This window comes from Homo sapiens, chromosome 5 (genome assembly GCF_000001405.40).
Source record: "Homo sapiens chromosome 5, GRCh38.p14 Primary Assembly".
In the NCBI taxonomy this organism is placed as follows: Eukaryota; Metazoa; Chordata; class Mammalia; order Primates; family Hominidae; genus Homo; species Homo sapiens.
Genome location: NC_000005.10, coordinates 54,992,500 through 55,064,588, shown reverse-complemented (window position 1 = coordinate 55,064,588; position 72,089 = coordinate 54,992,500). Strand labels below are relative to the sequence as shown.

At 39.8% G+C, this 72,089-nt stretch overlaps 1 protein-coding gene and 2 long non-coding RNA genes across 3 annotated transcripts, besides 1 other annotated feature; 2 read left to right on the top strand and 1 right to left on the bottom strand.

The window, feature by feature from the left end:
• Positions 1 to 22,341: 22,341 nt before the first annotated feature.
• On the top strand, positions 22,342 to 25,038 carry LOC105378971 (uncharacterized). Its single transcript, XR_948333.3, has 3 exons — positions 22,342 to 22,747; positions 23,901 to 24,082; positions 24,772 to 25,038. It is a non-coding gene; the product is annotated as an uncharacterized LOC105378971 (long non-coding RNA).
• Positions 25,039 to 30,018: 4,980 nt separating this feature from the next.
• GZMK (granzyme K) lies at positions 30,019 to 40,333 on the bottom strand. The gene is made up of 5 exons (NM_002104.3): positions 40,203 to 40,333; positions 39,782 to 39,929; positions 34,005 to 34,155; positions 32,956 to 33,225; positions 30,019 to 30,824 (listed from the first exon to the last, which is right to left on the bottom strand). The coding sequence occupies exons 1-5, from the start codon at positions 40,264 to 40,266 to the stop codon at positions 30,663 to 30,665; spliced, it is 795 nt and encodes a 264-aa protein (NP_002095.1). The 5' UTR covers positions 40,267 to 40,333; the 3' UTR covers positions 30,019 to 30,662.
• An 86-nt stretch (positions 40,334 to 40,419) lies between these two features.
• LOC102467081 (uncharacterized) lies at positions 40,420 to 43,290 on the top strand. The gene is made up of 3 exons (NR_104662.1): positions 40,420 to 40,660; positions 41,877 to 41,961; positions 43,067 to 43,290. It is a non-coding gene; the product is annotated as an uncharacterized LOC102467081 (long non-coding RNA).
• Positions 66,695 to 66,888: a silencer, noted in NCBI's record as "fragment chr5:54293529-54293722 (GRCh37/hg19 assembly coordinates)". NCBI's record gives its function as "represses an EF-1alpha promoter that drives an FKBP-Casp9 reporter gene in an ReSE screen in K562 erythroleukemia cells {active_cell/tissue: K562}" and the evidence as "EXISTENCE:reporter gene assay evidence [ECO:0000049][PMID:32094911]".

The following is a 72,089-nucleotide window of genomic DNA, read 5'->3' as shown; positions in this document are numbered from 1 at the left end:
CAAGTTGCAATTACCTTTCTCCCACCCACCCCACTTCAGGGAAATCCTGTTCCTACACATCCTTCACCAGATGCAGGGTGTAGGGCTGCCCCTGTCCTGCACCAAAAGAATCAGACTCAGATATGACTCTGATGTTAGAATTATCAGAAAGAAAATTTAAGTAGTAATGATTAATATATTAAAGTGTCCAGTGCAAAAGGGGGATAGCATGGATGAACATATAAGGGTATTGACAGAGAGATGGAGACCATAAAAAGGGACCAAATGGAAATGCTGGAGATGAAAAACACAGTGAAAGACTAATAACTTTGTTATTCTCAGTAGCAGACGTGACTGTGCTGAGGAAGTAGGGTACTTGAAGACAAGTCAGTAGAAATTGCCCCAACTGAAGCACAAAGGAAAAAAAGTGAAAACCAAGACAAAACAAAAATAAACTCAGAGCAGACTATCCAAGAGCTGTGGGACAATATCAAACTAACAGTGATGTAATTGGAATCCCAGTCAGAAAACAGGCAAGGAGACTGAAGAATATTTGAAGAGATGACGAATAGAGTGAACATTTTATCCACAGTGAAGGAATGAAAGGCTTTGCACTCTTTGTTAACCTGGGCCTACATTTGCAGTCTGATTCTTTGTTTCATTAATCTGATCTACTTGGACAAACTTACCTTTCTAATTCAAGTTTTAGAACATGATATATTCATTTATTCCATTTAAAATACATATGAAGTATCTAGTTACTTTCTGAATTGATTGTATGGTCTAAATGAGGACCAGACTAGCTAGTCTCTAGTGCTGCGGTCAGGGAAAAGAGTAGGACTTTAGAAAGAAGATAGCCATGGCTCTAAATTCTGGCCCTGCTGTTTAATGTCTATGTCATATCTGAGCACAGCAGTACCTAGTTTATGAGGCTGTTGAGAGGATTACGGTAAAGTAATTGTTCTGACTGTGAAATACTTGGTTTGGAGTGGTCCCAGGCCTTCCCACGTTTCCTTCCTGTTTTCCAGGTGATGATGAACTGGTTGTCAGGGTAGAGAGGTACTAAGGTAAAGTGTTGCATGGCACATAGTTGGCACTCAGCAAATGTCAGTGCACCTCCTATACCCTAACTAAACCTGGACTCACCCCCAAATCATAATTGTTGCCAGATGCATCCCCGAGGGCAAAGCTGATTTCCTCTTTGTTATGATTGACGTGGGGGATGGATGGAGCCAGAAGAGAGAAGGTCTCCAAGTGAGTCAGAGCCTGGATGGGCTATGCTGCCTGTCTCATTTCCCAGGAATTACAGACTTTGTCATCCTTCCTTCTAGCTTCTCTCAGCACCTAGAGACCCAGGGTTTTAGCCCAAAGCAACATATGAGGCAGTACCTGCCCCGTCAGAGGGGATAGTGCTCTCTTCTAATTTCTCTGCCCCCAAACAGCCACATGCCTGTTTGATTTTCTGTGAACACACATACAAAAGATTATAGTATAAGACATTTATAAATTGACCTTTCAAAAGTAGTTGAATTGGCAAAATTTGATAGTTAACTGGTGATAGGGGCTGACAGATATGGAAAGGTTTCTACATTATTCTCTGTACTTTTGGAGTCCTTGGTGGCTTACCTGTGCTGTCTATATTAATTGTACCTTTGACAGGAGAGTGACCTTATAATATATTAATATATTCTTGCCATTCATTTTAGAGAGATGATTAAACTTGACCAGTTCACCAAATATCCTGTATCAACATTCTGACAGGATTTGACTAATTACAGTGAATTACAATGTAAAAAGATATCCAGCCTAGAGTATTTTAAATGTTTATTCTGCATTTATTTGGACTTTTTGGAGTTATTTTATTGATAGTATATGGGACAGGTGAGTTTTTTTTTGGTCTGAGTGAACTTGAGAAGCATATAGGCATATTTGACTTTTTATAGTGTTTACAGAGAGCAATACAGCCACAGTGTTTGTGGTTATGTACTGAACCACTTGAAAGCACAGCTGTTGGGCAGAGTGGTAGCTCGCTAGCTGTTTGAGTTAGATACACCACATCTTACTATAATAAATAGTAAATATTTAGAGGCTAAAAACCATATCTTACATTATGGGAGAATAGAATAGAACTAATTATTGGGACTTCTGGGGGCTCTTGGCAATTTGGATTAGTTTTTGCTTTGTCCACCAGATCACTTCATTAAAAACGATGTAAGTACTTCTCAAGGAAGGTATTTAAGGGTAAGTGGATAATAAGAACTATTTATTTTCTTAATTGGCATCTAAAGAGGGATGCAGGGGAGTCCCAGGGTGCCCTGGGCGGCAGGATGGGATGCGGGGTGTGGTGGGATGTGGGTTGCGGTGTTGGGGAATGGAGCGGGTGAGAGCGTGTGCATATGCATGTGTGCAGGATGCTGACCGAATGTGAAAGTGAAGGCTCGATTCAGATGTCTTCAGCTAAAATAAAACATTTCAACTAAGCTGATAAAATCATGAATGAGGTATTCATGAGGAGATGTTAGTGTAGAAAAATCTCCAGAGTGGCACTTTTTAAAGAGTAAAGATGGAACAGTATTTATCATGTAGCTTGCCCAGCAGGTTTATGTTGGAGCTGGGATTAGGACCCAGGTAATTGGCACTTCTTGCCTGATGCCCCAAGACACTTCCCGATCAAGTTCATGGCATTGTACCAGGTATTAGGGGATGGTGGTACAATTCCAGTCTCTTGCCCTCTGGGAGATTATAGTCATGTAATATGCAGCTAGACCAGTGTTTTCTTTCTTTCTTTTTTTTTTTTGAGAGGAAACTTGCCCACCTCATTGAATCTTCTGTGGAAAACTAAAATATAAAATAGATGAAAGTCAGAGCTGCTCTGACTATGTGTGTATACATGTGGGGGTCCCAAGTCTTACCACCCCAGCCTCCTCCTCATAGCTCCTTCTCCTTCTTGGGTGATAGGGCTCTAGGGAACAGCTGGGAAGTTTGTGATCTATCCTCAGGCTCCTATGTTGGAAGGGACTGTGAGGCACAGGGATGGGAATGTGCAGAGAGAGGGCTCTGTGGGGCTTATTGCCTGCCTGGTGTTTCCACCGGGCAGGGGTTTGATGAAGATGACATGTCCTCCCAGTGCAGCATCTATTTCCTTCAGTGACGGGGGAGCAGGGGTATTAGAATAACTAATGGTGGCACAGCTTTTTTCCAGGCTTGTTGGACTTTTCTTGTAGAATTTCATTTATTTATTCATTGGTTTAATTATTTATTCATTAATTTGTGAGATATTTACTGAGTTCTTGTTCTGAGACAGATGCTGAACTAACATACTCTGGGGGAGGGGACCAATAGGCTAGCCTGAAAACTGCCTTCCTTGAGGGCTTCCTGAACAGATTTTGACAACCATTCTGAAGAGGGCAGGTGAACCAGCTCTCAACATAGACACCACTGGCCAACCCGTGTTGCCAACTCTTTCTGGACATTGAAGGCTCCTGGCTTTTCTTCACCAACATTAGAAACACACAACTGCAAGTGAACTGTATCTTGGCGGAAGAGCTCAGGTCAAACTGTTGTATTTTTGGATCGAATGCTGGCTTTATTCTAGCACGAGGAAGACTTTGGGTGTGAATGAATTTAGAGTAAGGATGGCAAGAACATCAGAGAGCCCCAAAATGTCTATTGCTATTTTCACAGGCTCTAGATGCTATTTCAAAAAGCTAAGTATGTACAGCATGGCAGATATTGAGGAAATTAATGTACATCTTTTTTGCTTAAAAAACTTCATGTTGTGGCCTGTAATAGTTCATTTGCTTATTTTTATTTTTAAATTTTTTGCAGGATTCTTTTTATTAAAGTAAGACTTATACAAATGGAATTTACCATTTTAACCATTTTTAAGTGTACAGTTTGATGGCATTAAGTCCATTTACATTGTTGGGCAACCGTTGCTACCAGCCATCTCCAGAGCTTTTTTCATCTTCCAAAATTGAAACTGTATACTCATTAAACAATAACTCTCCATTCCCCACTCTCTCAGCCCCTGGAAACTACCCTTCTTTCTGTCTCTGTAAATTTGACTACTCTAGGTACCTCATATAAGTAGAATTATACAGACAGTATTTGTTCTTTTGAGACTGGCTTATTTCACTTAGCATAATATCCTCAAGGCTCACCTATGTAATAGAATATGCCATATTTCCTTTTTATGGCTGAATAATATTCCATTATATGTACAGACCACACTTTATCCATTCATGCATTGATAGACATTTGGGTTGCTTCCATCTTTTGTTTACTGTGCATAAAGCTACTCTTAGCAGGGGAATATGAATATTTATCTGTTTAAGTCCCTGCTTTTAATTCTCTTGAGTATATACCCAGGAGGGGAATTGCTGGATCATATGCTAATTCAATTTAAATTTTTTTGCTGAACTACCATACTGTTTTCCACAGTGGCTGCACAATTTACATTCCCACTCAACAGTGGGCAAGGGTTCTGATCTGTCTACATCTTCCCCAATACTTGTCACTTTCTTTCTTTTAATTATAGTCATCTTAATGAGTGTAGAGTGAATGAACAACTTTTGAACAAAAACAATGCATTCATCTTTCTACAATGTTAATTATAAAACAATTTAATACAACTCTTAGGTACCTATTCTAAGTTTCACATGAGTGTTATACTAACTGACTTCTTTCTAAAACTTGGACAATTAAAGTCTGTTCTCAAAGCAAATAGAAAAATGGTAGTATAGTAATATGATGAAATATTATACAGTTATTTCACCTGATTCTCTTGTGCCATGACCACACAACCTCAGGACTTCCCATTCATATGCTTGCTATCCAGTCACTTCCAACTGTAAGCACCTGCAAATCTTTGCCAATGAGCTTTCTCTGAGTGTCAAAGCCCTCTGAGCCCCTTCGCAGAGCAGCCTTAAAATGCTGAGGATTAAAACCCCCTGGAAGCATCTCTCAGCCATTTGCCGATGGGAGTTAGTGAATAAATACCCCAGCTGCTTCACCCCTTGGTTGGGTTAACTCTAGGGTGTGTTCCACACTGTCTCCCGGGGTCCCCAGTGGGGATTGAGCCCTGGTGACTCACAGTGGTAACTTGCCCAATAACATATCCTTCACTGGTTTCCTCATTTTTCCCAGTTTTCTGCAAGTATTTCTTGGGATTACCTCCTAAAAGAACTATTTGTACTCACATCCATGTCTCAGCACCTGCTTTTTGGAGGGACCCAACCCAAGACAGTTGTTATGATGATGACCATGTGGACTTTTTTGTTACATGGTAAAGAGTTTATAAAAGAATGCTAAATTTAAAAAAGACTACATCTAGATTAAAATTACGTTTATGTGAAAATAAGCTTCAGAACTGACTATACATTTATGTAAACTGGTTTTATTTTCAATGGAGGCATTTTATGTGTGTTTTCCTGGTGAAGTTATTTACGTATTATAACAGAAATGAGTTTCCTTGAGCATTTCAAGGCTTTGATCATCGTTGTATATACATTTGAAAATGTCATGTCTCTGTTATCCTTAGAGTACAACCCATGTCCTTCCCAGATGGTTCAAGTTACATGGCATGTTTCTGGTTCATACAGTGCCTTACTGTGGAAAGATGGCTTCCTGCTCGCTCCTGGGTATATTATTATTTCCAGCTATGCTTAATTTTAAAAGGTAAATAGGGTTTAAAGTCCTACTCTCTTAGCTTTACAAATGTAGACAAATATTTATTTCCTTTTCCTTTTGTGCCAATAGATCTCATTTGCAATACTTCAGGAAATCTCACCCAATCAAATCTATGCCATTGTAACAGGAAATATTTTTAGTTTTCTTGTGATGGATCATTCTTTTGTATTTCCTATTCCCAAATGTTACTTTCACTAGTGTCTGAAAGGAAGATAGTTTAATGATCCTATTCAAGTTACTTCTGGTTATTTGAGAACAGGACTCACCATATGTTGTATACTCTGTATCTCTTAAGTGAGGATTTATGTGGAATATGAAAAGTATGTGGGCAAGGAGTTGTTTTTGAGTTTTTAGTGTTGTTGGCAGTCTAAACATTTCACAGAAGATTCAGTACAAACATTTATGTCAGATGAAATGTATAGCCAGGAGCTTAGGGAAAGAGGTCTTACTGAGGGAGAAATGTTAGACCCTAAAGAGGTAACTTCTGTTGGGAGAACACAATTTCCCTCAAAGCTTTGGGGGCAGGCACTGGGCAGCCTCAGTTGGTGGCCAACAATCCTATAAACCAACATGAAAGTTTCCTCAGAGAAACTAAACCCATCATAGGTGACACCATTATTATTCTAAGGGAAACTGACCTCGCTGTCATTGTTCACTTGGTTGTTACAAAATAGATGGCAGCAAATTGATCTTCCCTAATAATTCAAGGCTGTTTAGAAGTGAGGTGTACAACTTAAATCTCCTTGTAAGCCTTCCAACAGGATAAACATTCCTAACAGGCTCTTCCTTAGAACTCTGGGCAGGTGAGCTGAATTTTCTGAAAGGGTAAATTCATTTTGTTTAATAATCCCTTCTTTAGATAGGTCTTACCGCATCCGAGGACACTTAGCTTGCTTCTGAAGGTTGGGGGAACCAATAGTCAATAAATAAGGACCTGATATCTACTGTACATATACCAAATACCATGGTGGGCTCTGGGGAACCCTGATGAACAAAATCTTCAAGAGCAGGGATTATCTGTGTCTTTGATCCTAAATGCTCAGGTGCATCCTGTTGATTTTCACCTATCCATTTGCTTCTTTGATCTTGGGGAGCAGTATTAAATGTAATATGAGTTTGTGGACAGTGAAGTGGTGCTAAATCACCAATTTATCTTCTTCATCTTCAGTCTTCCCCCGTCCACCCTCTGTCTCCCACTAAATTTATTTTTGAGAAGATACAACTATAAAAATGATACCTATTATATTTTATTACAGGGGAACGTGTAGAAGACTGAGTTAGACCTTTAATATATTCTATAGAGGGGTGACTATACAAGAGAAGTTGCAATTCAACAAATTATTAACATTGAAGAAACCAATCGATGGCAAATTTTGATAAAAATTTGCAAACCTACGCTGACAAGGTGGAAGTGAAAAAGCCCTCTAAGATTGCTTTAAAACTTCTTTACTTTTTTGTGTTACCTCCTTGGATGACTTGCCCCTTTGTAAAAATCGCATTCCTTTGCTAGTTCACCTTTCAGTCAATAATTCTTCATAAAGTAAAACACTGGCTCAGAGGTATGCTGGAGCTGGCTTGTCCTAGCTCACAAGAGCCAACTGTTAAATTTTTAGGGATTTTGAAAGCCAGTTGTTTACTTAGCCAATATTGAAAATTAAGTTAGATAAACTTACAATTAAATAAATCATATAAAACAACAGTTGACCCTTGAACAACATGCGTTTGAACTTTGCAGGTCCAGTTATACACATATTTTTCTCAGTAAATATACTGGACAATTTTTTGGAGATTTGCAACAATTTGAAAAAATCCAAAGATGAACTGCATAGCCTAGAAATGTTGAAAAGTTAAAAAAAAGTCAGGAATTCATAAAATATATGTAGATACTAGTCTATTTTATCACTCACTACTATAAAATATACACAAATATATTATAAAAAGTTAAAATTTATCAAAACTTATGCATACAAATATAGACTGTTTATGTTGCCATTTGCAGTCGACAGAAATTTCACCAAACATAAAGATGCAGTATTAAATAATAACTACATAAATTAACTGTATTATACACTGTACTGCTGTAATAATTTTGTAGTCACCACCTGCTGCAATTGCAGTGATTTCAGTTGTTGCAAGTATCCATTTAAAATGCATGTGCTGGCTGGATGTGGTGGCTCACGCCTGTAATCTCAGCACTTTGGGAGGCCGAGGCGGGCAGATCACTTGATGTCATGAGTTCAAGACCAGCCATGGCCAACACGGTGAAACCCCGTCTCTACTGAAAATACACAAATTACCTTGGCATGGTAGTGGGCGCCTGTAATCCCAGCTACTTGGGAGGCTGAGGCAGGAGAATTGCTTGAACCAAGGAGGCAGAGGTTGCAGCGAGCTGAGATTGCATCACTGCACTCCAGCCTGGGCAAAAGAGTGAGACTCCATCTCAAAATAAATAAATAAATAAATAAATATTAAAATGCATATGCCACTCATCATCTTCTTGTGAGCAGTTCATCTCTCCAGTAAATTACAAATTGCAGTAAGAGGTGATCTTTTGTTGTTCTCTTGTATTTTTCAATGTGTTTAATGCAATACTGTAAACCTTCAATAACACCATGAGACCCATAGAAAGTGTCACCAACGATGGTGGAAGTGCCCCCAAGTAGTAAAGAAAAGTCATGACGTTACAAGAAAAAGTTAAATTGCTTAATATGTACCATAGATGAGATCTGTAGCTGCATTTGCTCACCATTTCAGATACATGATTCATCTTATAAGCAGACAATATAAACTTACAGTATTGAGAAATACAGTGCAGGACTGCGTTTCTTTTCCCTTATGATTTTCTTTCTTTTTCTTTTCTTTTTTTTTTCTTTTTGAGACAGAGTCTTGCTCTGTCACCCAGGCTGGAGTGCAGTGGCATGATCTCAGCTCACTGCAACCTCTGCCTCCCGGGTTCAAGCAATTCTCCTGTCTCAGCCTCCTGAGTAGCAGAAATTACAGGTGCCTTCCACCACACCCAGCTAATTTTTTGTTTTTTTTTGTAGAGATGGGGTTTCACCATGTTGGCCAGGCTGATTTCGAACTCCTGACCTCAAGTGATCCTCCTGCCTCGACCTCCCAAAGTGCTAGGATTACAAGCGTGAGCCACCGCGCCCAGCCTCCCTTATGATTTTCTTAATAACATTTTCTTCTCTCAAGTTTACTTTATTGTAACAATACAGTGCATAATATATATATTATACAAAATATGTGTTAATTGGCTGTTTGTGTTATCTGTGATGCTTCCTGTCAACAGTGGGCTATTAGTAGTTAAGGTTTTAGGGAGTTGAAATTTATACACAGATTTTTGACTCTGCAGAGGGTTGGTGCCCCTAACTCCCATGTAATTCAGGGGCCAACTATACTTCTTAATTATTTTATCACATTTTCCTAATACCTATACTGTTGAGGTCACTTATGTCTGTTGTGTCTGCACTATATAGTGGTGTGTTACTCAGCATCTCTTCCCAGCATCACATTTAGTGACGTCACATCAGTAGCCTGAAACTGGCTATGGTGGGAATATTTACACAATGGAAATCAGCAAACAATACAAATCAAGGCTTTTTCTTCCAAGAGCTGGTTGCTAACCATTTTACCAGCTCACCACTGACTGCTATGCTTTCAAGGGCATTGCACTTCCATCTCACCTTCACTGAGTTTTGGGGGTCATCGTGAAGGTCAAGGCAGTGAACCTCAGCATACTGGGATCCCAGGACACCAAGACACACAGAGGTTTTGCTTCTGGGTCACTGGCATAGTCTGTTTGGTGCTGACTGGCTGGCTCAGAGAGGTTTCCTCTCCACATTGAAGCTGTGGTCAGGAATGACAAAGGCTGTGTTCATAACCAGTAGGTCAGACTGAGAGACTTGGCCATCATGATTCTTGTGGGTCTACCTGCTTCGTGTGATCTCTCTGTGAGGCAGGAGAATAGGGTCTGGAGGCAGGGAACCTAAGGCCGATCCACACTGACTTCCTAGAACAACATAAACAGGAAAACCCCAGCTTTCCATGCCCAAGTGACAAAAGGACCAGAGGCTACTCCCTTTAGAACCCTCATGCCCCTTTTCTGGGTGGCAGATGAAAAATTGAAAGTACCTCTGATTGGTCCCCTCTTGCAACCAATCAGGCTGGTCGGGGCCAAGTCTTCATCTGCATAGGAGTATAACTTTGTAATTTCACTTCAGCCTCTGATTGAGGGCCACTACTTAATTTACATAGTAATTTACAAGTAACCAATGGGAAATCTCTAGAGAGTATTTAAATCGCAGAAAATTCTGTAACCAGTGCTCATGAGCCACTTGCTGAAGCCCACTCCTGCTCTGTGGAGTGTACTTTCATTTCAGTAAATCTGTTTCTTTCATTGCTTTATTTGTGAGTTTTTTTCCAGTTCTTTGTTTAAAATGCCAAGAATCTGGACACCCTCCACTGGTAACATCTGTACAGTGTGCTTTTCCTTTTCTGTTTTTCCTCTAACATCATGAACTCTGCCTGCATTCAATGGATGCTGCCTAATAGACTATCATTGTTTTCGAAGCAACATACGTGGCTTCATTATGTAATCATAGGACTTAGCTCTGTCTGGATTGGTTGGCCATTCACTCCCTGGCTAGAAACATTTCTGTCTCTTCTAATCTTCTTGGTCTCCAATTGCAGGCTTCTAGTGTCTTCTTCCTAGGTAGCATCATTAGAGTGTCCACTTTCTAAAGTTTCCTCTCATACTGTTTGTAGAGTTTAATTAAATCTGCCTGGTCCTCCATGCATTTTTTTTCAGAACTTCCTCTCTCCCTTAGTAAACACAGTATAGATTCTGAGGTCAGTCCAACTTGGTGCAAATGCCAGCTCTGTTATTTACTGGCTGCTATTACTGTTATCACTTGTGGGCTAATATTACTTGTCTATGTAATGGGTGTGAAGCAAATAGCCCTTAAGTCTCACTTATCTGAGTATATAAAGGGGATTACATTCTCACTTATTTGAGTATATAAAGGGGATTACATTAGCAGGTAAACTCAAAATCTGCTGCTGTGCAAATATTCCCACTCAGTGAGAGCAGGACCCCACTCCCTCTTTGCAAGTTTCTCTCCTATCCAGCTGTTCTGGGGGATGGTCGGGCAGATGTTGCCTCATCAGTTCCCACTGCATCTGAGCCTTTGCAGTCACTTAGATGTGGACTGCCTCTCCTGCTCAGCCACAGGCCACTGTGTCTATAGCTCTGGATGCCTCTCCTTCCCCCCACTGCCAACTCCTCAGCTAATGCTGCCTCTTTCATTTCTCTAGTGCGAGTGTATACATATCCTTTCTCCTAAATTCCCTAAAGAATTGTTCACCTATGTTGTATTTTTTAATAACTCAGGGGTAAACAAAGGGAATTATATTATGAAGAGTGACTATCAACTGGCTACTGGACGTGGCTGCCTTTGGGGCCCACAAGCCCAGGAGCCTCTATGTTGGTCCCTTGTCAGACCCAGCCTGCTGTTCTGGAGAACAGCCAATGTCTCCCTCCCCACAAACTTATTTCTATTCCTCAGTATCAGGTTCTCTGCGACCTGTGCCGCCCATTCAACTTCAACAGAGAGGAAGAAGTTCTCTATTGCTACATTATCATTCATTTACTTTAAAATAGATCACTAACAATATTAACATTAATAATAATGACAACCACAGTTTATACTTCTATAGAGTTTACTATATAAAGCATTCCATATATTAACTCATTTAAGCCTTATAACAATCCTGTAAGATTGGTACTATTATCATACCAATTTTACAGAGGATGAAACTGAAATACAGAAAAGGTAGGTAACTGATTTAAGGCCAAACATTGACTAAAGGGTGCATCTAGATTCAAAAGTAGGCTCTAGAAGCCATGTGATGCACGAGAGTGTATGTGCATGTGTATTTTTTTGTGTGTGTGTGAGTGCATGCATGCATATATGTACATGTATGTATGTGTGTGCAATATTGTATATTTATGTGTGTGAATATGTATGTGTGTGTGTGTACATGTGCATATGTATGAGTGTATGCGTGTTTGCATTAACATTCATCCACATCCTGGTTGGGGACGATTCACACTCAAGGGAGAGTTAGATTTTGAAGGGCTCTAATGAGGAGTTGTCACCACTCAGACGTGCTTCAAAGTTCATTATGTAAATCTGTATCAACGTACTGGTTAGGTAGCAGAAAGGATAATGGGAATGCATTTTCATTGATGAAATGAGTCATGTCAAAATACAGTCATGCATTGCTTAATCATGAAGATACATTCTGAGAAATGCGTTATTAGGCAATTGTGTGGTTGTGTGAATGTCACAGGTGTATTTACACAAACTAAGATGGTATAGTCTACTATACACCTCAGCTACATTGTATATCCTATTGATCTTAGGTGACAAACCTGTAGAGCATGTTACTGTAGGCAGTTGTAACACAATAAGTATTTGCACATCTAAACATAGAAAAGTGCAGTAAAATTATGGTACTACTGTGTAATCTTATCACACCATTGTGGTATATACATTCTGGCATTAACTACAACATGGTCTATGTGGCACATGATTGTAATGGGACTGTTTAGAAAGATTATGTAGACACCTTAACCCTTGAATGAATGGCATATAAGAATCAGGAGAGTCTAATACCTTCAGGAAAGAACTGCAGGGCTAAAACTGGGTGGTCTTATGTGGTACCACTTAATGGCAGGAGTTTGTCCTAATACTGCTGTCAGAAATTTTGTTGTATCTGCCTGTGAGGTAATATTTCATGCAATGGGCTTGTCCAAATTTCTAAAGGACAGCTAGAGATTTTCTGAGCCCCCAAGTCACATTGAATATTTTTGTTCCTGCTTACTGAAAAAGATGTGGCAGAATTCTGTCTGGTAGGAAGTTCTAGGAAAGAAGACATGCAGCTCCCATTCACCTCAAAACTAGAGGCTCCAAAACTAGATTTTTAGCAATTAAAACCTGATGTATGTGAAAAGCACACATTGGCTTAGGTCAGTTTGCAACATTTTCCCATTCTCAGTCTAGGGCGCATTCTCCAACTTCTTATTTGTTTTTATGGGCTCTTTCATTCCCAGGATGGTTGACAGTGGGAATGTACACCCCTTTCAGGGAAAACCCCATCCCCCACCCATTGTGGGTGGTCTTACCTTTAGGCCCCCAAAGAGCACTCCTATCAGTTTATGAGTCCTTCATCAGTTCATTTTGCCAAAGCTAGATAATTTATTCTTAAATAATTCCACAAATAAGACAAAAGTACTAAGCTTTCTCTAGATTGGTTCAGTTCCAGTTCCAGCTATAGTGAGGATTCATATCTTGACTTGCAGTTTCCTGTGAGCAATTCACATAAGGCCATATATCTTTCTCTAAAACAGAAAATGAATTTCAGGCACTATATCTTTGCTTAGGAAAATATATTTTTCTAAAGCGAAGGTTGTTGACTGGCTACACCTAGAGTATATTCTGATCACTGTTGTGTTTAGTTTGGTCTTCATGATGTGTACCAATACATTGTTTTAAATAATTTAAATTCTTTTTCATCATTTTAAAATACAGAAATTACATATAAAAATCTGGATGCCTGCCTTCTCCTAAAAGGTAAGAATATCTAATAACATTAGACTTAAAATCTCCTTCATCAACAATCAGGAAGAAGTAAGTAGTAGCTACCACCCTATACTGAGCAATTACCCTCCAGTTTGCCACAGTCCCCACCGCTCTCTGTTGTCTCTTCATAATGAGATCTCTACTTACCATTTATTATTGTGCTTATACTGTTGTTTTCCTTATAGTTGAAATAAATGGATTATGAAATGTGTCCTGTACTCATGTCTCACTCATGTCTCAATTATGAGTGGGAACCAAATGCAATCTTGAGAAATTCACCTGATATGATTTGGCTGTGTCCCCACCAGAATCTCATCTTGAATTGTAGCTCTCATAATCCCCATGTGTCATAGGAGGGACCCAGTGGGAAGTAATTGAATCATAGGGATGGCTGTTTCCTGTGCTGTTCTTATGATAGTGAATAAGTCTCACAAAATCTGTTGGTTTTATAAAGGGCAGTTTCCCTGCACATGCTCGCTTGCCTGCCACCATGCAAGACACGTCTTTGCTCCTCCTTTGCCTTCCGCCATGATTGCGAGGCCTCCCCAGCCAGGTGGAACTGTGAGTCTATTAAACCTCTTTTTCTTTATAAATTACCCAGTCTTGGGTATTTCTCCATAGCAGTATGAGAATGCACTAAAACACCACCTGTACCCAAAATATCCAGGATTCAATCCAAAATAACTCATTATACTAAAAAGTGGGAAGAGCTCAAACTGAATGAAAAATTACAAAAATGTCAACACTGAGATGACGGATATTAGAATTATCTGACAAAAATTTTAAAGCAGCCATCATAAAATTATTCGAGCAATTACAAAACGCTTGAAACAAATTAATAAATAGAAAGCCTCAGCAAATAAATAGAAGATATAAAGAAGAACCAAATGAAAATCTTTGAACTGGAAAATACAATAAACAAATAAATATCTCAATAGACAGGATTACTAGAAGAAGGGAGGGAACAGAGGAAGAATCTGTGAACCGGAAATTTTATGACCTGAACAACAGAGAGAAATAGATGAGAAAATATGAACAGAGCCTCAGGAACCTGTGAAACTATAGCAAAAGATCTAATATTTGTATCATCAGAATTTCAAAAGCAGTGAAGGAAGAGGTTGGGCCTGAAGAAGTACTCAAAGAAATAATAGCTGAAAACTCCTCAAATTTGGTCAAATTCAAGAAGTTGAGAAATTCCCACCCAGAGAAACCCATACTAAGATACATCATAGTCAAACTTCTAAAACTCAAGACAAAGGAATAGCTTGAAAGCCAGATGAGAGAAATAACACCTTACTTTTAGGGGAGAAATAATTCAAATCACAGCTGATTTTCACCAGAAATCATGGAGGCCAGCTGGAAGTGTGCAATATTTTTCAAGTGCTGAAGGAAAAAACTGTCAGCCCAGAATCCTATATCCAGTAAGTCTTTAAGGATAAAGAGGAAATCAAGACATTTTCAGATGAAAGAGAACTAAGAGAGTTTGTTTTCAGCAGACCAACCCTAAAAGAATGGCTAAATGCAGTTCTCTAAACAGAAAGAAAATGATGAAAGAAGGAATCTTGGAACATCAGGCAGGAAGAAAGAACATAGCAAGGCCAAATATGCCTAAGTACAATAGATTTTCCTTCTCTTGAGTCTTCTAAATGACTTGGACGCTCAACAGATGTTACGTGACTATCATCATAAGTTAGAGGTATAGCCTATAGCTCTGGGAAAACATTCTCTAGGTCCTGTTGTTATTTCCCCTTCCCCCTCCCTCAAAGCATGGGCAATAAAGCAGATCAAATAGGAGCTGAGTTTGTGGTCCTGCTTAGGGTCAAAGGGTCTTCAAACTGTCCACAATAGGGGGACAGCCAGTCCAAGAGAATTCCCAAAAGCAATGTTGGTTGACTTTGGAGGGCCAAATCCTCCCTGCGATTATAGCTGTTGCTTCTGTGGCCTGTCAGAGGAACACGCTCTTCTGGCCAAGGCCCGTCAATTTCAGGCCTACATCTTTCATATGTGGGCCTCCCATCTGTGATAAGATTTAGTATGGAGCTTTAGTTTAAGGCATTTCTGCCAGCCTTATTATCTTTATTTTCTTACTTTCTCACTCTTTTTTTCTATCATTTTCATTTTCAGGGCAGCAGAAATGTAAATAAACATAACGGCAGACTGTTTCTGGAACTTTAAATTGCTGACAGACCCAAATGGACCACTAATTGGTTAAGAGAAGTGCAGCAGTCCCTTCTTTTTTTGGGTGTGATTGTGACAATGCCTGGGGGAGCCTGGAATTGACAAACTGTTGAGTGAAATGTGCTTTGGCTGGATAAAGAGGGTAATTTTTTTATTTTAAAAATCCTATTGTGGTAAAAACACTTAAGATGAGATGTACCATCTTAACAAATTAAGCGTATAATACATTATTGTTGACTACAGGTACATGTTGTGTAGCAGATCTTTGGAGCTTATTCATTTTGCTTGACTGAAATTTTATGCTTGTTGATTAGTAAATCCCCATTTACTCCCTCCTCTGGCCCCTGGCAACCACCATTCTACTCTTTAATTCTATGCATTTGACTATTTTAGCTACCCAGATAAAGAGAGTAATTCTTAACAACCAGGTATGGGAGGAGATTCATTTCTGGCACAACCCAAGGGGAAGTGTGCAGTGCATGTCATTGATTCAGTATAGCCTGCATAAGTTTTGCTTAGGGAAAACTGTGGCTGTGGCCTTTTGTGATAGGGACCTTATATGATATGTCTCATAATCACTTTACATTCTCATCTCTCATCACGTTTTCTCCCATCCCATGCTCCAGCCACATAGAATTATTTACTGTTCCCTTCTCTTCAATGCCTCTGTGGCTTTGTTCATGCTGTTCATTTTGCTTAAAATGACATTCTGCCTTATGCTTGGAAAACTCCTTCTTATTTTTAAACCTGGCTTAAATATCTCTTCCTCTGGGGAGACTTTTCTACATTTACTCCACCCTCACCTCCACCCCATCCCTGCGAATTGCTCTCTCCTCTGTCTCCTACAGCTCTTTGTATGGATCTCTATTATAGTCTGTATCACTTTGTACTGTCTCCTATACTTGACTGTGAAAGTGGGATCTTGTGCATCCTTGTACCTTTGGGGACTAGCTCAGAGTTGGGGATATGGGAAGAACTCAATAAATTCTCATTAAATTAACAAACAATTGAATGAGGATATACCCAATGTCATAATGACAAAACATTGCCTAACACATCACTGTTAGAAAAGAGGGATTAAAAAATGCAATGTCAGGCTTTAACTTCTGGGAAGATGGAGTGATGCTTTCCCTATTCCTTTTGGAGAAAATATACTTTTCCTCATTTCTTCTGGAGTAAGATATACTTTTCTCTTTTCCTTCCCTGGATATTATATAAAAAACAAACATAAAAAGACTCCAAAAGTTGGAGAGAAGAAGGCAGACTAGATAGGACCTTGAGGCCTAAGGAGCTCAGCGGTGAGTTCTGCAGGTTTTCTTTTTTATGCATGGATCCAGACTTATTGCTTCAGAAGCTGGCAACCTGGAAAAAGGAACGTTCATGGACAAAGAAAATAAACCTCAATGAAAGCCTGATCTTTGTACTCAAAGGGCCAGGAAAAGAGAAGCCTCGCAAGGCAGAAAACTTTTAGACAATAACCACTCTACTCCAGCCAAATACCATAAAGCTGTGTACCCTCCTCCTCACCATGCCAGCACAAACCACGTGGTGGATCCCAGACTTCTATCCAGACTGTAATAAGTCTTTCCCAATCTCTCTTCCGGGGGCTAGGACCTTCATTCCCACTGAGTAGTAGTGAGCTGCCTGTCCCCAGTTGGTGCTGTTGGAGGGCATGGGGGAGCAGTCATGAGGCACTCCTAAACTCCCACTCTGGGAGGTACCCATAGGCACCTAGTGGGAGCCAGAACTGTCCCATCTTCCCAGCAGTAATGAAGGACTTTCTCCCTGTGGGTGTTGATGGAGGCTGAGTGGGAAACCTGGACTTTGGCTTCCATCTGGCAGTAATGAGGTAGGTGGTGTCCCCTTTTCCCTTGCTGGAGTGGTGTCAGGGGATTCCAGCTAAAACAGGTTTAAAGTCAGATTTGCTGCACAGTAACTTTTTCATTTGCACTGGAAAGAGGTGTTGCCTGTGAAAACCCTGGATTCATCAATTTATTCAGCAAATGTTTATTGAGTATCTACCATGTGCCAGGTTCAGTGTGGGACATTTGGACATCAGACACAGATAGACATGGTCTCTGCCCATGAAGCTTACATCCTAGCAGGGGAGATAGACTTCACAGAAATGAATGAATTATAGCACAATGAAACAATCACAGTGCCACTAAGTAGTACAGACTTCCATAAGAGAACCACATCATCACTAACCCTTCAGTGGTGCCTACCACATTCTTACGGAGAAACAAACACTTAAGACCTAGACTCTATTCTCTTTTATACTGGTTACAACCACTTCCAACCTCTTGGTAAAAAAATTGGCCAAGAAAGGAAGCCCAAGACTCTGTGCTTCACTGAGAGTATCTTTTAAAAATGCATTTTCATAATGCATTAGCTCAGAGAAGTTTTTGGACTCACAGTACATTAGGCTACCTTCCTTATAGATAAATGAGTCTTTGAGTATAGAAAATATTCACTAAGTTATAAGATTTGCGTTAACCTCACCAACATTTTCAAATTTTCATTCATGTAATTAACTGGTCTACTTGTAGATTGCACACATAAATGGTTGAGTTCTTTACTCAGCAAACATGTATTGAGCATCTACTCTTTGTCAGAATCTGTACCAAGACGTAGAGACACAAAGATATGGAAGGCACAAAGCGATGAAAATTGAAGCGAGGAGAATTTTTCCAATTCTTTATGTGTGAAACTTAAAAAAAAAAAAAGAAAAATGAGACATCATATTTATTGCAGCGTTATCTGGGATTGAAAAACACTGGAATGAATCCAATCGTCCATCCAACCAGAGGACTGGTTGAATAAATTATTGATACATCTATACATTGCATACCATGTAGCTGTAAAAAGGGATGAGGAACAGTCATCTCTCCATATACATGGGGGATTGGTTCCAGGACCCTGCCTCTTCCTACCTCTGTAGTCACCCCTGTGGAATCCACCTATACTAAAAGTCAGGGTGTACATCCCATGAATACTGTATTTTTGATCCACATTTACTTAAACAAATCTTCATATAAGTGGACCTGCTCAGTTCAAACCTGTGTTGTTCAAAGGCCAACTGTGCTGCTATACAGTTATATCTTCAGAATACAATATTAACAAAAAGAAAAAAAAGGAAAAAGAACAAAAAGTAAGATGGTAAAGTATGTTAAATATGCTATCATATAAGAAAGCTAAATTAAAAACAAATGTTAATAACATTTTTAAAGAGGATAAAATTAACTTTTAATAAAGTAAAAACATAATTGTCTAGTGGAAAGGGAAGGAAAAAGACTAATCAAAGCTGTAGTTCTCTGAATAGCTCTTGTTTTGTGGATTTGATTTGAAACTTAAGTGACACAGGAATTTGTCTATAAATCCTTAATGGGACATACCCTAAAGGAAAAAAAATTCTTGCAAGACAAACCAAACTTCCCCTAATAATAAAATGTGCTTAAACTGTTTTCAGTAATCATATTTCGGTGATAGTATTGATATCATCATTGTGAGACCATTACGTATTATTTTCTGAAAAAAGAAATGAGTAATTATGCTTTTTGTCCTTAAGAGCTTGGATTTCAACATGAGAGAACGGAGATGTAAATGTGAGAATGAAATTAGACAAATATTCTGTGGACCCAATTTCCAACAAGAAGAATCAGTATGAACTTACATGTTTTCTTAAAAAACAAACAACCTGCTCCCCAAAACAAAAACAAACAAAAAACCAAAATTTCTTTCCTAGCTATACCCCCAAAAGAGGCCTAGAAACAATGACTGACCCAATAACTAGGACCATTCTAATGAATTAATTAAGGGATCTAGGCAGTGATCAATGCTGCTAACATCACACCAAAGGACACTGATATTATGTACTCGTAACAGAAATACAAACTTTACCTTGCCCCCAAACTGAACCTTAATCTGCTCAAGCCTCTAGAACTCACTACCAATTATCAGAAAATTGAATGGAGAGAGTGACATTTTAAATGACACCATGGAGATGTAATACTCAGAATCCACTCTGGCAAACCCTTCAGGAAAAATGGGCAGTTTCTTCAACGACAAAATTACAAGGAAACAAAATGATGTCAGAAAAATCCTATACATTCAAAGAGATTTAAGGGACACATTAATACGTTTCAATATATGGGTCACGTTTGGATACTGAATTGAATACATTACTTGTTTAAAAAACGAGACAATTGGAGAAACTTGGACATTGAATATTGTTTGATATCAAATAACTAATGTTAATTTTAGAAAAGATGCAAAATAAGATTAAACAATCACAGTAATGATATCAAGGTTATGCTTTCAAAAAGAGTTCTTGTCTTTTAGAGCTACATAGTAAATATTTACAGGTGACATGACATAACGGTGGGGATTTGCTTCAAAATAATCTAGAGTTGAGGGGACTGGGTGGGGTAGAGATGAAACAAGGTTGGCCATGAATTGAAAGTTGTTGAAGCTAGGTAATTGGTTCATGGGACTCATGAGAGTAAGCTCTTTAGCATATGTTAAAAATTTTTCATAATAAAAGCTTAATTACAAAAAGAGGCAGCCTGTTTAATATAAGGTTTACACTCTGATTTCACTTAGGCTTGGTCTGAGTTTGTTTAGGACCTGTCAAGTGGTTCCTGTTTCCTTAGATACCGAAAAATATTATTATAAAAAGAAAAATTACTTTGCTGAGATACTTTTTCCATGTACTCCCCTCATATAAGAAAAATTGGGGGATGCCAAACCTGTGAAACTGAGACTGGGACAAGGAGCCTCCTGTGGTTGCTGACTAGCTCTTTAGAGCTCTGCTTCTTGCATTTGGTCTCTGGTACTTATATCCAACAGCCATCTGTGGCTGTGGCTTGGAAATGATATGGCATCAGAAAAGGAGGGAACTCCAAAGGCAGGGCTTTGTCAATTGCTCAAAAAAGGGGAATGGAAGATGTTGCCTCCATCCAGCAGCATAATTAATGAGAAACATTTTTGAATCCAAGATCATGGATTTTTAGGGCTCCTAGGAACTTTATATTTTGTCTAGTCCAAATCACTTATGTGGCAGGGGAAGAAATGGAAGCTCAGAGAAATGAAGTGACTTGGTCAAGGTTGCAAAGCTAATAGCATTTTTGGGACGAGAACCCATATTTTACTGATTTCCAGAGTTCAGTGCTCTTTTCTGCACATTACATCTGGGGTGGTGCACCTTGATTTGTTTCTCTGTTTTTAGTATGAACTCTCTAGAATCTATTCCATGAATTCTCTGGAGCAATGTGCTACTGCGATGTAGAATTTTCTGTTCTTTCAGTACAAGGGGGAGACAGGGGCTATTGAGGCATGTGTTGGGGTGTGGGGGAGTGGGGTGATTTTAAAATAGTTGGTATAATTGGCTGAAAGAATCTCCTTAGGGTAAATTGTGGCTCTTGCTTCATATGAGGAAAGCTGCATGAGTTTGTGCTTGCCAGACCCCATGAAGGAAGTTATGGGACAAGCAGGCTCTAGAGTCAGATTACCTGAGTTTGAACCCATGCTCTTCTGCTATTTACTCACGGTGTGACCTTGGACAAGTTAGCAATCTCTCTGTACCTCATCTATGAAGCGAAGATAGTAACAGCACCCACATCATGGTCTCATTGTGTAGATTTAATGGGTTAAGATAGGTAAAATTCTTAAACCAATATCTGGCACCATGCAGGAAATGTGTGTGATCTCAGAGGGGAAACTGGATGCAAACAGCCGTCAATGGGCATGACCAATAGAACATACACATGAGACTGGTAGGTATCTTGGAATTTCAAATAGGGCCTACTTGCTGAACTTACTTGTAGGGTAGGATTTCAGGGTGTTAAAAATCTCCTTTCCAGAACCAGTTCGGTGCCTGAAAGTCTCAGCCCTGGATTCACTGTGTTACAATCCAGTGTGTTATCTGGAAGTAGCAAATGTAATCATGTAAGTCATTCACGTCTCATAGCCAACTCATTTATCATCTGAGGGAGCTAGTCATGCAGTCAAGCCTTTCTGGTAGGAAACATGGTCAAGGAGTAGTGAGTGCCTCCAACGCAGCTGTAACAGATACCATTGGTGCCTCTGGCACTTGCCTACACAACAAAAACTCCTTGCTACAAAAAACCAAAAACAAACCTGCAGCTCTGTCTGAGAATGTTTTGTGTTTTTTTCCTAGCTGTGGGAGTATATTCAGCCTGTATTAGTCCATTTTCATGCTGCTGATGAAGACATACCCGAGACTGGGTAATTTATAAAGGAAAAGAGGTTTAATGGACTCACAGTTCCACATGGCTGGGGAGGCCTCACAATAATGGTGGAAGGTGAACGGCACATCTTACCTGGTGGCAGACAAGAGAGAAAAGAGAACCATGCAAAAGCGGTTTCCCGTTATAAAACCATCAGATCTCGTGAGACTTACTCACTACGACAAGAACAGTATGATTCAATCATCTCCCACTGGGTCTGTACCACAACATGTGGGAATTATGAAAGCTAAAATTCTAGATGAGATTTGGGTGGGGACACAGCCAAACCATATGACAGCCCATGAGCAGGACAAGCTGGAAGGGCTGTAAAGTTAATGACCCTGGAGTGGCTCTCAAGCAATGATGGTGGGAGGTTGGTTGGTAAGGATCGCAGCTTCCTAGTCCCTCATTTGGAATAGCTCTGAGGAGTGTTCCACACTGTCTCCTGGAGTTCCCAGTGGGATTGTGTTCCAGTTGCCCATAGTGATAAATGCATGAAAATGTACGCTTTATTGGCTTTTTATTCTCTCCCTTCTCACTTCCCTACTTTCCTATCAGTTTCCTGGTGTTGCCTTCCAATGAGACTCTTTGCACCAAATCTGTACCTCAGGATGTGCTTTTGGGGGAGCCCAAACCAAGATAGCCTCATCCAAGTGTTTGGCTGGGGTCTCCCAGCCTCTTGTTTCTTCTGCCTCTCTGAATTTCCACATCTCCAACCACAATTCCAATCCTCAAATTTAGAGATTATTTTTCTAATATTATTTTTCTATTTTAGGGATTATTCGGCTACTACTTCAGTGTGAAACAGACACCTTGTTGTCCTCAAATATTTCTATTGCATTCTACTTGGGGTAGCAAGGAAGTGGGTATTGAGAAGTAATGATTATCAGTGCCAGGAAGGGGAAAAACTGTCAAAACACCATTTCTCTGCAGAGTTCAAGACTTCAATCCCCTTGACAACCAATTCCTAAACAACATCAGGGAGTTCCATTTGGGCTAGAGGTAAGTTATCTGACATCTCTTGTATCAATACCACCATCTATAAGATTTGCGGTTTATACCTGTCTTCAGATTTACTGACCCTGATGGTATTATTATAACCACTGCAAATTCACCAAACTTCTTTGAAAGTATAATTTTATACAGAATTGGAAAATGTTAACATTTCTAAATCCTTTAAGTATGCAATGAACTGAAGAGGACAAACATTTTAGGAAAATTAATAAGGTAATTAACAGCTTAAAGTTCAATATTGCTAAAAGCTGACTAAACTACTGTAGTATTTAGACAACGATGACAAGGCCAAAACAAGTAACTTTGAAAGTAATCTCTTTCAGACCAATCATACTAATCATTTTCTTAACCTTTTTTTTCCTCCTTGGAAAGCAATGGCAATACTTACTAAGTCTTATATAAAAGATGGCTCATTGAAACTTTCAAATAAATAATAATAATATTCAATGTTTATATAGTGCTTTTTTCCTACCATGGAGCTCAAAGCATTATCAAATAATTATGAGATTATTTCTATTTTATGCCCAACACAATCCTTGCCTTTATGAAGTAGTTATGATGTTTTAATTATTATATATGTCTTTAAATGGTTCCAGAAGCAGAGTTATTAATTGATCATTCACTCATTCAATCATAAATCAATCATTAATTGATACAATAAATTCTTTCATTCATCCATCCATTCATCCCTTCCCCTGTCTATCCGTTACAAATATTTATTAAGTAGTCACTGCATATGAGGTCCTCTGCTAAGTTCTGCCTGTACAGTGTTGATCAAAACAGATATGGGCCCCAGCTCTCATGGAGCTAATAGCATAGTGAATTTTACAGCACAAATTCTAGTAACATTTCTGTGATTATACTATTTCTATCTAAAAATTTTTTGAAGGCTAGTCAAGTGAAGCAATGGGAGTGGAGGAGGAACAAAGAAATCCATAACATTGTGATCAATTAGTTTAAACACCATTGCACTCAGACCAGCCTAAAATGTTTTGTGAAATATGTTTTTCCTAATTAAAACTCAAATAGTTAATTTGAGGTATAATATTTTTAATGACGTAGATTCGAAAGTGAGAGCACTTGGATAGAGAACACAGGTCTTGTGTAAATATGGCTGAATCTGACAAACCCTAATCTGTAGTTTGTGCAGGTTACTGCGGTTTGATCACTCTATAAGGTGGGAAACTCTCCAGCACCAGTCCTCCAGTATGGTAAGGCAGGACAGCAGCCCATGGAAGCCAGTACATCAGCCCACTTCTGTTTTAATATTGCTGAGTTGCCTTTATTTGAAAAAAATAAAAATGAAGAGAACAGAGGTGGCAGGTAGGCAAAGTTTGGGATAGGTATGTTTTAGAGTTTCCATGCTTTGTGGAATTCACAAATTCTTCTCATTCCCCAAATCTCCAAAGCTTCTAAAAGGTCAGATGAATATTTTTTTTTTTTTTTTGAGAGAGAGTCTTGCTCTGTGGCCCAGGCTAGAGTGCAGTGATGCGAGTTTGGCTCACTGCAACCTCTGCCTCCCGGATTCAAGCAATTCTCATGCCTCAGCCTCCCGAGTAGCTGGGACTACAGGCATGTGCCACCACACCTGGCTAATTTTTGCATTTTTAGTAAAGATAGGGTTTCTCCATGTTGGTCAGGCTGGTCTCAAACTCCTGACCTCAGGTGATCCTCCTGTCTCAGCCTGCCAAAGTGCTGGGATTACAGGCGTGAGCCACAGAGCATGGCAATAATCATTCTTGCTTCATGGAAAAAGCTGAATCATCTGTTGCTGAGGGAAATGGAACAGTTCCTCCTGAGACATCTCTGCTGGTCACGTGTTTTGCCTTGGATGTCTCTATGGAAGACCACAGAGGTGTGGGAGAGAGCTGAGTTCTTAAAAGGAATAAATGTGCTCACCTTTATTGACATGGTTTTATGATGGGAATTGCTGTAGCTTGTGTTTTCTTTTATCCGGTTGGAGTGGTTTGTACAAATCTGGTGATCTAGATCTTTCCCTCTCTTTACCTTAGGATATTTTTGAATCAGGTCTCATCTGCATAGGTCTAGCCAGGTAGGGCCAATTATTTGTCCTCCAGGAATTCTGAATGACTGACTTACGCCTGAGGTAAGTCGGTTTTCTGTCTCATGTGCATATCTGTATTATAATAATTTTTGTGCACGTCTGCATTGTAACCAATTTTGAAGCATAGTATATTTGTTTATTTTCATATGTATGTTTATTTGCATGTAAACATGGACATGTCTAGACTATGAGTTCTTGCACGGCAGGAATTGTATCTTTTCCTCTTGCTCCAGTGACCAGGTCAGTGTTTGGCAAATGGAAGTGCTTGATGTGTTTGTTGAGTGAGTGAGTGAGTGAATGAATAAATGAATAAATATCTCTCTCTCTAGATGCTAAATGGTGGGGATTCTGGAATCTATCGAATTGGTTGTTAACATGGCCATCCCATGTGCTGTTGACTGACCCCATATGGGACTGCTTTGATTTCCTACAACACTGCTAATATTCAGGATATTACTGTATCAACTGTCTTCCAATAGAGTTGCTTTTGTAGTTTGATTTGGAAACAGTGCTGTATTACTTCAAATGATTGTGAAATAATAAAACAAACAATAACCTGAAATGCCAGAAAACATTATTTTCATGGCAACTTTTCAAAAAACAGTTCTACAAGATCCATTTACAAAATATACATGGATGGGGCTGGGCGCGGTGGCTCACGCCTGTAATCCCAGCACTTTGGGAAGCCCAGGTAGGTGGATCACGAGGTCAGGAGATCGAGACCATCCTGGCTAACACGGTGAAACCCCGTCTGTACTAAAAATACAAAAAATTAGCCAGGCATGGTGATGGGCACCTGCAGTCCCAGCTACTCCGGAGGCTGAGACAGGAGAATGGCGTGAACCTGGGAGACGGAGCTTGCAGTGAGCCGAGATCGCGCCACTGCACTCCAGCCTGGGCGACAGAGCTAGACTCTGTACCCCCCCCCTCAAAAACACACACACACACACAAAAAACACCAACGGAGTAAAACGTATTACAGACTACTGAGTGCTATGTATCATTTTTATAATAGAAACAAAAATGTTTGCCATATAGCAGTATGTGGTTAAGATAAAAATAGCTTGTCAGGTAGGCCAGGGAAGTTTCTCCATAGTAAGCTATAGATGAACAGTGAGGGGGAAATCGTTTATTGATTATAACATTTAAATGTTAGTTTTTCTTAATCGATTCTTGTATGAATAAGGGAAGGTGGAAAGCTAAAGCCATTTAGGATTTGAGAGGGTCTGGGTATGAGGGGATAAAGGCATATGCTTGTCATTGTTTGGAGCATATATCAGGCATAGAAGTTTTAGGTTCCCAATTTTATTATTACGATTAGGTGGGATGTATACAACAGAAAGCTTCAAATAATAGTGGATTAAATATTTTTTATTTTTATTTTGTGTAAAAGAAAAAGTACAGGATTGGCATGGAGGCTCCTTGGTCATCAGCTGCTTCTTTCCACTTCACTGTCGGTAGCACTTGGCTTCTATTTAAGTTTGCCTCGTGGTTCAGCATTATTGCTGGAGCTTTAGCCATCACATCTGCAATCCAGGCAGTAGGAAGGAAGAAGGGGGAAAGGGCACTTCTTCCAGCTGAGTCAGCTCCTTTTATAGGCACTTCCTAGAAGCCCTCAGCCAATCACTTTCACTTATTTCTCATTGACCACTACTGGCAAGGAGAGAGGTTGGAAAATACCATGTTTTGGCTGTGCACATTTGTGGTAACAAATAATATTTGAGTTTTGATGCCAGAAAAAAAGAGGAGATGACTGAGTAGCAAACTGGTAGTCTCTAACCTTCAAGCAGATTACAGGTAGTCTTGCAGTTTTGGGAATGTCCCATGTCTCTTCAGAGTGATTTTATGTATCTTTGCTCTGACCTAATATGTATAGAGTTTAAATTTTAACTTTCAGAGAGCAACTTTATTCAATGTATTTGTAAGTTCTCAGGGAAAGCCTCAGTGTAAACCCATATGCTGACTCTAACAGGCTGTCACACAGACATTTATGGCTAAAACCAGAAAAAGAATGTGATCCTTTCATGGTAGAACATAAGAAGTGATGAGGAGATTTTGTTAATCTAGAGTTGACTGGTAAGATTCAGCTAAAAGACTGGAGAAGTCAACAGGAAGTCAATGTGTGAAAGCGTGAAAGCGGGGCTGAATCAGTTGACACAGGAGCCCAACCGTTCAGCCAGGATGCGTTTGGTCCTCAAATAAGTCATCAGACAACATACATATAGCTTTTCAGGCATGTCTCAGTAATCTTTTGAAATTGTAGGGCTTTTGAGACATCAGCTGCACTGCCCTTGGGCAGGTTGCACACAGTGTCCTTTCTCCCTCACCACAGGTGTGTCTGGCTTAGTCAACTTGGGATGCTATAACAAAATACTGCAGATTAAGTGGCTTAAACAAGAGCAATTTATTTCTCATGATTCCAGAGGCTTGGAAGCCCGAGATCATAGTGCTGACCAATGCATTTTCTGGGGAGGGCCCATTTCCTGGCTTGTAGATGGCTGCTGTCTCACCGTGTCCTCACATAGCAGAGAGAGGGAGCAATTGAGCTCTCTAGTTCTTTTCTTGTAAGGACACTGGGATCTCATTGAAGCAGGGCCCTGCCCTTATGATCTTATTTTACCTTATTTATCTCCTTATAGGCCCCACCTCCAAACAGTCACACTGAGCTTTAGGCCTTCATCATATGAATTTGGAGCAGACGTGATTCAGTCTACAGCAGTGTTCTTTCCCAAACTAAGAGCTTAGTAAAAAAAGAAGCACTTCTTTGATTGACCAATAGCACCTTCCTTTAATCAGATAGTTTTCTAAAAACAACCAAGCTTGAAGCACTGCTCTTCATATCATTTTAGAGTGAGTTGAGATTTAATATGTGCAAGAACTAAGAGAGTCAGAAGGTAGGACTAGTTCTGCTACCTGGTTCTAGACTGGTTTAATTGCTTATTTGAATCAATACTGATGTATTTCATGTATTATATCTGGACTTAGTGCTGTCACTTTCTATTATAACAGGGTGGACATAAAATAAAGCATAAAGCCTTCTTTTGCATCTGTGTGGAAGGCAAATATACTCTGTCCACAACCACAAAGAAGGGAGGAAATGGAATGATTGGAATGACAACAGCAAACCACTTTGCTCTAAAACCTTTGAGCAGTTTTAAAATCTGGATATTTGCTTCAGTTTGACTCTCAACTTCATTTTGAGGCCAAAGATAGAATCAAATAGGCTCTCGAAGACAGAAGTTTCCAAATAAAATACTATATTCTTTTAGGGTATGTTTGGGAGATACTGGTACATTTAATAAAATACTACTTCCCTGAAGGATAAGGAATGCATTTCAGTTGCAGTTTCTATCATTAGCTGCTTGTCAAAATAAACTGTTTATCTTCCAATTTCAGAGTTGCCAGGTCTGCCACAGCTGTTGAAAGAACCTTCTCTGGCAATCTGATCAGGTTCGACTATTAGATATTAACAACAGGGTGTCTAAAATCAAAACACAGCTCTCAAGTTTTAGTGACAGCTTTTCAGGATAACTTATTAGCTGGAATTAGGGACAATGGCAATAGTCCTTTTGGTTAAAAAGATTTATAATGGTATGTTTCATGGATTTGAAATTTAGAGAAAATAGACACAGGATTATTTTTTAATAAGTCCAGAGAATCTACAATTTTTTCCTTTTCTTTTGTTGTAAAATGTAGTCTCATAATCAGTATACTTTTAATAAATCAAAATGACACAAGATGAGATATTTAAAGAACCTTCTTTTACTATTTTCTCAATAATTTAAAAATTATTATTCTCAATAATTTTAGTTAGGTTGCCTTTTTAACCCAGTGCTTCCATTTCTCTAAGTATTCATAGTGCGGGGTAGTGCTGGTTAATTGTTTCTAAGAACCATGACAAAAGATAAGCCAATAAACAAACTACCAAAAGCATCTATTTCTATATGCATGTAAGAGAACTTGATGTTGCCTGGAAACGAGAACTATTTGTCCCCCCAAACTCAAATTAAATATAGAGGCTGAGATTAATCTTTTGGCTTCTGACTGTTGACGCCATCCCCCACCAATCTCCCACCATGCTCCTCCGCCCAAATTAGAAACTGTTACTTCTCTAATCACTGGACGACCACAGTCCGAGACAGCTGAGATCCTCCAGTGATCTTACTGAATTGCACTTTGGTCTGAAGCCATCAGTTCACAATGAGAGATTTGTAACAATCCCTTCACATCAATTGTTGTCTTTATTATAAGAAGTCACTAAGGATGTTCATTATCAGTGGCTTTCAGATTTGCCCATTTATCAGCATCAACTGAGTTGCTTTGAAAAAAACGCAGATTTTCAGGCCCACACCAAGCCTATTCAATCTGAATTTCTAGGCAAGGGGTCAAGGGAACCTGTATTACAAATAATCTTAGAGGTGGTTCTGATGCAGTTGGTGGGGATATGGGACACATGGCACAGTGTCCTTCTTCTTCTTCTTCTTCTTTTTTTTTTTTTTTTTTTTTTTTTTTGAGACAGACTCTCGCTGTGTCGCCCAGGCTGGAGTGCAGTGGCGTGATCTCGGCTCACTGCAAGCTCCGCCTCCCAGGTTCACGCCATTCTCTGCCTCAGCCTCCCGAGTAGCTGGGACTACAGGTGCTCGCCACCAAGCCTGGCTAATTTTTCGTATTTTTTAGTAGAGACGGGGTTTCACTGTGTTAGCCAGGATGCTCTCGATCTCCTGACCTCGTGATCCACCTGCCTTGGCCTTCCATGCACTAGGATTACAGGAGTGAGCCACTGCGCCCGGCCGTCACAGCGTCCTTCTTATGAGGACCGTGGAAAAAAGTTCTCTCTAGTTTTAGTTCCAGCACCAGGGGTCCTACTTCTGGGTAAACAATTTATTTTTATTTCCTGGACACTGTAATTCATATAATTGATTGTGTTGCTCTTTCTTGCGTTGGCCAAAGCATAGAGCCAAATTTGAATCCTTCTAGCAAATGTACAGAAATAAACTTCTGGCACTATCAGTACCATGTGACCACTCCGGCCTTCATCTTCTCTTTCTTACTCTCATTTCCCCATTGTCCCAATACCTTCATCAATTTATTTTTAATTCTGCATTTTGTTTTATTGCAGGCGTTGTTGTACATTGCTTTCAATCCTTTCTGGAACAAAATATGACATATATAAATAAGAAATACTGTCCAAATATTTGTATAAGCTGCTTGCTTGAATTAGGATATTTATATTTATGATTTATATTTAAAAAATACAAACTCATAGAAGCTTAGAGTAGAATGGGGTTGCCAGAGGATGGGGGTGGTGGGGAAATAGAGAGCTGCTATTCAACTGGCATAAAGTTTCATTTATATGAGATGAAGCAGTTCTAGAGATCTGCACTGCAAGATCATGCCTATAGTTAACAATAATGTATCATACCCTTAAACATTTGTTGCAAGGGCCTATCTCATGTTCAATGTTATCACAACAATGAAAAGAAAACAACCCAACAACTTAGGATGATCCAGCAGAAGTTACACCTAGTTGAAGGTGGTACCATTACTGTTTTATTCAGTGACCTTATTGCCCTTTGGCGAGTGTGGGTGCAATGGGGGCAGATATTACTTCATGTGATAAAAGACAAACAGAGAGTCTTCTAAATTTTATTTAGAATAAAACCAGCATGGTAGAAATACATCAGTGATACAAGTGAAAAAGAACTTGATTCCTTAATAAAATGACTTACAAGTGCAAAAATGGACCCCATATGTGCTCTGCTTTACTTACACCCAACTCTAACCTGCGAGCATATTAGGAAAAAAGAAGCAAGTGCATCCAATAAAATTATTTGTAACTTAATTTGTATGAGGCGGGACAAGGTTGCTTTTGATCCAAGTCTGGTATTTCTTGGTTAACAGGGTGTAGATTCCAGGCTTTGTGGCAACACCACATTCATGACCTCCAGAGACTATAGCGTGGAAGACACCTTTACAGATCAAGGGGCCCCCTGAGTCACCCTGGAAGGAAGAAAAAGGGCAAATACGTGGTAAGAAGCTGTTGGGATATTTTTGTTTTTTAACCACCAACTGCTGATTGCTCAAGGGATTATCATCTGGGTCTTTGCTTTCTTTATGTCCAGAAGAGTGTCTGACACTGCCTCTTACTCGTTATAGGTTGTCCATGTGCCTGTCTCTGTCAAGGACTATGTTTCTGCCTACTTGCTTCTCTGTTTATGTCTCTATCTATGACTATGACTATGCCTCTGCCTCTGTCTCAGTGTCCATGTCTATATCTCTGTTTTGTCCCTATCTATGTCTACATTCCTCTGGGAATCAATGACTATTGACTATTTATTAAAGAATGGATAAAGTTTTAAATAATCCACTGAAATAAAATAATCTTTTAAAATTGTAGATTTCATTTTGATGCTCACAGACCTAAAATCGAGTTGTTATTGAGGCTAGCAGAAAAGAGCAATGTATTGTAGTAAATGTCTTCATGGCAGGAATTATATGTTCTCTGTTATTTATTTATTTTTTGCATCCTCACATGGTTGGACATAGTGTTATGTATATGTACCATACTTAGTAAATACTTAGTGAATGAAATGATTTTTGAAGACACTCTAACAGCAAAGCATGTAACTAAATTCTATCAAGTGAAGGGAAAGAGCTATAGAGGGGATGGCATGGCCTTTTGATGAAGAGCTGGCTTCTACATTTGAAGACCAGCCTTTCTCTTTGCTAATGTTCACATTGCAAACTGCAGTGCCTTATACTTTGGTCAACCATGATAACCGATGTTTAGGAGGGTGATGGTCTTGGGTACTGCAGATGCACAAGACATTTGAAGTCATCATATCCTCTCCCCCAATTATACTTAATATAGTATGAGATGAATACTGTATTCTAATTTTTAAAAAATTAGTAATTCATTTGTGCTATATATTAGTATAGTTCATACAAACATGAACACCTATTTTTTTCCTTACCATCTCAATAAACAAATGATTTTGAAAAACATAATGACTCTTGTTCCTTTTTTTCTTTTAAGACAGGGTCTCATTTTGTCACCCAGACTGGAATGCAGTGGCAAGATCTCGGCTCACTTCAGCCTCAACCTCCTGGGCTCAGGTGATCCTCCCCCCTCAGCCTCCTGAGTAGGTGGGACTACAGGCGTGTGCCACCACACCTGGCTAATTTTTGTATTTTTTGTAGAAACGGGTTTTCACCATATCGCCCAGGCTGGTCTCAAACTCCTGAGTTCAACAGATCCATCCACCTTGGCCTCCCAAAGTGCTGGGATTACAGGTGTGAGCCACCATGCCCGGCCTTTTGTTCCTTTTTGTTAGTCAGTGGTATGGTCTGAAAGTCTGATTCCTCCGAATTCATATGTTGCAATCCTCACTCCCAAGGTGAGAGTATTAGGAGGTGGTGATTTTGGGAAGTGATTAGGTCATGGAGGTGAAGGCTTCATGAATGAGATTAGTTCCCTTATTAAAGAGGCCTAAGAGAGACCCCTCACCCCATCTACCATGTGAGATTAGAGTGAAAAGAAGCTGTTTATGAACCAGAAAGTAGGCCCTCCCCAGACACCAAATGTGCTGGTGCCTTGATCTTGATCTTGAACAGAATAAAGTTCTGTTATTTATAAGCCACCGAGTTTATGGTATTTTGTGGTAGCAGCCCAAACAGACGAAGACAGTCAGTCAGCATTACTTATGAAACACATACTGTATATTTGAGCTTTTTGCATTTGAGTCTTTAAGGCCTCCTTATTGATTAATCTGCAAGGTGGTTCTTTAAATAAGTTATCTTCTAATCACCACTAGTGACTTCAGGGTTGGTAGACTTTGTAAGGAGGATAACACCTCTCATAGGAAGCCTGTAAAAGTTGTCAGATATGGTCTATTATCCTGATTAACAAACATTTAGTGGGTGCTTATAAAGTATTGGGGAAGTTTTTACAATCCATCCACATTGGTAGATGAAAAAGAATAGAGAATGCTGTGCAGGAATGAAGAGAAAGTGTTTAGAATTGTGGTTTTGTATTCTCCATGCCCCTCCCTCCTCCTCAGTGTCAGTGAGCAATAGAGGCTTGGCTACTGTACAGCGCTCCAAGATGCCTGTTTGAAAGAGAGATTCTTACCTTACAGGAATCCTTCTGGCCTTTGGCATCTCCTGCACAGACCATGTCTTTGGTGATAAAAGGGTCGCCGTTGTAGTAACTTTGGCTGTTGCAAAGTTTTCGACTTAGGACAGTAACAGTGACTTCTCGCAGGGTGTCAGAAGGTCTTAATGAATCTGGATCGGTGGCTCCCCAGCCAGTAACCTTGCATTTGGTTCCAGATCTAAGAGAGGTTTTGGATCTTATGTGGAGCATCTTGACATGTTTATTGAGTTTTGCGGCTGTTTGAAGCTGACAGATTGAAAAAAGATGGAATTATTTCTTTCCCAGTAGTATTCTGATGCTAGCCTGTGCGTCGTATGTGTGGTCCCTCTGTCTTAGGCGGGCGTCCCTGTTCTGGGATCTACTTTGGTGGTGGCCTGCAGCTGCATTTGTGGTTGTTGCTTTTCTGACCATGCTCTCTACTCCCCGAGGAGCTCACTGAGGCTTGGGGCGGGAGCTTATAGAGAGCAGGAATTTGTTCAGTCTCGAGCAAACTGGCCTTTGCCCTGCATTGGATGGTTTTGTGTGGAATAACATCCATAGGTCATGACTTTGAGGGCTGGGCTGCTTCCTGCCGGATAGGACCCTTGAGTATGGTCTAGACCAAGTTCGGACTAAATTAAGTGTGGTCTAGACTAAGCTGTAACTCACTGCTGAGCCCCCGAAGTCACTTGGTTGGCTCTGTTGTATAAACAACTGTTGTATTTTTTTACTTGCTAATGAGAAAAGCATTTGGGAGAAAAGCTTTCAGTGTGGATCCTTGGGCCTGTTAAGATGTTCCCCTCCTACATATGTTGAGTATCAGAGTTGCTTTTCCTTGTATAAACACAGCCCTGGTGCATTTGTGATAAATTCTTGTTTCTTTCAAGACAGTATATGGAATAACATGGGCCCTTATAAAATATATCATAATCACCTCAAACATGGGGAGGGTGCTAGCAAAATGCATTTTGTAGGTGATTTAACTAATTGAGCCATCCTGTATAAAAATGTTGACAAAATAGAAGGAAGACAATGCTACTACCTACCTTAACCAGCATGATATCATTTGATTGAGGATCTGATGTAACTCTTGAGAATGGTATAAATTTTTTGATCTCCAGTGTTTGTTTGGAGGCCTCATTCTTTGAGAGAGAGTGTGCGCCTAAAACCACAGTGGGAGACTGGCCTTTGGTAAACCTAAAAAAAGCAAAGACAATGAAAGCAGCAGAATGATTTCCAAATCCCCCAGTGGGGAGTGGTGATGGTCGAGAGGGTTGTATACACAGAGAAACAAGGGCTATCTCCAAGGTAACCTGCCTAAGATTAGGTGGAGTGACAAAGGTCTTAGTGGAGCCCAGCATGAATTGATATTAAGGGCCAAATGACTTGCCCTTAATCCCACCCTAAACCAATTCCCTGGCATTGCAAAAGAATATCAGAACTTGTATCCAACTGGGGGAAGAAAAAGGAGTGAAATCCTAATTGACTTAGATCAAGTTTAAAACAAAATTATGTTCATTTATGTAAAAATAAAGCAAATTATATTCCTTGAGTTTGTAGTTTGAGATTTACACCAACTACCATTAAAATTTGTTTATTGTGGTAAAGTATACATAATGGTATAAGAATGGTAAAATTTACCATTTTAACCATTCTTTAATGTACAGTTTGGTGGTATGAAGGACATGTATATTGTTGTTCATCCACCACTATCATCTCCAGAACCCCAGAACTTTTTTTATCTTCCCAACATTAAGTGTTTTAATAATTAAGGTAGCCAGGTGTGGTGGCTCATGCCTGTAATCCCAGCCACTTGGGAGACTGAGGTGGGAGGATCATTTGAGGCCAGGAGTTTGAGAGAAACCTGGGCAATACAGTGAGACCCCCATCTCTAAAAAAACATTAAGGGGCACACTGGTGCATGCTGGGCATGGTGGTGCATGCCTACAGTCCCAGCTGTTTGAGAGGCTGAAGCAGGAGGGATTGCTTGAGTCCTGGAGCTGGAGGCTGAAGTGTCACAGCCTGGGTGACAGAACAAGGCCCCATCTCTTAAAAACAAACAAACAAACAAACAAACAAACAAACAAAAACCACAAAGATCCCCACCCTACACTTGCTCACCCACATGCCTAGACTTCATCTCAGGTCAATGTGGGGAAGTAAGGCCTATTACATGACAGTCAGATATGTCCATATGTCCTGTCCCCTCAATTAGAACAAAGATTTGGACAAGAAAGGAAAACTTTCCTCAAGGTAAGAAAACAGTGCTAATTTAAAATGAAGATACTTTAAGGTTAGTAGCCATTCCATCGGGGAGATTTAGAGGATACGAACTGGTGAGTGAGGTGAAGAAATAGGTTTGTTTTTTGGCTTTCTTTTTTAACGTTTTTTTTTTTGAGAAGGAGTCTTGCTCTGTTTCCCAGGCTGGAGTTCAGTGGCGCCATCTCGGCTCACAGCAACCTCCGCCTCCCAGGATCAAGCGATTCTCCTGCCTCAGCCTCCCGAGAGGCTGGGACTACAGGCTTGTGCCGCCACACCTGGCTAATTTTTGTATTTTTAGTAAAGACGGAATTTCATCATGTTGGCCAGGGTGGTCTCAATCTCCTGACCTCAGGTGATCTACTGGCCTCAGCCTCCCAAAGTGCTGGGATTACAGGCGTGAGTCTCTGTGCCTGGCAAGGTTTGCTTTTTAAATCTCTGGTCATACACAGTTCTAGTACCAGTGTTTCAACAGTGCCACAATTGATCTGATTTACTCTTTGTTGGATAAAATTACATTTACAGCAGTGATAAAGTAGAAATAATTTTTTGGAGATTTTGGCAGAACCGTAGAGCCATTTGTATACTACAGATACATTCCATTACAGTGTCTATCTTTATGAAGTCCACCTCAGATCTTTTAATTGTATTTGTTTGTTTACATGTAACTATTTCTTTGCTACTTGGAAAAGCTACCAAAGTAGATTGCAGTAAAAACACACATACTCATGCATATAGATTAATAAAGATTAATAAAAGTTACAAAGAGCACAGAAACATACAGAAAAAGGAAGACATGATTGTTTCAGATTTGAAAATGGCAAATGCCTGTGGTAGAGTGGGTTTGCTTATGGCAGAGCTGTGACTGCCTGGAATGACCACTTTTTGGTTTCTACCAAAAGAGTTTATTTTTATTTATTTTGGGAATTCCAGCTCTATTTGTTGAAAAGTTTGCCTATTGCAAAATCAGGACCGGGTGGAAATTTCTCATAGGATGTGGACTGGATTTCCTAGGATTGATTTGAATTCAAATTCAACATACCCACTAAACCCAAAACTTTGTAGGAGAAGGATGACATAAAAATCTTCAGGATGAATGCTCTAACAGAAAGGTGGGCACGTGCCTAAATGACTCACACAAAGAAGGCTATGAGGTACAAATGAGAGGTATGGAGGGTGGATTCTCACTAAGGGAGGGATGCTGAAAAAATGTCTGGGTTTCTTTCGTCTTTTACTAATTTACTCGGCTAGTTATTGCCTTTGAAATGTTTTGGTTATTTTTGTCTCCACTGGGACATGTTAAGACCAAAAACAACCCAAGCAGACCATTATTCCTTCTGACCTTTCAATTTCTAGATATCCTTCAACTGTAATCTGTGCTACTCAGGTCAAATTTTCTGCCCACAGGGTACCTGGAATTACTTGAGTTCTGGGATGCCACCTCCTTAGCTAAACTGAAGTCTGAATTCACACAAAGAGGAAGTAATAATGCCAGTGTTTTTCAGTTGCACAGCACAGGATTTCCCCAAATGCAGTCTTCAGACTTGCTTCAGAATCACCTGGAGGTGTTGGTTTAAAATGTGGTTTCCGGAGTCCCACCCTGAGCTTTCCTGGAAGAGATTCATATATGGAGCAGAACTACAGTGCGGCTTATAGTGGGTCTGCTGAAGACATCTGTAAACATTGTCTCCATTGAGCCTAACAATAACCTTTTTCAAGGCTGGTAAAGCTGACGGGCTGTGTATTCCTTACCAGTAAAAGATTGTTCTCTGACTGGTCCAAGGTGACACACCTCATAAATAGGGGAATCAGGACCCAAATTTGGCTTTTGGTGACTCCCAGTCCAGTGCTCTTTCCTCAATCCCTCTTTGAACCCCGTGCCAACCCCCTTCAAGCCTCTTCTTTTCTCTGCCAGCGCGCCTGGACACTCAACAGTGGTTCTGCTTAGACCCGCCCCTTGAGGTCTGGCAGCAAAGGCAGGGTCCCTATGTCTTGGAGATTTCTCTTGCCTAAGAGAGAGGGAGAAGAACTTGGCTGTCAGAGAGGGAGGTCTTCCCAGTCTTATCTCGTCAACATCAGATTAGTTCCTTGGTTATTACCATGGAAGGCACAGATAATTGTATAACAATACTCGATAACATCTATTAAGTTCTTTGTGTTCTGTGCTAAGCATTTTACAAAGCTTCCCTCATTTAAACCGCACAACAGCGTGGTGAGATAGGTATTATGACAATCCCCATTTTATAGATGAAGAAATTGAGGTTCAGGTAAACGAATAAACTTGAGGACCTTTGCCTCCAGGAGGCAAATTCGGGCAGGATTAAAGCTCAGTTGGCTTGAATCTAGAGCCTGAACATTGAACCATTTTGTTCCAGGAGCCTTGAGCATTTGAGATGGAGTGAGGCCATGTGGAAGGGGCTGTGGAAGGTTCCATCTAACAACTTGCTAGGCAGGTTGGGGCAGGAGGAAGTGCTCTGTGAGAGGGGCCTGGGAGAGAATCAGGAGAACAGGGTACAACAGCTGGTGAGAGTTTTGCTTCTGGTAAGTTAAAATGCTGAAAATAAGTTTGTACAGGACATTTTTTATCAATTTCCTTTTATATTTGACATGGCAACTAATAAAGGGGCCAGAATATTGAGGGAGGAGATGTGTGGATGGCTGGTGAGAAGGGAGCACTCCCAGGTTTGGCCCTCTTCAAAATTTTGCTGAGAGAGAGGCTTGGGGCAAACTATTCCCACAGGATACTGGGGAGTACATTTGTGGGAAGCCACCATTGAGCTATTTTGTAAATATTTTGAATTTCATAAAGCTTAATATTTTTCCAACCACCGATCTGCCTACTTTTTACACCCAAGTGTCCTGTAGAGGAAATTTGATCTACATATTTTGCAGTTCTTTATACCCCAGCCATTTAAAATGATATTTAGCAATAGTTTGTTTTAAGAAAAAAAAAACAAAACACAAAAAACTCCAAGACCTCTCTCCAGTCTTTTGTCAATAATCTCTTTCCCCAATTTGGGAATCCGCTTCTCGTGAGTTAAATCCACTTGACAAAATTTAAAATTCAACTTAGTGATATTATTTAATTTCCTATAACACTTTATGGCTAGTGAAGCACTTTTTCATACACCATGTTTCAGGCCTAGCCAAAGAAAGAAAGAAAGAAAGAAAGATCTTTCAGTGTATTTCTTTCTTTCCATCCAAAGTTTGTTGAACATTTAGAAGTCAAGCTCTGTGTCTGGGGAGGTTATAGACCATTTGAATGTGTATTATGAGCATATTTGAAGATGTGCATATTTTGCATCAAATGAACATTCGCTGACAGTTCCCCACTCTGTCTCTCTGATCTCGAGGGGGCAAATGCCCTGGAGAAGAGAGAAGTGATGGGGATGAGAGTGTGATTTCTATGAGGGCAAGAACCCTGTGTAAATGAAGTAACCATATTAAATTGGAAATCAGTGGCTTGCTATTTAGAGATAGCAGAAGATCTCCCAGTTTGCAGGCTTCAAAACTTCCAATTTGTGATCAAACAGTTCCATTTAAATGGGGTAATCAGACAAAACCCCCAAAGCATAGAAAAGCAAATCAATTCAATTGTTCTGTTTAGATATAGACAATGCCTGGAGAGCAAACCATTACAGCTAAGAGAGATCTTTAAGTGAAAGAAAAGGAGAAGGCTCCATTTCAGCTTATTAGGTAAGAAACATAAGGAAACATATATACAAACAAAAAACAAAACCAAAAACCCAAGCAAACAAACAAAACAACAAATACCAAATTAGTTTTCTACTGGCATTTCCTTTTGTGATGGTTGCAGCATCCCAAGAGGGGTTTTGTGCTTTATTAGCTGAAGTAAGAGAATCCTAGGCTGAAATGGACTTTGGAAGGTTTTACTCTGTCTTCAGAAAAGCTTTCATTCTAAGTATCCTAGAAAATAACTCTCTCATTATCTTTCTCTTTCTAGAAGTCATCAATAACTTGTTTTTTTCCACCTAGGAAAGTTGTAAGTGGTGAGTAGCTACTGTTAGGTAGCTACTGTTAGGAGTGGCAAAGTAGGCTTCTCATGCGTATAATACTAATGATAATAGCTGCAATTTTTTTGTGCTTACTAAATGTGCCAAGCATGCTAAAATACTTAAACAGATACTATTTAATTCTCAAAACCCACAAAGCAGGTATGATATGATTATTACCCCTTTGTAAAATGGGGAAGCTCAGAGCACAGAGCAAGCTCAGGTTGTCTGATTTCCTTTTGAGCAGTGTGATCTAACAAGGTCAAGAGTACTGCTGCTTCAAGTATTACTGTTGCTGTGTTCCCTGCATTATACAGAGGACTTGAATTTGTCTAATGTCTTGCCTGGGAAAAGCAGCTCAGTTCTCTCTGAAAAGGAAAACCCAAGACAGAAAGCGTGGATGTGGAAGAAGGTAAATAAACGCCACCAGTTGGTCAGTAACCACAGAAGCTAACAGTAGATCAAATTCTCATTCAGGAGAGGTAAGCTTCTCTTGTACCTATAATAACTTTCAGAAAAAACACATGTCTGGAAAAGTGTGGAGGACTCACCGATATTGGCAGTGGGCTGCTGTCAGCACCCACTGTGGATCAATCAGAACACCTCCACAAACGTGATGTCCGCCATACTGGATGGAGGCCATAAATGGCCTGGAATGAGGTGACACTTCTTTCCCTCCAATAATTTCCATATTGAAACCTACAAAAGTAGACCAAAAGGTTTCACACAAAAGATCTAAACTACTGTTTCATGTAATTCTTCCAATGACAGTCACTATATTATTTTCAAAGCTTAAAAAACAACAATAACCCTACCTAAAAGCTACAATAATTTTACTGATGAAAAATTTGTATAATACATTACAGTTCAGAAAGATAGGAATGATTGTGAAAATAATTTTCATCTATAATATAACAATATAGTCAGTAGAAATTCATTTAATGTTTACATGTAGATATAGGAGATACTTACACACATGAGTCATATAAGCCCCAACTATTAGGAAAAACAGAGAAAAGGAAGAAAACTTAGTCATTTTAAAGATTTAGATTTAAGAAGCCCAGATGAAATGTGTTGATCCTGTGATGAAGGAAGAAGATTCTGAAGACTGAGTTTTGTTCTTGTAAGTTTTGACTTTCTCACCACAGGTGCTCTAGGGGTAAGATTTTTTTTCACACCTAGGTGTAAACGTTATGTATCAGTTTGGGGACTTTCAGGTCTGTGCTTTTAGCACTTTTTTGTTTTGTTTTGTTTTGAGACGGAGTCTCTCTCTGTCGCCCAGGCTGGAGTGCAGTGGCGCGATCTCGGCTCACTGCAAGCTCTGCCTCCTGGGTTCACGCCATTCTCCTGCCTCAGCCTCCCGAGTAGCTGGGACTACAGGCGCCCACCACCACATCCGGCTAATTGCTTTTAGCACTTTTTTGGGAGAGGTATGTATGCCATAAAGAACTCATATCTGGAGATACCATCTCTAATACCTGTATCAGAGTACTTATGCTATAAAGAAAATTTATACTATATGTGTATATAATATTTATAAATGAAAAATATCCATGCCATAAGAATGTAATGAAGTTGCAGACAGAGTTCAAAGATGTCCATTGCTCTCAAGCAATACTTACTATTTTTCCTGGCACAAAATGGTGCCTATCATATTTCATTCTTCTCTCTTTTTCATTTGGACATAGATTTATGATGAAGAGAGACATGGACCTTGCACAGATTATGGTTACTTCACAATGTGGCTTAGCTAAAGCCTGAGCACCAACCAGAGAAAACCATATGTTTTGCAGCAAACATCCCTACTCATGTCGTTTCTCTAAGTTTGCCCAAATTTGGTTAAATTTTAGTTACATTTTTGTGAGATTTCATAATGTTGTTAAAGGTGAACATTGGCAACTATTTTTGATTCAGAGTCTCTCTTTTACTCATTTTTAATTGAAAATGGCCATGTGTTTTTCCAGGGACTTAATAATAATGTCTTTTAAAAATAAAGGACTGCATTTTGTAATTCTTCCCAGGAACAGATGACAATGCATTGCCAGGCCTTCAATACAAAAGGTATTAGACTCAAGATTCTACAAGATTCTGTTTGTGCCAGACACTGATCAGCAGTGCAAATATAAAATGAATACAAACAGATCACGCATCAGAATGCCAATCACTTCCTAGTAACACTGATCAAAATTTGCATTAAATCAACAGATCTTTCTTTTAAGAGGTATGCATTTTATCTTCCATTCATTTTAGAAAGGAGAATTAAAATCCAGAGCTATTATGCTCGGCAGATTGCAAGAGACTCCTTTCAAATTGTTTTCTAGCACAAAGAGTAGGAATAATAAAAAATAATACTATAATTATGTATTATTCATTATAACTTAATAATATATAAGTAAAATACCTTATTTCCAAAATTCTTTTTATATGATCATTTATGGTTTCATGTCTATGTCTTTGAGGAAAGCAGGACAACTTATGTTACAATGGAAGAAATAAGTTCCAAGAGGCTAAGTAATTTGCCCAAGGCAACACAGCTTATGACCTAGACCAAATCACCTGCCTGACCTCCCTGTATGTTAAGTTGTATGTGAATGAGTACCCTCCCAGAACACAGAATTTTATAAAAAACCTGCTTTCCTTGTACAGGTGTGTGGCAACAGTAAAGCTTTCTACATGTTAAACAGAATGAACAAAACCAACGCAGAGCAGTGACTTCCTGTCAGAGCAGAAGGTGAGATAAGGAGGAGCCAGATTAAGAAAAGCCACAAGCTTAATAAACCAAACTTATTACTCCCACTCAAATGTCCCTGTGAATTTTCAAGTCATCTTTGTCACTGTTGATGTACCTTGGATGCTCTACTGTGTGCCATTGTTCCACATTGGAAGGCAGACAGGATGGCGTCAGTTCCCTGCTACATCCCAGTGATGCTGGGATCGTAAGGAAGATGGTGTGTGACAGGTAGAAGTGATCCAAACTCTAAGGAAGAAATAAATTGTAAAGGACGAAGCTTTGTGTGTGTGTGTGTGTGTGTGTGTGGCGGGGGAAATGGGAATGGTTACAAACATCTCTCAGCTGCTTATTTCTGAGTAGTAAGGATTAATGTCCACATAGCGTTGTACAAATTGCTGAACGTTTTTAGCTGTATTTCCAGGGAAGTGGTTGTCATTAGTCTTGTTTTATGGATAAATAAACTGAAATTCAGGGACTTGCTTGAGATTACCGAGCTAGCAGGTGGCCCTTAAGCTCCTATGTGCTGGCTCCCGGCTCTATGTTCCTTTCAACCTGGCTACATGCCTGCCTCCTTTGAGAAGTCCCTGGGGGTTTAGGGGCTCTGAGACACAAGCTAGCTGTGCAGAAGAGAAAAAGGATTTAGCCATACACACTGCGTGTAATTAGACATGGGTGAGATTTAGTTCAGTTGGGAAGAGTCTCATAACTCTTTCTTGTAGCTGACCTAGAAAATTCTGAGAATCATGTTGGTTAATAGTAATGAGTTATTTGGTTTTGGCTTTAGACCGATTTGCCAGTTAATAGTATCATTTGTTATTATATTCACGATTCTGGATTTGAGAACAGTGGGCTGTGTAACATGATGAGCTCGGCGATCTAATTTATTTCTGGGTGTTGGTTTTTGTTCTGTTGAGTCTGCTGCAGGGAGGGCCATGTTTGCTTTGGATGGCTTTACAGCAACTGTACCGGACTGAGCAAGTGCAAGGCTGTGCTCAGAGGAGGGCTGGCTTCACACGTCATAGCCTTGTGGCTCTTCTTTGCTGTGTTTAGCTGTCTTTCTTGCTGCTCTTAGAGATGTTTTGTTTCTGCTTCTCCTGTGTTTCAGGAGACCCTTATAGAACAGCTGTGCCACTGCTCCAAAGGCCTCGTGTGGTTCTATCCCTTGGACTGCCTTTCTTCAACAGCCCAGACACCTGCTCTGTCAGATTTATAAGCCACACCCCCTAGAGCCATGCCAATCAAAGCATGGCCCGCAGACCTGTGCCAGTCTCCGAACCTCTTTGTTACCGATTTGGAGCAAGATGGGGACAGAAATTGAGAGCCAGAGTTTAGAAACTGTAACAGCGACTTAACATGGCACTGTATTAATTTATTTTATTAATGAAATAAAATTTGTCCAATCTAATAAAAATTGGGTGTGTATTTTGTATGCCTTTGTTTTTTATTTAATTACTTTTTTCTATTTATTTGTGTTGTATAAACGTATCAGTTCACAATGGGCTGAAACTAAAAACAAACAAATTAACAAACTAAAACTCCAAACACATTGGTCTTTCCCACAGGTAGTCTGAGAAACACTGCTCTGTAGACATAAGTGCAAAGCAGATTTGTTTCAAGCTCTTCCCATTTATTCCCTTTTACATTCCTTTGAAAAATGTTCTCAATATCAAGTTTTCCCAAGCTATCCAACCATCCCCAGCCCTTGGCACTTGACATCAGGATTTGGCAGAATTTCACTGGATCCCTCCCTTGTAGCCCACCACCCTTCAGGCCTTGACTTCTGTCCAGTAATGGCTTAGCTAATTTGGTAAATGTATCTGCTAACACCCATAGTGAAACTATGGCAGCTTTGAAAATTGGGCTTGGGAAGGATATTGGGGTGCTATATAATGATATTAAGTCCGAAGTTCTCAAGAAAATGTAAATCTCACCTCAGATTACAGCCATCCCTCCCACTAGGTCCTTAAAATGAATGAGCTTAAGGGCAGTTGGCAAGGAAAGCAAAGTACCCCTCAACTCAGAGCTGGGGCTGTAATAAGGGTTGGGGCACCTGGAATACTGCCTTTTCCTAAGCAACTTAAATGTAAATACTTCAGAGGGCTGCTCTAGGGCCTCTTCTTGGTGGAATGATGGTGGTGGCAAAGGTGAGATTGAGGGAAATTTGTTTTGTCTTCCTCTATCTCAACTTTAAATCAGAATATATTTTGCATGTTAAATCTTCCTTTCATAAATATGAAGATACGTTTTCTAAACCATCATTATTGAGTTAAGTCACACAATAGTACTTCAACTTCCTTTTCCTTTACTCCTCTCCACGTCAGCTATGAAGTGACTGGAATGGATGAGAATTGCCTTAAGTGCAGGATCCTCACATATGGAGTAATCAGGAAAATACCTTGAGGACTTGGCAAATAGGGATGTCCCAGCACTGCTGGTGCTGGCTGCCTGGTCATACACTGTCCCTATCTCAACTTTGTCTCCAGGCCTTACACTGCCCTTTTATGACTCCTTTTTCTTTTCTTCTTTAGAGCAGGCTTTGATGTTCATTTTAACTAAGTTCAAATGTTATGGGTGGGATGAGGAAAGTGCCACATGGGGTGGTCCCTGTGATGTCGCTGGACTCAAGACAGATCACTCACATTGTCCGCAATTACTTGTCCTGAAAGATTTGCACATGTGGAAATCCTTTCAACAGTAATGACTGCCAAAGGAAGGTTTTCAGCTCCAGGCTCGTAGGTACCCTTGCCTTGCACAGAGGAAGGTGAGGACTATATGAGCCTACCAGTATTATAGGGAGAAAACGGGTAAATATGTAGGCCAAGTTAAGGGAAAAATACCAGAGAAGGACCAGGTAATAAAGACCAGAGGAAAGGTGGAGGCAGGAAGGGAGGGAAGAAAATAAATACTGTTGAATAAAGAAGGAAAAATGATCAATTGAGGATGGGAGGCCTTATAATGGAACACTTCCATTTATATTTGAACATCTCAGATACACTACTGTGATACAGTACTGTGCCCCAAAGCCAAATATGTTATCATTGTTTTACAATAGAAACAGATACATTACAAGAAATAATCTCATCATGCTGAAAGCAATTAAATTGTTTAACTAGTCAGGATGATTTTACAAAATAAACGAAGTCACAGCAGGCAAAGTAGTAGGAATTTCAAAATGAACGACCACATTCATTAATGAGGGAAACACAGTAATTGCTATGGTCAAGCTGGAACACAGCAAGTGTTATCGATTGATTCAGTATTCACTAATTTTCCATTGAGAATCAATTCAAGTAGAAATCTAGATATGATATACTTTTTCCAAAAAGTGACCAAACAACACACACACATACACACACACACATACAACCTTCCCCTCCCACCCTTTTTTCTATTAGGAAATGAAATAATTATATACACTAAATGAGATGGTAAATTAAAAATAATGTTTAAGAGAGGAAGGCATAAAGGAAACTATCAATAAGTTAGAGCATAGAAGACTTTTGTAAGGTAGAAAATACCATAGGCAATATCCAAAGACATATGGCAAAATGCTTGTCACTTACATTGAAAGCATTTCCCCCCAAAGACAATATCTTTAATATATGAAGGGTCCTTATAAATAAATTTAACAATAAGTGGGCTCAATGTGAGCAAATCAATATGAAGACAAATAAAACAGTATTTTAGTTAAACTACCTCACTAGGGACCTGGTATATAAATGATATTTAGAAATAATTTTGATGACTATTACAGGATAAATAATGAAGCACATTTTACATTTTTGCAAGGCTTAATAAACATAAGTTTGATATGCTAAGAACACAACTGCTATAGCAAGTATTTGATAAAAAGGCTGCAGGCTGAGAAGAGATTATCAACAAAAGCATAATCTTCTAAATTTTTTTTTGAGAAGTTACCAAGTATCTTCTTTATTATTTTTAATTAATGAATGAATTAGTTTATAAATTTATACCACATTCAACTTATTCTACTAGGTATAAGCAAATCACATTGAGAATTACAAAAATTCCAGATGCATAGATCGTTCACAGACTATATATACTCCAGTAGGAAATATGAAGGACTTAAGTTGTTAACCATAATACCACATAAGGACAATATGAATGGGAATATTCAGTGCATTAGTTATGTTACAGAAATATGTGCAAATAAGTTTAAAATTAAGGCTTTGATGTAAATATTATAGAAAATACAATCATATATTTGAATTGCTAGTTACACTAGATAATCCCAAACTATATTCTTTTTTTTGTAATTTTTTTTATTATACTTTAAGTTCTAGGGTACATGTGCACAACATGCAGGTTTGTTACATATGTATACATGAGCCATGTTGGTGTGCTGCACCCATTAACTCGTCATTTACATTAGGTATATCTCCTAATGCTTTCCCTTCCCCCTCCCCCCACCGCACAACAGGCCCCTGTGTGTGATGTTCCCCTTCCTGTGTCCAAGTGTTCTCATTGTTCAATTCCCACCTATGAGTGAGAATATGCGGTGTTTGGTTTTCTGTCCTTGCAATAGTTTGCTGAGAATGATGGTTTCCAGCTTCATCCATGTCCCTACAAATGACCTGAACTCATCCTTTTTTTATGGCTGCATAGTATTCCATGGTGTATATGTGCCACATTTTCTTAATCCGGTCTATCATTGATGGACATTTGGGCTGGTTCCAAGTCTTTGCTATTGTGAATAGTGCCGCAATAAACATACGTGTGCATGTGTCTTTATAGCAGCATGATTTATAATCCTTTGTGTATATACGCAGTAATGGGATGGCTGGGTCAAATGGTATCTCTAATTTTAGATCCTTGGGGAATCGCCACACTGTCTTCCACAATGGTTGAACTAGTTTACAGTCCCACCAACAGTGCAAAAGTGTTCCTATTTCTCCACATCCTCTCCAGCACCTGTTGTTTCCTGACTTTCTAATGATCGCCATTCTAACTGGTGTGAGATGATATCTCATTGTGGTTTTGATTTGCATTTCTCTGATGGCCAGTGATGATAAGCATTTTTTCATGTGTCTTTTGGCTGCATAAATGTCTTCTTTTGAGAAGTGTCTGTTCATATCCTTTGCCCACTTTTTGATGGGGTTTTTTTTTCTTGTAAATTTGTTTGAGTTCATTGTAGATTCTGAATATTAGCCCTTTGTCAGATGAGTAGGTTGCAAAAATTTTCTCCCATTCTGTAGGTTGCCTGTTCACTCTGATGGTAGTTTCTTTTGCTGTGCAGCTCTTTAGTTTAATTAAATCCCATTTGTCAATTTTGGCTTTTGATGCCATTGCTTTTGGTGTTTTAGTCATGAAGTCCTTGCCCATGCCTATGTCCTGAATGGTATTGCCTAGGTTTTCTTCTAGAGTTTTCATGGTTTTAGGTCTAACATTTAAGTCTTTAATCCATCTTGAATTAATTTTTGTATAAGGTGTAAGGAAGGGATCCAGTTTCAGCTTTCTACATATGACTAGCCAGTTTTCCCAGCACCATTTATTAAACAGGGAATCCTTTCCCATTTCTTGTTTTTGTCACATTCATCAAAGATCAGATGGTTGTAGATGTGTCGTATTATTTCTGAGGCCTCTGTTCTGTCCCATTAGTCTTTATCTCTGTTTTGGTACCAGTACCATGCTGTTTTGGTTACTGTAGCCTTGTAGTATAGTTTGAAGTCAGGTAGCGTGATGCCTCCAGCTTTTTTTTTTTGGCTTAGGACCGTCTTGGCAATGCAGGCTCTTTTTTGGTTCCATATGAACTTTAAAGTAGTTTTTTCCAATTCTGTGAAGAAAGTCATTGGTAGCTTGATGGGGATGGCATTGAATCTATAAATTACCTTGGGCAGTATGGCCATTTTCACAATATTGATTCTTCCTATCCATGAGCATGGAATGTTCTTCCATTTGTTTGTATCCTCTTTTATTTCATTGAGCAGTGGTTTGTAGTTCTCCTTGAAGAGGTCCTTCACATCTGTTGTGAGTTGGATTCCTAGATATTTTATTCTCTTTGAAGCAATTGTGAATGGGAGTTCACTCATGATTTGACTCTCTATTTGTCTGTTATTGGTGTATAGGAACGCTTGTGACTTTTGCACATTGATTTTGTATCCTGAGACTTTGCTAACGTTGCTCATTAGCTTAAGGAGATTTTGGGCTGAGACAATGGGGTTTTCTAAATATGTAATCACGTCATCTGCAAACAGAGACAATTTGACTTCCTCTTTTCCTAATTGAATACCCTTTATTTCTTTCTCCTACCTGATTGCCCTGGGCAGAACTTCCAACACTATGTTGAATAGGAGTGGTGAGAGAGGGCATCCCTGTCTTGTGCCAGTTTTCAAAGGGAATTCTTCCAGTTTTTGTCCATTCAGTAAGATATTGGCTGTGGGTTTGTCATAAATAGCTCTTATTATTTTGAGATACGTCCCATGAATACGTAATTTATTGAGAGTTTTTAGCATGAATGGCTGTTGAATTTTGTCAAAGACCTTTTCTGCATCTATAGAGATAATCATGTGGTTTTTGTCTTTGGTTCTGTTTATATGCTGGATTATGTTTATTGATTTTTGTATGTTGAACCAGCCTTGCATCCCAGGGATGAAGCCCACTTAATCATGGTGGGTAAGCTTTTTGATGTGCTGCTGGAGTTGGTTTGTCAGTATTTTATTGAGGATTTTTGCATTGATGTTCATCAGAGATATTGGTCTAAAATTGTTTTTTTGTTGTGTCTCTGCCAGGCTTTGATATCAGGATGATGCTGGCCTCATAACATGAGTTAGGGAGGATTCCCTCTTTTTCTATTGATTGGAATAGTTTCAGAAGGAATGGTACCAGCTCCTCCTTGTACCTCTGGTAGAATTTGGCTGTGAATCCGTCTGGTCCTGAACTTTTTTTGATTGGTAAGCTATTAATTATTGCCTCAATTTCTGAACTTGTTATTGGTCTATTCAAGGATTCAACTTCTTCCTGATTTAGTCTTGTGAGGGTGTATGTGTCCAGGAATTTATCCATTTCTTCTAGATTTTATAGTTTATTTGCATAGAGGTGTTTATAGTAGTCTCTGATGGAAGTTTGTATTCCTGTGGGATCGGTGGTGATATCCCCTTTATCATTTTTTATTGCATCTATTTGATTCTTCTCTATTTTCTTCTTTATAAGTCTTGCTAGTGGTCTATCAATTTTGTTGATCTTTTCAAAAAACCAGCTCCTAGATTCATTGATTTCTTGAAGGGTTTTTTGTGTTTCTATCTCCTTCAGTTCTTCTCTGATCTTAGTTATTTCTTGCCTTCTGCTAGCTTCTGAACGTGTTTGCTCTTGCTTCTCTAGTTCTTTTAATTGTGATGCTAGGGTGTCAATTTTAGATCTTTCCTGCTTTCTCTTGTGGGCATTTAGTGCTATAAATTTCCCTCTACAAACTGATTTAAATGTGTCCCAGAGATTCTGATATGTTGTGTCTTCGTTCTCATTGGTTTGAAAGAACATCTTTATTTCTGCCTTCATTTCGTTATTTACCCAGTAGTCATTCAGGAGCAGGTTGTTCAGTTTCCATGTAGTTGTTTGGTTTTGAGTGAGTTTCTTAATCCTGAGTTCTAGTTTGGTTGCACTGTGGTCTGAAAGACAGTTTGTTATAATTTCTGTTCTTTTACATTTGTTGAGGCATGCTTTACTTCCAACTATGTGGTCAATTTTGGAATAAGAGCAATGTGGTGTTGAGAAAAATGTATATTCTGTTGATTTGGGGTGGAGAGTTCTGTAGATGTCTGTTAGGTCCGCTTAGTGCAGAGCTGAGTTCAATTCCTGGATATCCTTGTTAACTTTCTGTCTTGTTGATCTGTTTAATGTTGATAGTGGGGTGTTAAAGCCTCTCATTATTATTGTGTGGGAGTCTAAGTCTCTTTGTAGATCTCTAAGGACTTGCTTTATGAATCTGGGTGCTCCTTTATTGGGTGCATATATATTTAAGATATTTAGCTCTTCTTGTTGAAATGATCCCTTTACCATTATGTAATGGCCTTCTTTGTCTCTTTTGATCTTTGTTGGTTTAAAGTCTGTTTTATCTGAGACTAGGATTGCAACCCCTGCCTTTTTTTGCTTTCCATTTGCTTGGTACATCTTTCTCCATCCCTTTATTTTGAGTCTATGTGTGTCTCTGCAAGTGAGATGGGTCTCCTGAATACAGCACACTGATGGGTCTTGACTCTTTATCCAACTTGCCAGTCTGTGTCTTTTAATTGGAACATTTAGCCCATTTACATTTAAGGTTAATATTGTTATGTGTGAATTTGATCTTGTCATTATGATGTTAGCTGGTTATTTTGCTCATTAGTTGATGCAGTTTCTTCCTAGCATTGATAAGTCTTTACAATTTGTAATGTTTTTACGTTACATGCTTTCTTCCAGTTGATCAAATCAGCTACTGAAGCTTGTGCATTCATCACATAGTTCTCATGCCATGGTTTTCAGCTCCATCAGGTCATTTAAGGACTTCTCAACACCGGTTATTCCAGTTAGCCGTTTGTCTAATCTTTTTTCAAGGTTTTCAGCTTCTTTGCATTGGGTTTGAACTTCCTCCTTTAGCTCGGAGAAGTTTGATCGTCTGAAGCCTTCTTCTCTCAACTCATCAAAGTCATTCTCCATCCAGCTTTATTCCTTTGCTGGTGAGGAGCTGTGTTCCTTTGGAGGGGGAGATGTGCTCTGATTTTTAGAATTTTCAGCTTTTCTGCTCTGTTTTTCCCCCATCTTTGTGGTTTTATCTACCTCTGGTCTTTGATGATGGTGACATACAGATGGGGTTTTGGTGTGGATGTCCTTTCTGTTTGTTAGTTTTCCTTCTACAGTCAGGATCCTCAGCTGCAAGTCTGTTGGAGTTTGCTGGAGGTCCACTCCAGACCCTGTTTGCCTGGGTATCAGCAGCGGAGGCTGCAGAACAGCAAATATTGCTGAACAGTAAATGTTGCTTCCTGATCATTCCTCTGGAAGGTTCGTCTCAGAGGGGTACCCAGCTGTGTGAGGTGTCAATCTGCCCCTACTGGGGGGTGCCTCCCAGTTAGGCTACTCAAGGGTCAGGGACCCACTTGAGGAGGCAGTCTCTCTGTTCTCAGATCTCAAACTCCATGCTGGGAGAACCACTACTCTCTTCAAAGCTGTCAGACAGGGACATTTAAGTCTGCAGAGGTTTCTGCTGCCTTTTGTTTGACTATGCCCTGCCCCCAGAGGTGGAGTCTACAGAGGCAGGCCTCCTTGAGCTGCAGTGGGATCCACCCAGTTTGAGCTTCCTGGCCTCTTTGTTTACCTACTGAAGCCTCAGCAATGGTGGGCGCCCCTCCCCCGAGCCTCGCTGCTGCCTTGCAGTTCAATCTCAGACTGCTGTGCTAGCAATGAGTGAGGCTCCATGGGCGTGGGACCCTCCGAGCCAGGTACGGGATATAATCTCCTGGTGTGCCATTTGCTAAGACCATTGGAAAAGTGCAATATTAGGGTGGGAGTGACCCGATTTTCCAGGTGCCGTTTGTCACCCCTTCCCTTGGCTAGGAAAGGGAATTCCCTGACCCCTTGCTCTCCTTGGGTGAGGCGATGCCTCCTCACCCTGCTTCAGCTCACACTCAGTGGGCTGCACCCACTGTCCTTCCCCAACTGTCAGACGAGCCCCAGTGAGATGAACCCAGTACCTCAGTTGGAAATGCAGAAATCACCCATCTTCTTTGTTGCTCACACTGGGAGCTGTAGACTGGAGCTGTTCCTATTTGGCCATTTTGGAACTGCCCTTCAGTCTTCTAAATTTTTAATGTTGGTTGATGAGTCAGTTGATTGAATAATCTGTACAACAAACCCCTATGACACAAGTTTACCTATGTAACAAATCTGCACTTGTAACCCTGAACTTAAAATAAAGGTTAAAAAAAAGAATAAAAAGACCAGAACAAGACTGAACTTTGTTTAAATTCGTCTATGTCTGTTCTTGTACCAGTACCATGCTGTTTTGGTTACTGTAGGCCTGTAGCATAGTTTGAAGTCAGGTAGTGTGATGCCGCCAGCTTTGTTCTTTTTGCTTAGTGTTGCCTTGGCTATTCAGGCTCTTTTTTTGGTTCTATATGAATTTTAAAATAGTTTTTACTAGTTCTGTGAAGAATGTCAATGACAGTTTAATGGGAATAGCACTGAATCCATAAATTTCTTTGGGCAGTATAGGCTTTTTAATGGTAAATGATATTGATTCTTCCTGTCCTCCAGGTATTAAGCCTAGAACTCATTGGTTGTTTTTCCTGATCCTCCCACCCTCCACCCTCTGAAAGGCCCGAGTGTGTGCTGTTCTCCTCTGTGTGTCCATGTGTTCTCATCATTTTGTTCCCACTTACAAATCAGAACATGTGGTATTTGGTTTTATGTTCTTGTAGTTTGCTAAGAATAATGGCCTCCAGCTCCATCCATGTCTTTGCAAAGGACATGATCTCGTTTTTTTATGGCTGCATAGTACTTCATGGTGTATATATATCACATTTTATTTTTCCAGTCTATCATTGATGGACATTTAGGTTGACTCCATGTCTTTGCTCTTGTGAATAGTGCTGCAACAAACATATGTGTGCACATGTCTTTATAACAGAATGATTTATATTTCTTTGGGTATATACCCAGTAATGGAATGGTTGGGTAGAATGGTTATCCCAGCACCATTTATTGAAAAGGGAATCCTTTCCCCACTGTTTGTTTTTGTCAGCTTTGTTGAAGATCAGATGGTTGTAGGTGTGTAGCCTTATTTCTGGGCTTTCTATTTTATTTCACTGTCTATGTGTCTGTTTTTATAACAGTACCATGCTGCTTTGGTTACTGTAGCCCTGTAATATAATTTGAAGTTGGATAGCATGACACCTCCAGCTTTGTTCTTTTTGCTTAAGATTGCCTTGGCAATTCAGGCTCTTTGTTGGTTCCATATGAATTTTAAAATAGTTTTTTTCTAGTTCTGTGAAGAATGTCATTTGTAGTTTGACAGGAATAGCATTGAATCTATAAATTGCATTATAAAATTAAATCTATAAATGGCAGTATGGTCATCTTAATGATATTGATTCTTCTTGTTTATGAGCATGAAATATTTTTCCATTTGTTTTTGTCATTTCTGATTTATTTGAGCAGTATTTTGTAGCTCTTCTTGTAGAGATCTTCACCTCCCTGGTTAGCTGTATTCCTAGGTATTTTATTATTTTTGTGGCAATTGTGAATCAAAGTTTGTTCGTGATTTGGCTCTTGACTTGTTTGTTTTTGGTGTATAGGAATGATAGTGATTTTTGCACATCAGTTTTGTATCCTGAGACTTTGCTAAAGTTATTTATCTGCTTAAGAAGCTTTTGGGCTGAGATGATGGGGTTTTCTAGATATAGGATCCTGTTATCTGCAAATAGGGATAGTTGGACTTCCTCTCTTCCTATTTGAATGCTGTTTATTTTTCTTGCCTGATTGCCCTGGCCAGAACTTCCAATACTATGTTGAATAGGAGTGGTGAGAGAGGACATCCTTGTTTTGTGCTGGTTTTCAAGGAGAATGCTTCCAGCGTTTGCCCATTCAGTATGATGTTGGCTGTGGGTTTCTCATATATGGCTGTTATTATTTTTGAGGTATGTTCCTTTAATACCTAGTTTATTGAGAGTTTTTAACATGAATGGATGTTGAATTTTATTAAAAGCCTTTTCTGTATCTGTGGGGATAATCATGTGGTTTTTGTCTTTAGTTCTGTTTATGTGATGAATCACATTTATTGATTTGCATATGTTGAACCAACCTTGCTTCCTGGGGATGAAGCCTTCTTGATTGTGGTGGATAAGCTTTTTGATGTGCTGCTGGATTCAGTTTGTCAGTATTTTGTTGAGGATTTTTTGCATCAGTGTTCATCAAGGATATTGGCTTGAAGTTTTTGTTTGTTTGTTTGTTTGTTTCCATCTCTGTCAAGTTTTGGTATCAGGATGATGCTGGCCTCGTAGAATGAGTTGGGGAGGAGTTCCTCCTTTTCAATTTTTTAGAATAGTTTCAGTAGGAATGGTACCAGTTCTTCTTTGTACATCTGGTGGAATTCAGCTGTGAATTCATTTTGTCCTGGCCTTTTTTTGGTTGGTAGGCTATTTATTACTGCCTCAATTTCAGAACTCATTATTGGTCTGTTCAGGGATTCAGTTTCTTCCTGGTTCAGTCTTGGGATGGTGTATGTGTCCAGGAATTTATCCAATTCTTCTAGATTTGATGGCTTATGTGCCCAGAAGTGTTTATAACATTCTTGGATAGTTGTTTGCATTTCTGTGGGGTCAGGGGTAACATTCCCCTTTTCATTTCTCATTGTGTTTATTTAAATCTTCTCTCTTTTCTTCTTTATTAGTCTAGCTAGTGGGCTATCTATTTTATTATTTTTTTCAAAAGACCGGCTCCTGATTCACTGGTCTTTTGAATGTTTTTTCATGTCTCTATCTCCTTCAGTTCAGCTCTGATTTTGGTTATTTCTTGTCTTCTGCTGGCTTTGAGGTTTGTTTGCTCTTGGTTCTCTAGTTCTTTTAGTTGTGATGTTAGGTTGTTAACTTGAGATCTTTCTAACATTTTGATGTGGGCATTTAGTGCTATAAATTTCCCTATTAACACCGTGTTAGCTGTCCCAAAGATTCTGGTATGTTGAATCTTTTTTATCATTAGTTTCAAAGAACTTGATTTCTGCCTTAATTTCATTATTTACCCAAATGTCTTTCAGGAGTACTTTATTCAATTTCTATGTAATTGTATGGTTTTAAGTGAATTTCTTAGTCTTGAGTTCTAATTTGCTTGCACTGCTGTCTGAGAGACTGTTTGTTATGATTTCAGTTCTTTTGCATTTGCTGAGGAGTGTTTTACCTCTGATTATGTGATCAATTTTAGAGTAAGTGCCATGTGGTCATAAGAAGAATGTATATTCTCTTGTTTTTGGGTGGAGAGTTCTATAGATGTCTATCAAGTCTGCCTGACCCAGAGCTGAGTTCAGGTCCTAAATATCTTTGTCTAATATTGTCAGTGGGATGTTAAAGTCTCCCACTATTATTTTGTGTAAGTCTAAGTCTCTTTGAAGGTCTTTAAGAACTTACTTTATGAATCTGAGTGCTCCTGTGTTGGGTACATATATATTTAGAATACTTAGATCTTCTTGTTCAATTGAACACTTTATCTTTATGTAATGCCCTTCTTCATCTTTTTTGATCTTTGTTGGTTTAAAGTTTGTTTTGTCACAAACTAGGATTGCAACCCCTACTTTTTTCTGTTTTCCATTTGCTTGGTAGATTTTCCTCCATCCTTTTATTTTGAGCCTATGTGTGTCACTGCATGTGAGATGGGTCTTTTGAAGATAGCATACCAATGGGTCTTGCTTCTTTATCCGCTTGCCACTCTGTGTCTTTTAGTTGGGGCATTTAGCCCATTTACATTTAAGGTTAGTATTGATATGTGTGGATTTGATCTTGTCATCATGATATTAGCTGGCTTTTTGCAGACTTGTTTATGTGGTTGCTTTGTAACATCACTGGTCTGTGTGCTTCAGTGTGTTTTTGTAGTGGCTAGTAATGGTCTTTCCTTTTCATATTTAGTGCTTCCTTCAGGAACTCTTTTAAGGAATTTCTGGTGGTGATGAATTCCCTCAGCATTTGCTTGTCTGAAAAGGATCTTACTTCTCCTTCACTTATGAAGCTTATTTTGGGGTATGAAATTCTTGTTTGGAATTTCTTTTCTTTAAGAATGTTGAATATTGGCCCCCAATCTGTTTTGGCTTATACAGTTTCTGCTGAGAGGTCCATTATTATAGTCTGGTGGGCTTTCCTTTGTAGGTGACCTGGACTTCTCTAGCTGCCCTTAACATTTTTTCTTTCACTTGGACCTTGGAGAATCTGATGATTATGTGTATTGGGGATGATCTTCTTGTGGAGTATCTTAATGAGGTTCTCTGCATTTCCTGAATTTGAATGTTGGCCTGTCTAGCTATGTTGGGGAAGAATGTAACTGACCTGATAGAGCTGAAAAACACACTATAAGAATTTCATAATACAATCACTGGATGATATCCTGAAATATGTTTTCCAAATTGGTTCCATTCTCCCCATCTCTTTCAAGTACACCAATCAGTCATAGATTTGGTCTTTTTACATAATCCCATTCTCCAGTTTTTTGATGTTTTGTTCGGTCCTTTTTATTCTTTTTTCTCTATTCTTGTATGCCTGTCTTATTTCAGAAAGACAGCCTTCAAGCTCTGAGATTGTTTCCTCTGCTTGGTCTATTCTGTTACTAATACTTGTGATTGCATTATGAAATTCTTGTAGTGTGTTTTTCAGCTCTATCAGGTCAGTTACATTCTTCACTATACTGACTATTTTCTCTGCCAGCTCCTGCAATGTTTTATCATGATTTTTAGTTTCCCCCCATTGGGTTACAATGTGCTCATTTAGCTCAGTGAACTTCATTAGTATCCACATTCTGAAGCCTGTTTCTGTCATTTGAGCCATCTCAGTTTCAGCCTGGTTCTGAACCCTTGCTAGAGAGAGGCTGCAGTCATTTGGACAAAAGAGGGCACTCTGGTTTTTTGAGTTTTCAGCATTCTTGTGCTGATTTTTTCACATCATTGTGGGCTTATCTATCTTCAATCTTTGAGGTTGCTGACCTTTGGATGGTTTTATTTTTATTTTATTTGAACAGTCTGGCCACTTTTCCATTGGGCTCCTGTGGTTTGCTTGGGGTCTGCTCTAGTCCCTAGTTACCTCAGATTTTCCAGTACCTGGAAGTATCACAAGCAAAGGCTGCTGTGAAACAGCAAAGATGGCAGCCTGCCCTTTCCTCTGGGAGCTCTGTCCCAGGGAGGTATGGACTTGTTGCTGGTCCAAATGCAACTGTAGGAGGTGGCTGGAGATCCTGGCTGGGACTCTCACCCTAGTCAGGAGGAATGGGATTGGGAACCTGCTTAAAGAAGCAGTCTGGCCATGCCTTTGTAGAGCAGCTGTGCTGTGCTAGGGTACCACTTCTGAACAGGCTGGAACATCTAAGTCTCCCAAACAGCCTGCCCATACCCCCAGGAACTTTGTCCTAGGGAGAATTCATACCACTGTAGGCCAGAGAACATTGGCAGGGATGGCTGGAGGCCCCAGTTGGAAGGTCCTGCCGAGTGAGGAGGAACAGATTGGGGACTTGCTTAAAGAAGTAGTCTGGCCACATTTTGGTAAAGCAGCTGTGCTGTGCCGGGGGTCCCCTTCCATCCCTGGTTGTTTTGGACTCTCCAAAGCCTCCAGGATGGAACGGCTGAGTTGCCCAAACAGGAAAAATGGAGGCCCATCCCTTCCCCCAGGAAATCCATCTCAGGTGGTTGTGACACTGTTGCGGGTGGCTGGCTGGAATTCCAAGTGGTGACTCTTATCCTGTGAGGCACTGTGGAAGTGGGGCCTCCAGAATGTCACTGCTTGGCCCCCTGGATTCAGCCTCTTTCCTAAAGGTATGCACAGAGGACTAACCTCCCACTTTGCTGGGTTACTTTTCCTGGGTACTTTTGCCAGGAAGCCCAGACTGGAGTATGTAAAGCTCCTGGGCCTCTGTGCATGCCTGAGAGGCTGATCTGCCGAGACTCCCTGTAGTTCTGTTTGTCAGACTGATGGCCCTGGTGGAGTGGGTTCATGAGGGATCTCCTGAGCTGAGGGTTGCAAAGATTTGTCGGAGAAACATGATTTCCTGGGGTTGCACATTTACTCACCACTTCCGTGGGAGGAGGAAGTTCCCTTGGCTCCATGTTGCTCCTGGGTGGGCCATCATTTTGCCTTGCTTTTCTCTGTTCTCTGTGGGTTGAATTGCTTCTTTGATTAGTCCCAATGTGAGTACCTGGATGTTTCAGTCGAAGGTGCTGTGTTTACTTGCCCCTTTCATTCCTCTCTGTGAGAGCCACGAACCCTAGCTGCTTCTAGTCGGCCATCTTGATCACTCACCCTCTTTTTTTTTTTTTTTTTTTAAGAGATGGGGGTTCTCACTATGTTGTCCAGGCTGAACTCAAATTCCTGGGTTCAAGTAATCCTCTGCCTAAGCCTCCCAAGTAGCTGGGACTGTAGGCATATACCATCTTGCCCAGCTTTAGTTCTGGTATATGACTTCTAAGGGCCTTTGAACACTAAGGTGTACTGTTAATAACCAAGGGGTTATGTGGTATGCTAAGTTTCTGGGACTTTCTGGACCACAGAACAGTTCTTTTTATAGAGCATGGTTTTCACAGATTCTACAGAACTCAGGATGGAAGACACTGTGAGGATTTTTCCCACTCCCAGAATGTCAACCATCAACTGCATTGTGGATTTGTTTTTCTACCTTGACCTCTCTTCATAATATTGCTCCAATAACTTTTTCTTCTACTGCTCTCCTCTTACTTCCTTACTGTTAAGTAAAAATTGATTATTTTCTACTCACTAACTCCATGCCAGTCAAGCACTTACCCTATTACTCACGTGTTATGGGAAATGCCACTTTCTCCACAGTGTTTTCTGATCATTCCAGATGGAAGTGCTTTTTCCTTTTTCTAAAAGTAGTAGGGACCCATAGAAGTGACAGAGTCAACATCTTGCACAATATTATTATATTTTCATATTTTCCCTATTTATCTCTCTGTTCATCTCTGAGATTGGTAACTTCCTGAGGGCTGCATCTATGCACTTTGTACCAGCAAGAAATACTCTGAACTGCAAATAACAGGGAATCTAACAGAAATGGACTTAAACAATGAGGAAATTCCTTTTATCGCATAATAAGAAGCTCAGAGGGAAGGTGGCACCAGGGTTGATCAATACAGTGCTCAATGTTGCTATCAAGACTCTGATGTGCTTTCCCAGTCCTCATACTCACTAACCTTGTGTCCCAGGTGTCACATCTGGCCACAACAAGGATAAAGGGAAGGAGGGAGCAGCTGTTCCTATAGGTGCCTTTTAGGATTGCACATTTTCCCAAGAAGCACCTCTCCCCTCTCACATCTCACTGGACAGAACAACATCACATGCTTTCCTGAAGCCAGTCACCAGCAAGGGAATAGAATTTTCCATTGGACTGACTTAGACATATCCGCCGAGTTGGGATTTGGGTCATCATCAGTGAGGAAGACAGACATGAACAAAATAAATGTTCCATTAGCAAGGTTGGGAATAGCATATGTTACACCTTAATATTCCTCTGTTTAGCCCCCACAGAGTACACTGTACATTCTATAGACTTGCTAAGTGAGTAAACAAACGGTTGTGCCAAATGCATTTAGTCAAGATTTTATAACTTGTCATCTGTCGACTACCTTTCCTGACTTTCTATGGGGAAGATTAAAAATTTACCTTACAGTGGAAATATTCACAGGTGAACATTTATAGTTGTTAATTGTATATTCTAAATACTAAAGCCTTTTCTCCCTGTATTCTTTACACCAGTAATATCAGGAACTAGGGATATAATAGAGTCATTTTGAATAAAGGTCTCCAAGGGAATTCACAATGATAAAATAAAAATAACATAAAATAGATTCTAAATTAAGATTTTCATTGTTTTCCTCAACAAAATTTTAATGTTGAGAAGCTTCTTTTCTATTTGCTTATGTCCAAGATAGCAACCATATTTCACTGTAAGTGATTTGATGCCAATAGTTGAATCAGTCTGTATTTTAACTTAGTATTTCCTCCAGACATTCTTTGAACATGTGTCAACAGGAAAGAACATGTTTCAAAATCCACTTCTGCCCATTTCTCTCTTAATAAACAAAATGAAGTTTCAATATCTGTCTTTTAGTTCCCTCCATGCTTTCTGAAATTTGCCAAAAAACACAGAATTACCAGAACTGGTCAAATCGATTCAAGATCAAATTTGGAAGCAGGTGATGAATCCTGCCATCTCCACTCTCAGTGTTTCTGTTTCTCTGAACAGTCCTCTTCTGCAAGGGTTTAATTGTCAGCAAATATCCACCAACATCTCACTGCTCAAGAATAATTTAAAGTGTTGTCACTTTTCAGTGTATTCTCATTTTATTTAGTGTTTCTTAAATATTAAAAAAAATTGAAGATTCAGAGGAAGGATTTCCACTGATGAGATGCCCAGAGTGATGACAGGGATGGAGATAGTTTGGATTGAGAATATTCCTTGTTCCTGTTAAATCACACCACATGGGCATCACCTGCTTTGAGTATGTAACAATCTGGCACTAGGCATGATGTTTTGTTTTTGCATGTTGTTGGGTCACAGATGAGCCAGAAGCCTTTGTGTGGTTGTTGCCCGGGGATATTTAAAACTGTCACACTGGAAGGACTAAGCAAATGCATTTTCTGCCCAATGTGTATGTATGTTATGCGGAAGATGACTAGAGAAATATTTTAAAGTTTGGATTTCAGTCAGAAAGTACTATTTTCACTAACATCAGTTTTAAACACCTCTCTGAAGAAGCAAAGAACCTAAAGAGTGAGGCCCCCAGGCAGAGGATGGAGCATCCAGTCTACAGATTGCATTCACATGCACATATACACATGCACACATGAGCGCACACAGGTATACAAGCCATTTCCAATGTAATAAATAGTAAGACTAATGGAAGTCGGGCAGTAGCATAGCATGATGTTAGGGAAGAAGGTCTAGTCCCAGAGTGGCACTTCCCCTATGTTCCTAACTTGCTTTAAGAACAAAGTCTTCTGGAGTCAGAGTCAGAAAAATGTCCTCGTGACTCACTCAATAGGACCCAAGGACCCAAGCCAGCAGGTTACAGTACTGGCTGATATTATGCAAAAAACAAAAACAAAAACAACCCAAATCAAAGCCAAGAATGCTTGTTGTGGAATCCAAACCGAAGTGCTCAAAGTGTTCTATAAGACAAGGAAGTTTTCAATAACTCATAATTCAGGGAGGAAGGAAAACTCTTCTAGCAGACAAGTCACGTTCCATCCCAGACATCTAGAACACTTCCATTGTTTATTCTTAAGGCTTTTATTCCCAGATGTTGTTTTGTGAATGTGTCAGAAGAGATCCAGGGAAGGGAGACTGCTGATGAGGCAGATTATGTGCATCCAAATGACCAATACACTTGCAGAAAAGGGTCAGAAAACTGATGGGAAATCTCTGGGTCAAAAACTAGCAGATGGTAAACCTATCTTCCATTTTAGAAATAACTTTTTGGGGGAAATCCCTTCATTTTCAAATTTTAAAGTAGTAATAACAATCACTGGCAACAATTGGCACCCTGAACTATATTTTCAACTTACTAAATAAAGATTACTCTTCTGATGGGAAAACAAGGAATAAAAGAAGCAGGCAGCCAGCATTTTGCCAAGTAAATCAGAGCAAAGCCAAGACTCCGTAGCAATTTAGCAATGAAGGCTCAATCCCTGCTGAAATTTATACTATAGAGAGAGAGTCAAGTAAGTCCCGGACATAAAACAAGATCAACAAGGAACATACATAGAAGGATTATCAGAATGTGGGCAATGCAAGTAAGAGACGAGAGATAATTCAGACAAATCTACAACAGGGATTATTCTTTTATTTATTTATTTTTTAAATTATACTTTGAGTTCTAGGGTACATGTGCACAACGTGCAAGTTTGTTACATATGTATACATGTGCCATGTTGGTGTGCTGCACCCATTAACTCATTATTTACATGAGGTATTTCTCTTAATGCTATCCCTCCCCCTTCCCCACATCCCATGACAGGTCCCGATGTGTGATGTGTATTGTTCCCTGCCCTGTGTCCATGTGTTCTCATTGTTCAATTCCCACCTATGAGTGAGAACATGCAGTGTTTGGTTTTCTGTCCTTGCAAGAGTTTGCTCAGAATGATGGTTTCCAGCTTCATCCATGTCCCTACAAAGGACATGAACTCATCCTTTTTTATGGCTGCATAGTATTCCATGGTGTATATGTACCACATTTTCTTAATCCAGTCTGTCATTAATGACATTTGGGTTGGTTCCAAGTTTTTGCTACTGTGAATGGTGTTGCAATAAACGTACGTGTGCATGTGAATTTATAGTAGCATGATTTATAATCCTTTGGGTATATACCCAGTAATGGGATGGCTGGGTCAAATGGTATTTCTAGTTCTAGATCCTTGGGGAATCGCCACACTGTCTTCTGCAATGGTTGAACTAGCTTACAGTCCCACCAACAGTGTAAAAGTGTTCCTGTTTCTTCACATCCTCTCTAGCACCTGTTGTTTCCTGACTTTCTAATGATCGCCATTCTAACTTGTGTGAGATGGTATCTCATTGTGGTTTTGATTTGCATTTCTCTGTTAATCAGTGATGATGAGCATTTTTCCATGTGTCTGTTGGCTGCATAAATGTCTTCTTTTGAGAAGTGTCTGTTCATATCCTTTGCCCACTTTTTGATGGGGTTGTTTGATTTTTTCTTGTAACTTTATTTGAGTTCTTTGTAGATTCTGGTTATTAGCCCTTTGTCAAGTAGGTAGATTGCAAAGATTTTCTCTCATTCTGTAGGTTGCCTGTTCACTCTGATGGTAGTTTCTTTTGCAGTGCAGAAGCTCTTTAGTTTAATTAGATCCCATTAATTAGATCTATTTTGGCTTTTGTTGCCACTGCTTTTGGTGTTTTAGTCATGAAGTCCTTGCCCATGCCTATGTCCTGAATGGTATTGCCTAGGTTTTCTTCTACAGGTTTTATGGCTGTAGGTGTAACATTTAAGTCTTTAATCCATCTTGAGTTAATTTTTGTATAAGGTATAAGGAAGGGATGCAGTTTAAGCTTTCTACATATGGCTAGACAGTTTTCCCAGCACCGTTTATTAAACAGGGAATCCTTTCCCCATTTCTTGTTTTTGTCATGTTCAGCAAAGATCAGATGGTTGTAGATGTGTAGTGTTATTTCTGAGGCCTCTGTTCTGTCCCATTAGTCTATATCTCCGTTTTGGTACCAGTACCATGCTATTTTGGTTACTGTAGCCTTGTAATATAGTTCGAAGCCAGGTATCATGATGCCTCCAGCTTTGTTCTTTTTGCTTAGGATTGTCTTGACAATACGGGCTCTTTTTTCATTCCATATGAATTTTAAAGTAGCTTTTTCCAATTCTGTGAAGAAAGTCATTGGTAGCTTGATGGGGATGGCATTGAATCTATAAATTACCTTGGGCAGTATGGCCATTGTCACAATATTGATTCTTCCTATCCATGAGCATGGAATGTTCTTCCATTTGTTTGTGTCCTCTTTTATTTCATTGAGCAGTGGTTTGTAATTCTCCTTGAAGAGGTCCTTCACATCCCTTGTAAGTTGGATTCCTAGATATTTTATTCTCTTTGAAGCAATTGTAAATGGGAGTTCACTCATGGTTTGGCTCTCTGTTTGTCTGTTATTGGTGTATAAGAATGCTTGTGATTTTTGCACATTGATTTTGTATCCTGAGACTTTGCTGACGTTGCCTATCAGCTTAAGGAGATTTTGGGCTGAGACAATGGGGTTTTCTAGATATACAATCATGTCATCCGCAAACGGGGACAATTTGACTTCCTCTTTTCCTAATTGAATACCCTTTATTTCTTTCTTCTACCTGATTGCCCTGGCCAGAACCTCTAACACTATATTGAATAGGAGTTGTGAGAGAGGGCATCCCTGTCTTGTGCCAGTTTTCAAAGGGAATTCTTCCAGTTTTTGTCCATTCAGTATGATATTGGCTGTAGGTTTGTCATAAATAGCTCTTATTATTTTGAGATATGTCCCATCAATACCTAGTTTATTGAGAGTTTTTAGCACGAAGGGCTGTTGAATTTTGTCAAATGCCTTTTCCGTGTCTATTGAGATAATCATGTGGTTTTTGTCTTTGGTTCTGTTTATGTGATGAATTACATTATTGACTTGCATATGTTGAACCAGACTTGCATCCCAGGGATGAAGCCAACTTGATTATGGTGGATAAGCTTTTTGATGTACTGCTGGAGTCGTCTTGCCGGTATTTTATTGAAGATTTTTGCTTCGATGTTCATCAGGGATATTGGTCTAAAATTCTCTTTTTTTGTTGTGTCTCTGCCAGGCTTTGGTATCAGGATGATGCTGGCCTCATAAAATGAGTTAGGGAGGATTCCCTTTTTTTCTATTGATTGGAATAGTTTCAGAAAGAATGGTACCAGCTCCTCCTTGTACCTCTGGTAGAATTTGGCTGTGAATCCATCTGGTCCTGGACTTTTTTTTGTTGGTAGGCTATTAATTATTGCCTCAATTTCAGAGCCTGTTATTGGTCTATTCAGGGATTCAACTTCTTCTTGGTTTAGTCTTGTGAGGGTGTATGTGTCCAGGAATTTATCCATTTCTTCTAGATTTTCTAGTTTATTTGTGTAGATGTGTTTATAGTATTCTCTGATGGTAGTTTGTATTTCTGTGGGATCGGTGGTGATAACCCCTTTATCATTTTTTATTGCATCTATTTGATTCTTCTCTCTTTTCTTTTTTGTTAGTCTTGCTAGTGGCCTATTTTGCTAATTTTTTCAAAAAACCACCTCCTGGATTCATTGATGTTTTGAAGGATGTTTTGTGTTTCTATCTCCTTCAGTTCTGCTCTGATCTTAGTTATTTCTTGCCTTCTGTTAGCTTTTGAATGTGTTTGCTCTTGCTTCTCTAGTTCTTTTAATTGTAATGTTAGGGTGTTGATTTTAGATCTTGCCTTCTTTCTCTTGTGGGCATTTAGTGCTATAAATTTCCCTCTACACACTGATTTAAATGTGTCCCAGAGATTCTGATATGTTGTGTCTTTGTTCTCATTGGTTTGAAAGAACATCTTTATTTCTGCCTTCATTTCATTATTTACCCAGTAGTCATTCAGGAGCAGGTTGTTCAGTTTCCATGTAGTTTGGTTTTGAGTGAGTTTCTTAATCCTGAGTTCTAGTTTGATTGCACTGTGGTCTGAGAGACAGTTTGTTGTGATTTCTGTTCTTTAACATTTGCTGAGGAGTTCTTTACTTCCAACTATGTGGTCAATTTTGGAATAAGTGGGATGTGGTGCTCAGAAGAATGTATATTCTGTTGATTTGGGGTGGAGAGTTCTGTAGATGTCTATGAGGTCTGCTTGGTGCAGAGCTGAGTTCAAGTCAACAGGGATTATTCTTGTATTAGTTCTTTTTCATGCTGCTGATAAAGACATACACAAGACTGGGTAATTTGCAAAGAAAAAGAGGTTTAATGTACTCACAGATCCACGTGGCGAGGGAGGCCTCACAATCATGGCGGAAGGTGAAAGGCTGTCTTACACGGTGGCAGCTAAGAGAGAATGAGAGCCAAGGGAAAGACAAAACCCCTTATAAAAACATCAGACATTGTGAGACTTATTCTCTACCACGAGAAGAGGATGGGAGAAACTGCCCCCATGATTCAATTATCTTCCACTGAATCCCTCCCACAACACGTGGGAATTATGGGAGGTACAATTCAAGATGAGATTTGGATGTGGACACAGCCAACCCATACCAATTCTGTTTTCTCGAATTCGCTAGTGAATACAAAGTATATATCTGAACCTGCACCATTATACTATTTTGGAGTATGTATATATACACATATGGGTATGTTTATATATGTGTTTTTCAAGGTAATTGTTTAGTAAACTTGATATAAATGGATTAAATTATTATTAACAGGTCCTTTTACTGTTTAGCATCTTGATTTAAAGAAATAGCTCATGTAGGATGACTCTCCAGGCAGAACAAAACCCACCTGAGTATGGAAGCAAATTATAGCACTTCTTTTCCTAAGCATGGAAGTCCATTACAACACTTCTTTCAGGATGTTGTTTTAACAAAGCACATAAACATGTCTGGATGGATCACAAGTGTTAGAACCACTGTGATTCCTCTTTCAATCAGATCCTGTCAGAATTATTATTATTTTTGTTTGAGACAAGGTCTTGTTGTGTTGCCTGGAGTACAGTGGTGAGATCTCAGCTCACTGCAACTTCCATTTTCAGGGCTCAAGCAGTCCTCCCACATCAGCCTTCTGAGCAGCTGAGACTACAGGGATGTACCATCATGCCCCGTTAATTTTTGTATTTCTGGTAGAGACAGAGTTTTGCCATATTGCCCAGTCTGGTCTCAAACTCCTGGGCTCAAGTGATCCTTCTGCCTCAGTCTCCCAAAGTGCTGGGATTATAGGCATGTGCCACCATGCCCGGCCCCTGTCGGAAAACTGAATCTCACTCAGGTGGTTCAGATAAGAGATTTAATAAGGGGACAACTCACAGACGGTCAGGCAGGGCTGAGGGACTTGAGGCACCCAGTGACATGCAAAGGCAGGAAGCTGCTCCGGATAGCCCAGCAAGAGCTGAGCTGTGGAGGAGGGGCTGCTCAGCAGGATCTGTAAGCACTGAGGGGTACAGGCCCTGCTAGAAACGAAGGCCAGAGCATAGGGAAGAGATACCATGGCCCCGGTCTCCTCCTCTGATCCTCTGTGGGTGTCTCCTAAAGGCCAAACCCAGCCAGATGCCAAGGGTAGGGGTACCTGGGTGATATAGTCCATAGAGGGCATAAGGCAGGGCAAGAAAGAGTGGAGATTGGATTTGCGGTGGGTAGGGACAAATGGAGAAAACCCACATGATACTTTAGAAATTTGTTATTTGTGCTCAGATAGAAAAGTCCAAATCCCTTCTCTGGCCATAGGCAGGGCCTAGATGGGCAATGTGGGTGGTAGGTATGTGACTGTATGGAGCGGCCCTCATCTGGTAGAGGTGATGGTTAGCTTGTTAAATGTGATTGGCTGTTCTCGCCTGAAAAGATGGGCCTCTCCATGGAAGCCTAGATGCGCCAGTGCTTATGACAAACAATCCTGGTCAGCCTATGATCAAGCCAGGAGAGGGGCTGGTGCTTCTCCCACCACAAATGCTGCCTTGGGGTATTCTTCAGCTAGCTTACACATCCTGGAGCCGCAAGCCTCAGTTTCAGCCCCCACTGTGCCGGGAAAGAGCAGCCTCTCCTAAGCATGCATGCTGAGTGATGGTACAGGGCTGGAGTTAGGTACTGACACGTCATGTTAGTCTTGTGTCCCATTTCTGATCACACCAGGGAAGGAGCTGGAAAGCTGTACAGACCAAAGTCTAGTTCTGTTTGACTCCCTGTTCATTGCTCTACGTGGGTCACAGGGAAACTGATCCTGTCTCCCCTGGGAACTGCTTTGTCAGATCTTGTGTGTGTGGACTACTTTGCCATTTGCTCTTGTTTGCAAGATGCTGGGGCTGAAGCTCAGGATAGCATGGCTGGCAGCAGGGCTCCCACAGCTGACATGGACAGTTCTCCTATTCCCCAGACCTCTAGCCAGCACCTCCTTTAATCAACTGCATGCCAGCTCATGGGGCCAAGACGACTGCACACCACTCAGCTATGATGTTTTGCAAAGTGAGATGATCAGTGGGATGAATACTGAATGTTGTGACCCAGCATGTTTGGCATTAATCCCTCACCTGTGGCTCAGTGGGCAGACTTCACAATGGGCTGACAAATTAAAAAGGAAAAGCAAAATAGACGTGCCCATGAAAAACACAGTTACATAATTGCCCTTGAATAAATTAGTAATATTTATTTGTGGTGCACTGCAAGTTGCTCAATGATGTCCGTATTTATTTCTGACTGTTTTTCAAATGGCTCAATTTTGTCTTTCATCCCTCCATTGGAAATAAGGCTTTGACTTCCATTCATTTTGTTTGGGGGGAAGGTATTGTGGGGAAAATGTGGCTTTTCTATTGCACTGAAGCCCACTTTGTCAGGGATCCAAGTGGCTATAGCAACTAAGTCTCCTGTTGAATCTTCCTCTAGACTCAATCCCTGAAAATTAGTTGGAACAGATTAGAGAGGGCTCTGTGAAATGCGTCTTTTGGTTTCAGAGGGGCAGTGAGCTGGAAGGCTCATCCGTTCTTTGATCCTCCATGACTTCTCTGATCCTGCAAGTCCGTGTGACTCATCTCATACAAGGTTTTGTTGTTTTACTCCCTTGGAAACTGTTGGACTGTTATAAATAAAGCCCACTCCTAGCTGTCTTGAACTTCAGCCTCTCAACTGGATTCTGCAGACCTCAAAGCCCCTAGAATCCTGGACGAATGCTGAGGACTCTTTCCAAATATGTAAGGCCATGTCTGTAGAAACAAACCACTTTGTTTGGTGTTAAATTGATTTTTCAACGGGTTGATTCAAGCTTCATTCCCTCCCTTGCTCCCAAGTAAATTGAATCAAAGGGTTTGGTGGGTGGAAACACAGCTTGAACTTCTGTCACTTCCCAGGGACCATTGTGTATCCGCTTGGGTGCTCTAAGGAGACCAGGAATCACGGGGTCATGGGGAGCTGGGGCAGCAGGGATGTCTCTTGGAGGCCCTGCCAAAGGCCATGTTGTCATCAACATATTTTGAGTGCTCACTACTTACCAGGCATTGAAGTAAGTATTCTCGTATGTCTCTTTTTGCATCTTGGGAAATAGAAGTCCAGAGATTTAAACATTGTGCTCAGTTTGTACTGTTAGTAAGTTGTGTACTCAGGATTCCCACTCGGATGGTCTGCCTTCAGAGTGTATGCTCTATATTGTGAAGTCAATTTGCTGCTTCCACCTCCCTTTAATTCCTGATGGAGGAGGCAGGGGTCACAGGGAGTGGTGCACTTGGTACAAGAGAGGGTGGTAGAGAGGAAGGTGACTTGATAAACTCCCACCCACTAATGTGTTAGTGATGCAATGTTACAGTGACCTCTGGCATTTTAATTTTAAAAGTAGTTGAAGAGGCCAGGCATGGTGGCTCATGCCTGTAATCCCAGCATTTTGGGAGGCCAAGGTGGGCAGATTGCCTGAGGCCAGGAGTTCAAGACCAGCCTGGCCAACATGGTGAAATCCTGCCTCTACTAGAAATACAAAAAAATTAGCCAGTCGTGGTGGTGGGCGCCTGTAATTCCAGCAACTCGGGAGGCTGAGGCAGGAGAATCGCTTGAACCCAGGAGGTGGAGGTTGCAATGAGCCAAGACTGCGTCACTGCCTTCCAGCCTGGGTGACATAGCGAGAGTCTGTCTCAAAAAAAAATTGGTTGAAGAGAGAGAGCCCTCCTTAAACACCACTCCTTGAGACCTTGGGCAGGTGGGAGGAAGCCGAAGGAAGGGGATGAGGACTATCCCATTCACTTTCCCATGGAGGGGTGGGCTCTATGAGGCTGGTCTTTGAAGTTGGCTTATATTTTTTCTAGACACTATGTCATTCATTGAGCATCTACTATGTGTAAGACCTAAGCCAGGCATTGTGAAAACCACACAATGATCATAAAACGATTCTTGCTCATTGCGAACTAGAGGGCCCCTGCATGTAGAAGACTGTGCAAGAAGTCCAGAAATGCAAAATTTGGGTTGGGCAAGGGATTAATTTGGGCCTGGAGGAAGTTGGTGAGGACATCAAAGAGACACTGGCATGCCAGCCTTGCCCCTTGAAGGGTGAGGTGTTCTGATGGGTGGAGAAGATTAAGCAGGTGGATGAAGGGGAGCAGGCCCAGGCCCAGGCCACATTTATCATAATTATAGATGACAGTGAATGGAATATTTGTGTTTCTCCCAAATCTATATGTTGAAATCATAATCCCCAAAATGATCGTATTACAAGATGGGGTCTTTGGCAGGTAATTAGGGCATGAAGTTGGAACCCTTATGAATGGAATTAGTGCCCTTATAAAAGGGGCCCCAGAGACCTCTCTTGCTCCCTTTCTACCATGTGAGGATACAAGGATAAGTTGGCAATCTGTAGCCTGGAAGAGGTTTCTTACCAGACCCTGACCATGTTGACACCCTTATCTCACACTTCGAGCCTCTGAAACGGAAACATAAGTTTCTGTTGTTCATAAGCCACCCAGTTTGTGGTATTTTAGTATAGCAGTCCAAACTGACCAAGGAATGGATACATTTGCCTACATTCTGGTCCATTTTCTTTCTTATGAAAAGAAATCCTTAGCAAGTTATTAGACTGTAAATACTAATGTTAATATAATACAGTATACTACTGTAGAGAGATTTTAAAAGAACAAAAAAGTTTAAAAAATATTTACTTGAAAATAAATTATAAAATTCTAAGCCATCAAATATTTAAAAACTCTGTTTTTTTTTTGGCAGTTGAATAAACAATTCTCCCTGAACCACTTCTTAAATTAGATGTTTTCTAGCTCTAAGCTCAGAGTTCTGGTGTATTTAGGGCTTGGGGAGTTTTCTGGGGCCACATTTATTGGTCCTGCTTCTCCTTTCTACCTCTTCTTTTCAGGTATTGAAGGTTTCTGATCAGCTGCATGTTATAATTGTCCTAGCAGTGGGACTGTATGTGGAAGGAAGCATTATTCTGTGTTTTGAAGTCTTGAACTCTCCTAATTGAATGTGAAGTGCTCTGGTATATATCCTATCCCTCAAAGGGGAAAGGCGCTCTCCTTCAGCAGGCTTGTGTGGCTTTCACATTGCAAGTGAACGGTTTTGAAGGCTCTCCATGGGTAGGATTATTTGATCAAGTGAATCCCTCAAAGTTCTGTTATTGTTGTTGTTGTTGCTGCTGTTGTTTCTATGGGTGTGTGTTTGTGTGTGTTTGTGTATGTATATGTATGTATTTCAAGCAATTAGGAAGAGGTTACCATAGGAAGCATGCCACACATGTTGCCCCCTCTTCCAAATAGCATTACTCAGTGATTTTTTTCCCTCAGGCCCCTTCAAAGTGTCCTTCAATATTCCCTGGTAAGATCAGATGCCCTGCATTTTCTTGTTTTTAGCATAGGTTCTTGTCCAAATATGGGATACTTGAAAATTTATGGCCTCATTTAAAGTTTTGTTATTTTAAATTAGTAAAATGAAGACATTAATGCTTAAAAAAATAGCCTGGGTCATCAAATTATCCATTTGTAATAACTCTGATCTCTCATAGACCAGCTTTCTAGACTAGGCCACATGAAGGTTGAAAATTTTATTTGCTGTCTGGAGAACACTCTGAATAGAGAAAGCTCAAAGCACCTTGGATTCCTTTCATTCTTCGGGTCATTGTTTGGTGTTTTATTCAATGAGTACTTCCTAAATATGTTTACAGAGGAAGACAGGCTCAGCATGTTATCTGTAAGTGGCAGTGTACGCTCAGACTCATGATATGCTGTTAGAAATGTTAGCTGAAGGGAGTATGTGTTTGTGCAATTTGAAACTGAGAGTAGAATATTAAACTTGGGTTTTTACAGCACATATATCTTACCACAAAATACCTCTAGTCAGATCAAGTTAGGATGATGTTTGTTAGGCAGCTTGTAAGAGTAAGGTCTTAGATTTCATCATGTAAAGTCCTAGTAGGAGATTAAAGATTGATAAAACAGAATACATTCTACTACTAGGTAAATTGATGACGGGTCAACAAAAATAAAAACAGATCTATCTATTTAGGCAACTATCATATTTCATTGCATCTAAGATGGCATCAGTGTGATATGTACCATTATTTTAAGTGTATCATTAAAGAAAAAAATTCTTCCAATTAATCTCTGATATAATGCTTTTGTAGCACTAGAATTTTTTTATTTTAATTTTTTATTTCCATGGATTTTTGGGGAACAAGTGGTGTTTGGTTACATGAGTAAGTTCTTTAGCAGTGATTTGTGAGATTTTGGTGCAGCCATCACCAGAGCAGTATACATTGTACCCAATTTGTAGCTTTTTATCCCTCACCCCCTTCCCACCCTTTCCCCTGAGTCCCCAAAGTCCATTGTATCATTCTTACGCCTTTGCATCCTCATAGCTTAGCTCTCACTTATAAGTGAGAACCTATGATATTTGGTTTTCCATTTCTGAATTACTTCACTTAGAATAATAGTCTTCAATCCCATGCAGGTTGCTGCGAATACTGTTAATTCATTCCTTTTTATGGCTGAGTAGTATTCCATTGTCTGTCTGTCTATCTATCTATCTATCTATCTATCTATCTATATCTATCTATCTATCTACCTATCTATCATTTCTATCTATCTATCTATCTATCTATCATCTATCTATCTATCTATCTATCTATCTATCTATCTATCTATCTATCATCTATCTATCTATCATCTATCTATCATCTATCATCTATCTATCTATCTATCTATCTATCATCTATCTGTCTATCATCTATCTATCTAT

Coding starts and splice junctions, on each gene's coding strand:
- GZMK (NM_002104.3), bottom strand. CDS start 40,266: ATGACTAAGTTTTCTTCCTTTTCTCTGTTTTTCCTAATAGTTGGGGCT. Junction 39,930..40,202: donor GGCTTATATGACTCATGTGT/GTAAGTATCTCC, acceptor CTACTTTTGTAG/GTTTCAATATGGAAATTATT. Junction 30,825..32,955: donor GCCAGAAGGATTCCTGTAAG/GTAAGAATCTCT, acceptor TCTTCCTTCCAG/GGTGACTCAGGGGGCCCCTT.